Source organism: Scardinius erythrophthalmus (assembly GCF_964197995.2).
Source record: "Scardinius erythrophthalmus genome assembly, chromosome: 14".
Taxonomy (NCBI): Eukaryota; Metazoa; Chordata; class Actinopteri; order Cypriniformes; family Leuciscidae; genus Scardinius; species Scardinius erythrophthalmus.
Window position 1 is genome coordinate 10,022,828 of NC_138234.1, and position 72,089 is coordinate 10,094,916.

Genomic DNA, 72,089 nt, shown 5'->3' on the forward strand with positions numbered 1-72,089 from the left:
TTTTTAATGCATTTGATGCACTGATTCAGTATTTTATCCTACTGTAAAGCAGCTTTATCTAGAGAGGAAGTCAGACTGTGAGGTTCATAACAGCAGGACAGGAAGAAGCTCTTCACCCACAAACTAAACACACATGGAACAAGTGGCCACATTCAAGATGTTTGTCCATCCAGCAGATCAAACCAAGTTTCTATAGAATCAGACCACAGGTTTCAGTTTGACTCAGATGTTGCACTGCTAGAGTCACACCTCAATAATACTGGCATTGTGAGATAGCAGACAGTTTTACCTTTCTGTTTTGATTTTCTATAAAAACAACAATAGGCTATATGGATAACTTAATTGAATGATAAAACCATTTAGATTATTATTAGTAGTAGTAGTAGTAGTATTTACCGATGCCTATTAAATGCAACATCATACAACATTACCAATGTTAATTTTTTTTTTTTTTAATCCATCATTAAAACCGTTAAAGTGTTAATAAGAGCCAAAAGATTATTTTGATGCTATATGACGTGTTGAGATTGTGTGAACTATAGGAGGGTTTAACTCTGTCGTGGGAGGATTCACAGCAGCTTGAGTGTTTTCAGTGAACAGTGTTAGGTCAGAGTTTTCACTGAACAACTGAATAAAATGTTCCGCATGTTTGTTTTGTTCTGTTTGTGCTGGTGGAGACTGACAGGTAAGTTATAAACACATTTTATGGCTTAATATTTCAGAACAGTGTAACAAACTACTCTTTATTATTGTACTGTAGTTACAAACTACTACATTTTCCTCTAGATCAAATCAAACTGAGATATTATTGTGTGATCTGCTTTGCAGTCAGGTCTCTGTTTGACAAATCATTTTAAAATTGTGAATTACAGGTCTGGACAAGTCAGGGAAAAGTATTAAAATGTTAAAAGTCAGAGAAAGTGGCTCGGGCTCAGACAGTCAGAAAGTGAGCTGCTTTTCAAATGTCAGGCGGGTTTTTTGTGGTTTTAAAAAGTAATTTTAATGATTGTTTCTGGACATACAAATACAAATAGCCATCTCTAAAAAAGATCATGAACAACAACAAAGACAAAATAAATTCAAAATTGCCCATTACCGTATAATTTCAAACTAAAGTTGACTTCGGGGTTTGGCTAATCTGTTCCTCTTCATGTTCTTCAGGTGTCTTTGCTGCTGAAACAAATGAAATACAGTCAGTGTCAGTGATGGAGGGAGATTCTGTCACTCTAAACACTGATGTTACTGAAATATGTGAAGATGAAGACATTCTGTGGAAATATGGAGCTGAAAAGTCTCTCATAGCTAAAATCAGCATTGATAACCGAATCTCCTCCACATTTGATGATGTTCCTGATGGGAGATTCAGAGACAGACTGAAGCTGGACGATCAAACTGGATCTCTGACCATCACAAACACCAGAACTGAACATACTGGAGTTTATAAACTAGAGATAAGGGGAATGAAACTGACAATAAAAACATTCAGTGTTTCTGTCTATGGTGAGTAGAGATCATTTGTCTCGTCCTTCACATGATTACAAGTTAAACTCAATCTGCAGCATTTATAGCATCATGTTGATTGCCATAAAAATAATTTAGACTCATCCCTCATTTGGAGGTTACGGTGAGGCACTAATAATAGACGTGAATGAGGCCAATATTTGAAGGATTTAAAAGAGTATCGGAAAGAAAACTTCAGAAGCACTTTAGTATTTTTAGTCATTTTATGTCATTGTTTTCATGGCAAACAAGTTGAAAAATTGGATGTAACTTTACACAGAAAAGGTTAGTAGGTGTTTTTTCTCACAAAAATCATGTTAACATGCTTATTGTTCACATCTTGTGGCTGTTGGCTTAGGCTGCCATTGAAACAGTGAGTAATTTAACATTTACCGATTGGCCCCGTTCTATGGAAACTTGTTTAAAAATAAAAACGGTAATTGTCACCTTTATCTCACAATTCTGACTTTTTTTTTTCTCAGAATCGCAATTCTGTGAAAAACAAAAACAAAACAAAAAACCTTTTCCTCAGAATTTGACTTTTTAACTCACAAGAACTTCAAGGAAAAAGTCAGAATTGCGAGATAAAGAGTCAGAATTGTATTTTACATGTTTTTATTCCGTGGCAGAAAGCTTCCACCCCATTCAGCGCTTCACTGTAACATAGATTTTTGCTTTTCTGGTGGACAAATGGAAATACATTTTTGTGGCAATTAACATCATGTCAAAAATGCATCAGATTGAGATTTACTTGAAATTAACCAACAATATTCCTTTAAATATTTATTTACTGAAATGTTTCATTACTTTTTGAGAAACACTCACTGACCGTCAACACACTACACTTAAAGTAAGCTTGATGTTCAGATTTATCCATATTTCTGTTAATTATCTTGTTTTCCAGCTCCTCTGCCCACTCCTAACATTACCAGAGACTGTTCTTCATCATCATCATCATCATCATCATCAAACTGTTCATTAGTGTGTTCATCAGTGTTGAATGTGTGTGATGCGACTCTCTCCTGGTACGCAGGAATCAGTGTATTGTCCAGCATCAGTGTGTGTGATCTCAGCATCAGTCTCTCTCTACCTCTGGAGGTGGAATATCAGGATAAAAACACCTACAGCTGTGTGCTGAACAATCCCATCAGCAACCAGACCACACATCTGGACATCAACACACTCTGTCACACATGTGCAGGTATGCTGGTGTTAATATTAACATTGATTAATAAGCTGATCTATTAAGTTACAGTGCTGATGATTTGATGCATGTGTGCAATTTGTCCTTTGGCCAAACCAAAAAAAAATCATGAACGCTGTAGTATAGGACAGATAAAACAAGCCCTTCTAAGATTAGACACACACAATGGCGACAACTGTCGCATCTGAGACACAGTGTAATATATGGCCGGTTGCAAAGGTTACTGTGGTATTGGTATTGTACACCTTGTCAACCAACTAAATGAAAATGATCAAGCACTGTAAAAAAATAAAAAGAAATAAAATCTTCTAATTTTACACAAAATAACAAAAAAATTCTGCTCTTAATTATTTTGTTTTAAATTGTACTCAAAACTCTTCAAAATTATAAACATTACTTGTAAAATAGCGCTGTTATTTTAAGTATTATGACATTAATGACAAATTACAGTAATTCACATTTTCTATACATAAAATATTACAGTATTTTTTACATGCAAATGTATTTAAAATGACAAAAATGATCTGTAATTAAACTGTAACTTAATTTTGATTAAATGATAAAACCGTCAAATGACTGTCGGCCCCCCAAAAAACCTGTAAAATTAACGTAAAACATCCTAATTTAAATAAACCAAAAAACACCGTTACAGTAGTTTACAGGTATTTTCTGAATTATTAAGATCAAGTATCTTCGTGTCACATGACTGGCAGCAGCAGTGTTTTTCTGTAAATTTCTGTAAAAATTGTTTTGCGCTTTATTTAAATTAGGATATTTTACATTCATGTCACGTTTTTTTTTTGTTTGGCAGCCATAGCGAACAGTTTTTTTTTTTTTACAGTGCTTAGTCAAATGTGTAAAAAAAGATATCTCAGTGTCTTTATTTCTTGAACGTGTTTGTGAAACACAGAGCTTCTGCTGATGATTTTGTCAGTATGCATTTTTTCCCCTGATAAGATCCTATCTATGCAAATGTCCTTTTAGTTGGTTGCACAGAAAAGCAAGCGACTCTGTTGTAAAGGATGCAGAAAAGAGCACAACGGATTAGTGGATGAACTAATACATCATCTACCTGATCTGGAAGCTCGGAGAGAGCAAATTAATACAAGAAATGTCTCAGAAAGTTCATCCCCTTCACAATCTTTTCCACCAACTAGGGCTGAAAAAACTGGTTGGCTTCTAATGGCTCCGTTTACACCTGGTATCACAAGTAGATGAGGAAGACATTCCCGTTCGACCACATGAGCATTTACATGTGGAAAGCAATCCGGTCGAATGCGCTTTCGTCTACCTCTGGAAGTGGTCGAGAAGTTTTATACCCAGTTTACATCTGTATTTAGCGCCAACTACTTGTGATCCGATCGACCAAAACGCATCTGAATACCAGTTGTAAACAGGGCCTTAGGAATCACAGCAAGAAACACACAATGCTTGTTCTACCATTGATAGTTCAATGAAAATAAGGTAGTTGTTAGGGTTTTTTGTTTTTACATTGTACTCCTGAGCAAGTTTTATACATTTCTATATTTATTTACATTTATTTTATGTGTGTGTGTGTGTGTGTGTGTGTGTGTGTGTGTGTGTGTGTGTGTGTGTGTGTGTGTGTGTGTGTGTGTGTGTGAATGTGTACATATGTATCATTATTATTTGGTATTGTACTTCTGACCATGTTTTATATATTTGTATTTATCTGTTTCTATACTTCTATTACTATTTGTATCTATATTCATTTAATTTTTTAATGTACATTCTGTATTCATTCAATCCTAGTACTGCTAAGCAGAAAAGTAAATAAACTTTAAACTTCTAAAATAGTGTTAGCTGTAGATCAGATTAACAGATTCACTCACACTAATGGCTCATTTGGTCCATTACAGATCAAGGCCTACCTTTATTGTACATAGCGTTGATCTCTGCTGCTGGATCTCTGATGATTGTTGTTATAGTCGTGATCTTCTGCATCTGCAAGAAATGTAGAAAAACAGGTCAGAAGAGCAAGTAATAATCTGTATAAATATCTATCTTTTTTAAGACAGAAATTTCAATATCTTATATTGTAACTGTCGTTTTAACATATCTGTGGTTGTTGTTAATGCAGTTGAGACCCAGGAGGAAGACGGAACTGATTCAGCATTGTGTAAACCAACAACACGACAAAAGGTAAGAAGCTGCAGGAAGTAGTTGCAGTCAGTTAGTGTGATTGAAGTTTGTTGATTGAAGTTTGCTGCATCAGACGGTCAGTGAACAGACGTTTGTGGCCTTTAGACTCAACTGTCATTATTACCTTCAGCAGAGAGCCGAACAAAAGGAGAGTTTTTTTATGGTATTTACATTTAGCTCATGAAGGCCACTATTTACACCTCTGTGTGAGATTTTCCATTTTGCAGATCTAAAAAAAAAAAACTCAATGGTAATATATTGTCTGTGTTAATTCATTGCTGGATACCGTGGTAGCTGGCAGATTAGGAACACATATGAACACATTTTAAAACACACACACACACACACACACACATTTAAAACAAATGGCAGCGATCATCAAACAATACATATGTGTCAAGCGGGGTGGGGCCAAGAGCCGTGGGAACGGAGAAGAGAAAACTAAAACAAAAACACAACATAAAGTCCAGGGGCCTCATTTATAAAACTTTGCGTAGGATTTGCGTCAGAAGTGGCGTACGGATGAAACATAGGACGTGCGTACGCACAGAAATATTCGGATTTATAAAACCGTGCGCACGCACGTCCTACGCAGATTTCCCTTAATAAATCACAATCAATTCTAAATGTAGCGCAGCTTTTGCGGCTTCATGTCACGCCCATAGTTGCCCATAAATAGTCCGTGAAACGCCCAGAATTAATATTCATCGATTGCGAAATCATGGCAAACAAAGAGGAAAACCAAGAAACGTAACTTCACTCACGTCATTACGCATTGTGATGGCATCATGGCATTTTATTACCATCCATTTGATTGCATCTGACGAGCTACAGATGTGTTATGAGGATGAATTGCATAATTTGCATAACATGCCAATATTATTGCAGAACATATTTCACTTTTCTTTTTGCAAATATGTGTTAATTTGAATTTCCGTTGTAATCTTCGTTTGATTTTGTTTGTTTTACACTGCAGATCGATCAAACGGCTGTTCGTGTAGGCTGTTAATAAGACTTGCTTTGTGAAGTCTTCATGTTATTATGAGAGGCAGTATTGCCATTTCTTTTACACAACGGTCTACAGTTTCACACACTTTCACGTGTTTCTTCCATCTGCCGACGGTGTCGCCATTTCTCATTTCACCCGTTTTTGTGCGTACGCCTGGGTCAGAGCTTGCGTGAAGGACCGCACATTTTCCCGTCAAGTTTGCTTTTTATAAATACCAATTATTGCGTAGAGAGCGGCGTACGTCTTCTTTTGTGCGTACGCAACGTTTATAAATGAGGCCCCAGGCCTGATCCTCTCTCGTCTTGCCTGGCCTCGGTCCATTGCCTCGGCTCTCGACTCCGCCCTGATTGCCACAATATATAATCTATTAAAAAGGTTATAATTTTACAGTGTGTGTCCACAGAGCGAGTTTTTTTCAATTAATGTGTGAGCGCGAAGCTCAACTTCCATAGGAATGAACTGAAAATACTCGCTCAGCTCCACGCACCATAAAACCAAAAATGTTTTAATGGATTATATGTTGTGGTCTTGCTCTGTCAGTCTCGTGTGTATCGTTTGACTGAACTAGATCACTCCTCTTATAATCAATGGAGTTGCATGGTGACGCGTCTTTAGTTTATGGACAAACCATTTCTATTTCTGTTTTGACTCATCATGTGATCTCTGGCCTAAAAGATCTTTTGTTTAAAATCACATGTTATAGGCTAAGTGGTTTGTCAAATAGCCTTACCCATACAAAATCAGGTTTTATTTATACCATTAGATTTTAATTGGAGAGACAGTTGGACATTAGTTCTCTGAAAGTAGTTATTAGCTTGTGTCACCTCTGCTGAAGTGTGTCCTCGAGCTGCAGCGTCTCTGTGGTTTATGATTATCTGAGGTTAGATGCAACTTTAGCAGCCATTGGTTGCTTTGTAGACAAGCTGCAACAAGTATCTTTGCATGGTTCTCTTAATCTGATTGATGATTTAACTGTTTGAAAAGTCATGACTGATGTAATTTCCTCTTGCTGCTCCATGTTAGCATCTATTAGTAGTAGTTTTTTCAAAACAAAATTGTCGGTGTTTGTATTAAGCTTTGCACAGAGAAACATAAGTTTGTGATCTTATTGCCTGTCACATCAGCAGGTTCCTGACTGAGTTTGTGTTTCCTTTCAGAAATCGAAGACGGAGTCTGTGTATGAAAATGTCCCCAAAAAACGATGATCAAATACTTATCTTGAACTTTTGTTAGAGCTCATACGGGACAATTGCTCACATTTTTGGTTTATTTACATTCATTCTCTGACAGGATGTCTATATTTGATTTTTCACATGCTACTATTGTATTGTTTAAAATGTTGTTGCTCTGTATTAGTTAAATAGCATCCAGAAACTCAACTAAAATGTTATATTTTCATCTTATCTTATGGAAATGTATCTAACTTTATTAAACATTGGACTATGTCTGGTTTACTATCTTTGTTGGGACTCTCCATAGATGTAATGGTTTTTATACTGTACAAACTGTATAATTCTATCCCCTTACATTTTTACACACACAAACAATGCTGGCAAATGTTACACAAGCACATCACATCATCGCTCTGGAGTCTCTCTAAGAATAGCGCTCTTTTTACCGATAGGGTGCGCTATAACATCTTGTCATGCTGTTCAGTTCTCATAGAGGAGCATGCAGCTCAAGGACTAATAATAAAAGACACCTTACCTGATCATTGCACTTCCTCCTATTGCCTGTTTGAATAATAATAAAGTTAAGCATAGATTTTATCAGCTTATATCACGGGGCTTAAATGTTTGATTCTGATTGGTTGGTGCAATTATTTTACGGTCACTGCATTATTTTAATAATAGCCTATACTTTAACGGCCCGTCGTCAATTATTCCTTATATAATGCTTTCTATCTGTCCTGCTTGTGTAGTTTCTACAGTGATAGTTATCAAACCTGACCAGCAGAACAACACATTCCTGCTATAGAACCTGAAGACAGTCCTGAAAATATCAATATCATCATTTAGTGAACGGATGATATTGGGGTTGTGTTTCATTCATTCCTTAATTGGCTGTTTGTATGTTTCTATTTCAGGCAAGTTTATTAATAAATATCATAAATAAACATAAACATAACCTAGCCTAATACATATTTGACTGATAGGCCTATACTTACAACTTCCTTAATCACTTTTATGATATTGATGATATTTTATACCAGATAAAAGGCGCCATCTGGTGTTCATAAAACAGCAGTTCTCAGGGACGTTTACAGTATCATTTGAAAGCATCATGGACTTCTTCTCTGTTGTACATTGTGAGTTGGCCCGTTGCTACGTGAATATAAAAAAATTAATTATAGTAAATGTACAGGCTATCCTTTCGCTGCACAAGTCATACACAATCTATCTAGCACTCTCAAGCTCAGTGCAGCGGTCAAACAGCGCTCGTCAATGTCAACATGTTTAGCCAATCATTTTGAAGGGGGCGGGGTTTACTGTTCACAGAAACTGGCCGCGCATTAGCATCGCGTGTGCAAAACTGCAGTTTTTCTAACAATTCTATGGCCCGTCGTCAGTTATTCCTTATTGTTCACAACATAGTTTGAGATTAGAAACTAAATGGCAATGAACAAAATGTACAAGACAGGCATGCTGATCTATATCTGGAAAGTTATGGTCCAGTCGTACACCTGAAGCTTTCGCCTGCACACTTACTGAAGCTAAGCAGGACTGAGCCTGGTTCGGAAACCTCATGGGAAAACCAGATTGCTGCTGGAAGAGGTGTTAGTGAGGCCAGCAGGGGGAGCTGTTCATCCTGCGGTCTGAAAGTGACAGTGAAAGTGATGTGTAGCCAAGAGTGGTGTCCCATACTCAGAATTTGTGCTGCATTTCACTCAACACACACACACACGCACACGCACACGCACACGCACACGCGCACGCGCACACACACACACACACACACACACACACACACACACACACACACACACACACACACACACACACACACACACTGAACACACAGTGGGCAGCTCATTGTAGTTCTTGGAAAGTGGATCATGTTTAATAAAACCAGAATACATCACATAAACAGAGGTATTTCATGTTTATTTCCATTGTTAGAAAATGTGATTACAGGCTCAAGTTTAAGGCACCTTTTCCTTGGCTAATGCAATGTTTTAGTAAAGAAAACTATATATAGTTTTTGAGGAGTTTTGGCGATATTGCAGTACTTCTGTTCTAAAAACATCTGATAAAATGCATTGACAGGATAAACCTGTGAAAGAAAGAGATATTTGCACAATTATAAATATTTTTTCCATAGTTCAGACAAACAGATAATGTTTAAAACAAGTCAAACATACTTTACCAGGTCTAACTTCAGAAAATGTGGCGGTAGAGACCAAACTGACCAGTCAAGTGCAGGTGATCATTTCCATCACACAGTGATGTATTCTACAATACAAACACATCAAGTAAATATAATCACATGATAAAATCACACTGAAAAAAAAGTTAAGAACTGACACAGACAAAATGGAGGAAAATATAGGGATAATGTCACAGTATTCTTTACCTTGAACCAGGCCAGGCCTCCATCATCCTCGCATCAAATACAAGACCTTCACTGTAAAAAACTAATCAGCAATGCTTACAAAAGTCAGAATGATACACTTAACAATTTTTGTAACAAAGAAAAACATTCACTTTTACACATTTCAACATGTATGAATATATGAAATCTATAATAACAATATTGTTTTACCATGAACATCATTCAGATGCTTAACACCATTAAAATGCTTGTGCAGCAGTAACAGAGTATATATAACAATACAATACACAATACATAAAAACATATTTGACATTTATGTACCTGCAACAATTCACAATTCAAGTCTTTCAGCGCAGTTTGTACAGGTTCACTTCCTGAGATTCAGAGTTTGAGGACACAATGATAATATTTCACGGATCAACTCTTACTGAATTTGAACTGCCTTTTTTTAACCACGAAACTTTGTTAACCAGACATTCAAGCATCAGTGTGGAGAATGTACAGTGAAATGTATAATTTTTCAAGTATTCCTGGTAAAAAACCCAGTAAAGAGTTAACAAAGCAGTGGTTAAATGAGCTGTTCCGTGAACGCTGTATAAATAACGTTTTTGTGCAAACATTTGGAGAGCAATCATTCTATTACCAATACTGGAATAACCCTGAGAGAACCTTTCCAGAACATTAGCTGAGTTCTGAGATTAACATTCCCTGATAGTGTAGCATAGATGACAATGCTAAAATTGTAAAAATGTAACATAATCAGGCAGTGTCAATAGTACAGACTGAATTGCATGCTCATTAGCTTGTATAAAGAGCACTTGCATCTTGAAAACATATTAATTTTCCTAACCAGTTATAAATGAATGTAAACAAAACAGATGATATGTCAAGATCACGTTTACATGCACCCAAATGATCTGTTAGTAATCGGACTGATGGCTCAGATGGATTGACAAACCTTCATGTAAACACCTCAATCAATCCAACTTTCATCGGACTGAAAAGGGTAATGTAGATCTGAAATGCTCGTCTCATTTAGTATGAAAAAAACATACTAATAATAACTTATTACTTGTCTTGCATCTTATGAAGTGGTGATGGATGAGAATGAATATTTAGTAAACCTATGCTCTTCTATGCTTTTCTTCTTTCTTTTTTTTGGTTTGTTATCAAGGCAAACACATTATACTTGAGGCAGCTCCGGTGATTATCATCGCGACTTTCTCCTGTTCTGAAAACACATCAAGGACCCTTTGCACATTTCCACGGTTCTCAGAAGTGGAAGTACTCATGGTTGAGTAAACATGTATAGTGAAAAGATCTACGATAGTGTTTCCACGACTTTGCGAAATAGGAAAATAATGTGGTATTTTGACTGTTTTTCAGATTATCTTCTTCCATTTCCTTTTGCTTAACTTTCTCATCTCTCTTAATGTTCCTTTTCAGTGACACTGTTAAAATCATAATGTTACTGTGGAATCTCATTATCAGCTCCAGTCAGTGGCCCATCAGTCTGACCAGTGGACGTCCCATTAGCAGCACCCTATTGATTGTGGATCGGTTGAAGGGGCAATGTTACACCATTCTGATGAAAGAAAAAAAAAAACAGATTTGCAGAAGGTAAAGCAGGTAATGTTCGGTATTGATGATTCAGTCACACAAACAGAGAACAGTGATTTTCTCTCTAATGTTTGTGAATGTCAAGAGCCCTGTTCTTCATTCTGAAGTCGAACAGCACAAGCTCAGCGCTCTCTTAAAGTGACACTGTGCTGATTTTCAACCTGCTTTGTATTGTTATAATGATGGTAGCATAAGTAAATGAACAAAGTTTACTCGTTCTCCATGTTACCTGGACTGAGAAATTCATATTTATTTGTCAGCAAAAGTCCGCCGGATGACACAAAGAGCTTTTGACAGCTCCAAGGCTTTTCATGACAACTAAAGATTGTACTTCCGCATGTTTGTATCCGCACCCATCAACAGTCGGACTGACAGAGGGTTATTAACAGAACAGTTATTGTAAGGGTTTATCACTGAAAACAGTATTGTACTATGTCTACTCTTTAAACAGCATTACAGTGTCCTAACAACATGCGACACGACACGACTCAACGTGACAACGCGGAATAAAAGGTATCTTTTCCATGTTAATCTGAGTGTCGCGCTGGAACAACAAACACAAAGTGTGCCAATGATAATCTCAGGTACTGTTTGTGCTTTATTTAATGTTAAAAGCGTGTAATGTGACTTTGAATATCATTTAGTGCTCCAGCTTTGTAGCTGTAGGCTAAAAGCAACAATTGATAATTCACCTCAGATCTTGAAATTTATCAAATGGAAACAAGAACGTTCAAACAGTGAACGAACAAGTGTATTCTTTAACAAAGATTGTTTTAGTAACTCAGTAGCCTATGTATTTGAAAAATGTAATATTTGTGAATTTGATTATGTAGTTTGCTTATCCATTTTCTTGCGAGTGCCGTCAAGATTACTCTTTGGTGCCGTGCACTCGCCGCGAGACTCCGCCCACACGCTGTTCTGATTGGCTGTGGGCTTTGATTGATTTTGACGCATCTCGCAGTCTGAATCTGAATCTGAATCTGTTTTGCAGACACTTCTAGTGTGGACAGACAAATTATTTGTCGCTGGAATCATCGCGTCTGGTTAGGACACGGTGTTATGGTATAATTTAACACTATGGCAACAGCTTACTTGTTGTTTTTTTATTTTTTTTTCAGTTTTTTCCTAGTCTCAGCCTCAGATGTCTCGCCCACAGACTGTTGGATGAACGTCTGATGCATTCAGCATTCTTTTCTAAAAACACTTCAGGAGTTCACGTTATAAGTGACTCAAACTCACAGTGCTTTTAGATGGAGCAGCATTTACAGGGCCATACATCAATGACAAGCTGCGCATAAAAATAAATAAATAAATTAATCGCAGCCTTTGCGGTATCATAATTGCTATAAACCAACTAGATTTCATGTAAATTGCAAATAACCGTGCAGCCCTATACCATTATGACTACTAAGTTTGCTAAGAAGTGTATCCTCCTGTCAGTATTTGACTCCAGTAAGCATATCCATAACAGACTGGTGGGAGAGGCCTTGGATGGCAACATGCCCAGTGCATTATGGGTCTTGAAGTTTTTCTACCAATTTAGCAAAACTGAAGACAACAGACTTTTCCCTCCGTTTTCTCTAGTCAGGTGGCACCCAAAAATAAAATAAAATAAATAAATCGCCTTTCTGTATAGGCAACAAGGTTTTATTGAGAGCCCATTTTGCCAGCGGTGAAGCACCCCTTAAAATAACTCAATAATGATTGTTTTTTATCTGTGTTGATTTCTGAATGAGACCACACTGGGTTTCAGACACACCACTTATAGATCTCTATCTGTTTAAATTCAGTTTTTGCAGAAAGATTCAGAGCTCACAGTATCTCACCTGATCACAATCATGGGGCGGTGTCCAGTTTCCTGTTAAAACAACAACAACAAACACTTACTTTGGTCAATTAGAGTAAAAATACACACTTTAATATTTTTAAAGATTCTTTTTGTAAAATACATCTAATTTAAATTATAAAAGATAAGCTGTATGTAATACTTGCCTTTTTGTTTTGATCTGTAGAGATAGTAAATCCCAGCAGCAGCAGCCACAAACAGAACAGCTCCACCAACAGCAGCACATATTCCTCCTACAGCAGCTGAAGACAAACCTGAATCTGGAGCAGCTGAAGACAGACACACATTATTACATTACTAGAGATCAACTGATAATCAACTCTACCAATCCACCTTATTTTTCAACGCAGAAGTAAGGTGTTTTCTTTGAATGTGTGAGACTTCTGATTTATTACCCGCTATAAGGAAATAAAGAGAAGAAAATATCAAAGTGCAGTAAACTATAAACTGTTTGCGCTACAAACCAGCTTGTTTATAACAAGACAGAACATTAAAATAATATGGTTAGAAACACCAGTTTTCAAGAGGCATGATGAGTATAGCGGCTAAGAGGCTGAGTAGAGGGATTAAATATTGACGCGTTTCCACTGTTGATCCAGGTAATTTATTATAACATTGGAAAGAACAGCAACATCATGATGATGACAGTAAACAAAAAGAAATGAAATAAATGAAATAAATCTAAATGAAATGAAAACGGTCAACAGAAAGTGAGCGTCCCAGCTACTCACCCCCTTCCTCCATGCAACACGCAAACTAACAGGTGATATACACCTAAAAACAAGTGACGTAACAAACCGAAAGTAAAAAATTCAAAATAAAAGACATCAACCCAAACCTGGCACCTACAATAAGTTTTTTTTTATACAGCTAAAAATAACTGGAAGCGAATGACACCGAAAGCCAGACACATTGAAATTACAAATGGAAAATGGCTATAATAGTAAATAATGGCTCATTACCTGAAAAATAAGGTGGATACTTTGACTGACATTTACATCAGTACATATGGAGTCCAAACTCACTTTTATGAAAACATTTACTTTTTGGATTTAAATATTGTGAACTTTATTTTGAAATTGCTCGAGGTAAAATGCACTGAATGATTAAATGAGACTCACCAGTGACAGAAACACTGAAGCTCCTAATGATGCTGAAGCTGCTGTTGCTGATCTGTAGTTTATATTCTCCAGAGTCTGTGTTTCTGATGTTCATGATGGTCAGAGATCCAGTCTGATGATCCAGCTTCAGTCTGTCTCTGAATCTCTCTTTACACTGAACATCTGTACAGATCTTACTCTGATCTCCAGTGATTTCAGCGATGTAAATGTCATTCAAATACCATGTTATTGAATCATTCAGTTCTCTCATCACACCAGTGTACAAAGTGACCGATTCTCCTTCCATCACTGACTTTCTCTTCATTTCATCTAGTTCAGCAGCAGAAACAGCTGAAACACAAACCAACAGATGATTGGAGGATCTTGTTTTGCGGTAAAAGACAAAAAAAAAAAAAAAACTTTACAATGTGTACATTGTATTATTACAATACAACCGCATATGCTGTTGTTGGTGTCGTTGGACACTGTATATTGCACATTCCCGATCGCAAAGACCTTCACATTGCCTCTGTCTCAGCTTATCATCCGGGGTAAAAAAAGGTTGACATCTGATGCTGATGCTGCACCAAATATTAGTACAAATAAAAATTATGCTTATATATTTCTTGCTTCTAGTTACCTTTTCAGAGCGGCCCTTATGGAAATCACCATACAATGTGTCTGGTTGTCATGTGAACTTCACATACTCACTGCTGCTCTACTGTCACAAAATTAATTGAATATTACTTACGGAGAAAAAAAGATTTTTAAAAAAGCACCACGGTCACATGCATGTTTATAGATTTTTAGTTTATATTTACAAAAGCTTTGAACGTGGCTTACACAATCATAATCAAGGACCGGAATTATCAATTTTATAATTGTAGTTAAATTTTTTTTTTTTTTTTTTTATCTATCCACAGCATGTAAAATACGTACTTAAAGGTCCCGTTCTACGTGATCCCATGTTTCAAACTTTAGTTAGTGTGTAATGTTGTTGTTAGAGTATAAAAAATATCTGTAAAATTATAAAGCTCAAATTTCAATGCCAAGCAAGATATTTTATTTAACAGAAGTTGACTACATAAAACGGCTCGTTTGGACTACACCCCTCTACTTCCTGCATTGGTGACATCACCAGAACCGTGTTTAGACTAACCTCCGCCCACAGGAATGCTCCCTCAACTCTACTGGCTACTTGCGCACTTCTTATAACTTAGGCTACTGTGTTTACTCAGCTCTTACGGTGATTTTCTGAAGTAAAACTGACGCTTCATCTTTTGTGTGATGTACAATTAACTTTATTAAACTCATCAGTATATGTTTGATCATCATTCAGACAGCAGACTTGTAGGCTATTAATAAATAATGGATACATACAAGCAGATGACAAATACGTTATAATGACCGTAATTAAACTACTAAACCATACCTGTTTCATCTCTATACAGCACTCTGACTCTGTAGGCATTATTGTCCGACTCGAAATGAACGCCGTTACTGAGAGTTTCTGATATTATCATCATTCCGTGAGATGAAACTGTCCTGAGAGACTGAGCGCGAGCTCATGAAGCTCCGCCCCCTGTGCTGTCCAGCAGCAGCTCATTTGCATTTAAAGGGCACACGCTGAAACAGGTCGTTTTTCTGAGCCCCAAAAAATGTCAATTTAAACATGCTGTAAAAAATTATCTGTTGGGTATTTTGAGCTCAAACTTCACATACACACTCTGGGGACATCAGAGACTTATTTTATATCTTGTGAAAAGGGGCATAATACGGGACCTTTAATGTGATTGATATATATACACTACTGGTCAGTGGTCAAAAGTTTTCGATTTTAGAAGAATCATTTTAATATGCTGATTTTATGCTCAGAATTATTATTTTTGATGAATAGAAAGTTCAAAAGAACAGCATTTATTTAAAATAGAATATTTTCAAACATTAGAAATGTCTTTACTGTAACTTTTGATCAATTTAACTCATCCTTGATGAATAAAAGTATTGATTTATTTTATTTCTTTCCCCAAAAATAAAAATAAAAATCCTACTGACCCCAAACTTTTGAAGGATAGTGTTTAATGTTACAAAAGCTTTCCATTTCAGATAAATGCTGTTCTTTTGAACTTTCTATTCATCATAGTATCATGAAATAAAAATGTAAAAAACTGTTTTCAACATTGATAATAATCATAAATGTTTCTTGAGCATCAAATCATCATATTAGAATGATTTCTGAAGGATCATGTGACACTGAAGACTGGAGTAATGATGCTGAAAATTCAGCTTTGATCACAGGAATAAATTACACTTTACTATATAATCACATGGAAAACAGCTGTTTTAAATTGTAATAATATTTCACAATATGACTTTTTGTTTGTATTTTTAATCAAATAAATGCAGCAAAATCACTGAACACAATAATGATGTGATTTAAATGACAAGATTGTAATGACTCACCATGAACTATAACATTGTAGATCTTTTCACTGTCGCTGCTGATGATGATCTTTAGTTGATAAACTCCAGCATCTGTGTGTGTGGTGTTTGTGATGGTCAGAGATCCAGTCTGATGATCCAGCTTCAGTCTGTCTCTGAATCTCTCAGTGCCTTCATTACACTGAACATCTGTACAGATAAAACTGAGATCTCCATTGATTTGAGCGATGCGAATGTCATTATAATACCATCTAATCTTTTCTTGTTGGTTTGTTTCAACATCAGTGTTTAGAGTGACTGAATCTCCCTCCATCACGTACACTGCGACTCCATCTGTAACGACACCAGACACACCTGGAGAAGAAATAAACAGATAATTATGAGACAAACCAACTGAACTGCGTCACATACACTAAGGTTCGGTGTTCTGACTGATATTACACTGTCATATTTTACAAACGAAACAAATACAATGACGGATGGTCTTGGATTGATGATTTTATCTATACTGCGCACACACTCGAAGGCGCGCTCCCTTTTTGATCTGTTTCTCTCACAGCCAATCACAGACACTGTTGCTCTCACAGCCAATCACAAACATCAAAAGTAAACTCAAATGAAAGTTAACAGTAATACAAATGTTAATACACAACAGACACCAATCAGGATACTAACACTATATTTCAATGACTTAAGCTTGGTAACAACATTCTATCGAGTTCATTTCCCAGTCAAACCCTATTTTTTTACAGTCTATCAAAACATTTCGCGCAGACTAACGGTTTAACTAGATCAGACACGGAAGAAACATGCAGTATAGGCGTAGATATCTTACCATGGTCGAAACAACAGCACAAGAGCAAAATAAAGAAAGGTTTCATTTTCAACGGTTTGTCTAAAAAATAAATGGAGCTTTCGATACAAAAAAATAATACAAAGTTTGAGTTTGAGTAGGCTAACATTTACTTCATTTGAGTTAGACCTGACGCATTTTTTTTTTCCCTGGAGAAAGTGAAAGCAATAGGCTACTACAACTTCCTCAATCACTTCCTCAATTTCTTTTATCGAAGAAATATCAAAACAAACAATAGAGATACAAAACAATACAATACATTTAAAATGCTAGGGGGAGGTATAGACTAGTGGGCTATTATATAATAGGAATAATTTAAAGAGTGTAAACGCTTGTAAAATATTAGCTTTTTTGGGGGATTTTCTTCGGCGGGCAATTTTGACTCAATATAATGCTTCACTTCATTTTTAAATGCAATAAAACATTTTTTTTTTCGTTTTTTTTTTTTTCTTGAAAATATGCATTTATGAATGTGAAATTTAGCCATAAAAATAAAATAAATAAATAAAATAAGTGCTGGGTTGTTTATCTTTGGAGTTTACAATACCTAGGCTTGAACATTTTTCCACAGTAATGTTCAATTTTCATCAACACATCAATCACTGGGCTTGATTCAGCAAATCACTGCATCTAGGATAGACTTGGTCGGTGTCGTCATAGCTGCGGGAAAACAATCCATGACCCCATTCGTCGAATCACTTCTGCCGCTCGACAGAGCAAGATAGCCTACATAGAAAAACTGAGCCTCGATGTTAAGGGATTTGTGGAAACTGTGGTTCCGAATTATTGTGATCCAAACATTTGCCTCGCATGTCACCTCCGAGTAAGCGGATTTTATGATCTGACTTATATTTTTTATTGTGAGTAGGCCCTATAGGCTATTAGGCTTATCATTATTGCTGATCATTGTTGATGCTATATGTTTACTATAAAACTATAAGGCCTACGACAACATGCCTTCTAATAGGCTATCTTCAATTGTTGCGTATTACCGCAATTATTTGCCGGGCAAAGCTACAGAGTGGCTTTGTATCTAAAGGCCGTTGAGCAGAACCGTTATGAATGTTGTAGTTTACTATTTTTTTTATGTTTACTATACTTATTATAAAATATAATTCTTACATTTATAACTGTGGTATAATTTGGTGTTTAATGTTTTATTTATTTTTTACATTAAATTAAATTAAGCTTTCACAGACACGAACAAGAAAGTGAGAGACCACGGCAAAGTTATATATTCGCTGTAAAACTTACTGTGTAATTGAAGATTTTATTTCAGCCTGAAGCTTCATGCCAGTTACAAAGGGGAAGAGGAGTACCAAAGAGAAAACAGATTATGGTCTTTGTGTAAGCTTTATCCAGCTATACCTGCTGGTAGATTATGTAACACACTCTGAATCCAATTAGCAAATTTCTTCATTGTAATATTCTTCTAAAAACCCTTACATTTTTGGTTAAAAAAATACAAGACATAACTTGCATTTTAAATGAAAATACAACAACAATAACAATAATACCCTAACTTTATTTCTATACCATCGTTTACACTCCAAAACACATCATAGTCACTGTAGTTGTCCAACCTACAATCTAAACCTAAGCACCAAAACATAAAACAAACTCTTAAATCACCTACGTAACACAGTTGAACACTAAAAAGTCTTTACCTTTATTAAAAAAAGTGCATAAAATAACATTTGATTTTAATGTGTACTCACCTAATGCAGTATAAAGTATATATATATATATATATATATATATATATATATATATATATATATATATATATATATATATATATTGAACAGGCAGCAAAGATCTTTATTTTCAGTGTAATAGTTTAGCTCAATCTGTGTAGTTTATCAATGATGCATGATGGGTAAGAATCAGTTTGACCTCTGAACTGTGACCCTTCTTTGATTGTTTTTAGTTTTACAAACAAGACGCTTGTCCATCCAGATAAAACCATGTTTCTATAGAAATCAGACCGCTGCAAGTTTCAGTTTGACTCAAAAGATAAGCTGCTAATTTCACACCTCAGTATAACTGGCAGCGTGGGATAGCATTTCAGTTGTTCTATCTTTTCAGTTGTTGTTTTTTTTCATATGCACAATTGATATAATTGATCAACCTATATGCATGAAACAGTTGAATTATAAAACCATTTTAAGGTCATTAAGTTCTTTCTATTTTATTGTATTGCAATTCAAGACGATCCACACAATATAAGACAACTACATTATGAATGATAAAATATATATACAGTATATATTTTCCACTATTATGATATTAAAGTTTCAATAAGAGCCAGAAGAGTATTTATAATGTCACTACAGGCTATATGACATGCGTTCAGAATGTGTGAACTAGGAAGGTTACACTCTGTTGTGGGAGGATTCACACCAGCTTGAGTGTTTTCAGCAGATAGTCTCACATCAGACACTGAACTGATGAAAATGTTTCACGTCCTTGTTTTGTTCTGTTTGTGCTGGTGCCACCTGATCGGTAAGTTATAAAACATTTTTATTGCTTAATATTTCAGAACAGAGATTGCGTTTGATCTGATTTGCAGTCAATCTCAGCTACAACATTTTTAAATTGTGATTTGCAAGCCTTTAAAAGTTTTTTTAAACATTAAGTCAGGAAATAATGTAAATTCTATACTGAATAAAGTCATTGCAGGCTCAAAAAGTGTCACTTTTCGGTGGTTTCAAATGATTTTAACACTTGTTAGTGTTACTGTACTCCTGCAGTAATCATGAGCAGCACCATTAGTAAAATTTGTCAAAAAGAAATTAACGTGTACAACTACAGCTGACTTGAGGCTTTGTAAACACAACTCTTAATCTGTTCTTGTTTGTTCTCCAGGTGTGTCTGGTGATTCAGTGTCAGTGATGGAGGGAGATTCTGTCACTCTAAACTCTGATCTTACTAAAATACATAAAGAGGATGACATACTGTGGAAATATGGACCTAAAAAATCTCTTATAGCTAAAATCAGCGTTGGGAAAAATATGTTCTCCACATTTAATGATGTTCCTGATGGGAGATTCAGAGACAGACTGAAGCTGGATCATGAAAGTGGATCTCTGACCATCACAAACACCACAACTGAACATGCTGGAGTTTATCAGCTAGAGATAAATGGAGCGAAACTGACATCAAAAACATTCAGTGTTTCTGTCTATGGTGAGTAGAAAGATCCTCTGTCTCGGCCTTCGCATAGTTAAACTCCGTTCACAAGTTCAACCCAGGATTTTTAGCATTGTGTTGTTTACCACCAAAAAAATTATTTATACTCATCCCTCATTTGGCGGTTATGGTGAGACACTTATAATGGATGGATTATAATTTGGATATAAAGGAAACTTCAGAAGCACTTCAGAGTTTTTACAGTCATTTTACGGTTTTCTGGTTCAGCATTGTCATTAGCAAAGAAGTTGTTGCATTTTAAGGTTTACAGATCGGCCCCATTCTATGGAAGAATGTTTCCGCCTGTAACGCGGTTAGATGTTGTGGGAAGAAAAGGAGGCGGGAACCGGCGAACATTCAACACATTTTAACACCAAAAATAAAACAAATACAAAACGAAAGTAAAAAACTAACCCTAATGGACGACTGTTACATCAAGTAAAACAGAAACATCAAATAAAATCCAGGCCTGGCCTCTCTCGATCTTCACTCTCGTCGCTCCTCCTTTTATGATTGCGCTCCTCCGTGAGAGATACGAGACCAGTGCGTCTCACAGGTGTCGCTCATTAGCAATCACGGCCCTCCCATGGCCCTCAGCCTCGTCCTGCTCGCCACACTGCCACTTAAAGGGATACTTCACCTCTGGGAAGATGAATGTGTATTTAAAATAGGTCATTTATGTAGAAGAAATGTGAAATTATTTTTGAATTTGGAGCTTTCTAGACTGAGAAAAGCCAGAAAATGTATTTTTGGCTTATGTGGATGAAAGACAACAACTCCCAGAATGCACTTGCTTTGCTGCCCTAGGAGGCCACGCTTACCGGTAAGAGAGCGCAGTTGAAAACAACAATAAGACTAGGATACTAGTGAGACTTCGTGATGAGTTTGCTCGGGATTTCGAGATCGCCCAAAATGTCCGGGATTCAGCTTTTGCGTTCTACAGTCGCCATTCATTATGTTTACTGTGGCGAGCAGGACGAGGCTGAGGGCCGCGGGAGAACGGTGCGAGTTACTGATGAGCGGCACCTGTGAGACGCACCGGTCTCGTATCTCTCACGGAGGAGCAGGAATTTTCTTAGCAATGTAAAAACGCACATCAACCGATCACTTGTTTAGCGTTCATGTAAACACTACATTCAGATTCACCAATCGGAATGAATTCAGTTAGATTGAAACAAAAGGTGTGCATGTAAAAGGTGTCCGAATGGCGACTGCAGAAAGCAAAAGCTGAATCCCGGACATTTTGGACGATCTCGACGGCCGGACAAGTCCGGGGAAAAGAGGATGGTAACCCCTACTACTCAGCTTTCTCCTATTACTCAGCTCTCTCCACAGAACAAGAGCCTGTTAGCTTAGCTTCAAAAGAAAGACGGCTGACACTGTTTACATTCTGTGAGTGAGATCCCACCCTCTATGGGCGGGTTGAAAACATGCGGAACAGCTCCTCCTACTGGCTGTAGTCTTTAGCCTCTGGCCAAAAAATCCTCCGATGATGCAAAATGACGATTTTTGCGTCATCGGAGGATTTTTTCCAGACAAAAAATACATAAATCTCTCGTCTCAGAGGGATATGAGGGGGGAAAGCATGGTAATTCGAAAAAACTACAGGTTTTCTACTAATACAAAGCTTAATGCTAAATCCTGAAGTATCCCTTTAATAAAAGATAAAAAGGTTATTGCGACTCTTTATCTCACAATTCTGACTTTTTTTCTCAGAATTGCAAGATTTGACCTTTCTGACTAAAAAAGTCTGTATTTTTACCCCTGCAAAATTGGTCTCGCAATTGCAGGGAAAAGGTCATAAAAATAAATAAATAAATAAATCAGAATTGCAAGGTGTAAACGCAAAATTGTAAGAAAAAAAAGCAAAATTATTATTTCATGACGGAAACAAGCTTCCATACCATTCAGCGCCTCATTCTAACCAGATTTTTGCTTTGTCTTTTTGGTGGGCAAATGGAAATACATTTTTGTTGCAATCAACATGGTCAAAAATTCATAAGATTGAGCTTAATTTGAAATTAGCCTGGAATAGTCCTTAACATATTTATACACAGAAATGTTTAATCATTTTATAGTTTGAGATACACTATATTGCCAACAGTTTTGGGAAGTCTGCCTTTACATGCACATGGACTTTAATGGCATCCCATTCTTAATCCATAGGGTTTAATATGGAGTTTTACCACTCTTTGCAGCTATAACAGCTTCAACTCTTCTGGGAAGGCTTTCCACAAGTTTAGGAGTGTGTTCATGGGAATTTTTGACCATTCTTATAGAAGCCCATTTGTGAGGTCAGGCACTGATGTTGGACGAGAAGGCCTGACTCACAGTCTCGCTCTAATTCATCCCAAAGCTGTTCTATCAGGTTGAGGTCAGGACAAGGTCAAGGTCAAGGTGGCAACATATCACAGTACCACACTTGAATTCACTGAGCTCCCCATTCTTTCCCAAATGTTTGTAGTAAGTTGTGGCCATGGAAGTGATTGGAACACCTGAATTCAATGATTTAGAGGGGAGTCCCAATACTTTTGGCAATATACTCAGATCATCAACACACTACACTCAAGATGTTTAGATTTATCCATATTTCTAATTATTCTGTCATGTTTTCCAGCTCCTCTTGTCACTCCTAATATTACCAGAGATTGTTCTTCATCATCATCACCATCATCAAATTGTTCATTGGTGTGTTCATCAGTGTTGAATGTGAGTGATGTGACTCTCTCCTGGTACAAAGGAATCAGTGTATTGTCCAGCATCAGTGTGTGTGATCTCAGCATCAGTCTCTCTCTACCTCTGGAGGTGGAATATCAGGATAAAAACACCTACAGCTGTGTGCTGAACAATCCCATCAGCAACCAGACCACACATCTGGACATCAACACACTCTGTCACACATGTGAAGGTATGATGGTGGTGATATTGACGTTGATTAACAAGCTGATCTATCAAGTTACAGTGCTGATGTTTTGATCCATGTGTGCAATTTGTTCTTTGGCCAAACCAACAAAAGTGCATGAACTTTTAAGTATAGGACAGATAAAACAAGCCCTTCCAAGATTAGACACACATTTTGGTTGATCGGATCACAAGTAGACGAGGAAGGCACATTCCTGTTTAAACCTGGAGTTTTACTCTTTTGTCCACTTTCGACCGCTTCTGTCCTGATTTCTTTGAGGGGAGGGTCTATGAAAACAAACTTTAAACCTCTAACATAGTGTTAGCTGTAGATCAGATTAACAGATTCACTCACACTAATGGCTCATTTTGTCCATTACAGATCAAGGCCTACCTTTATTGTACATAGTGTTGATCTCTTCTGCTGCTGGATCTCTGATGATTGTTGTTATAGTCGTGATCTTCTGCATCTGCAAGAAATGTAGAAAAACAGGTCAGAAGATCAAGCAATTATTCTGCAAAATATCTATTGTCTATATCTATAATATAATTTTGAAACTGTCGTTTTAACATATCTGTGATTATTGTAAATGCAGTTAAGACCCAGGAGGAAGACAAAACTGATTCAGCATCGAGTAAACCAACAACACAACAAAATGTGAGTACGACTCTTTCAGGGCCTATTTTGTGTGTACGCAACGGCTATAAATGAGGCCCCTGGCCTGGTCCTCTCTCGTCTTGCTTTGTCGTCACTCCTCTTATACTTCCGGAGCTTCTCCGTGGGACTTGTGACCGGTGTGGCTGTCCACTGTCCTCGCTCCATTCCCATGGCTCTCGACTTCACCCTGCTTGCAACAATATTTCATCAAAATGTTATAGTTTTAGGGTGCGTGTCCACTGACAAGGAGCAGAGCAAGCATTTTCAATTCATTAAAGCTCAACTTCCATAGGAATGAAATGAAAATGCTTGCTCTGATTCACGCAGCATAAACTATTACATTTTTAATGGATTATATGTTGTGGTCTTGCTCTGTCATTCTCGTCTCTACACCGGTGTATCATTTGACTGAACTAGATCACTCCTCTTATAATCAATGGAGTTGCAACGTGGAGTTGCGAGATCATGTGATCTTTGGCCTAAATTATCTTTTGTTTTAAATCACATCTATGAGTTTTGTTATTTTTAAATATTCTCACCCATACAAAATCAGGTTTTATACCATTAGATTTTAATTGTAGAAAAAGTAGGTCACAGAGTTTTTACTCATGTCACCTCTGCTGAAGTGTCTCCTCGAGCTGCAGCTGCTGTGGTTTATGATTATCTGAGGTTAGATGCAACTTTAGCAGCCATTGGTTGCTTTGTAGACGTGATGCAACAAGAATCTCTGCTGTTGCTGTTGTGTGAAAGACAGTCGTTCTCAGCACAGGCTGTCAAAACAAAACTTCAGAACTTAATCTGTTTGATGATTTAACTGTTTGAAAAGTCATGATTGATGTCATTTCCTCTTGTTGCTCCATGTTAGCATCTATTAGTAGTAGTTTTTCAAAACAAAATTGTCAGTATTTGTATTAAGATTTGCACAGAGAAACATAAGTTTGTGATCTTATTGCCTGTCACATCAGCAGGTTCCTGACTGAGTTTGTGTTTCCTTTCAGAAATCGAAGACGGAGTCTGTGTATGAAAATGTCCCCAGAAAACGATGATCAAATACTTATCTACTTGAACTTTTTATTAGAGCTCATATTGGACAAAAGCTCACATTTTTGGTTTTATTTACATTTATTCTTGTACATTCTTTATTCTTTATGTCTATATTTGTTTTTTCACAAATGTTATTATTGTATTGTTTAAAATGTCGTTGCTCTGTATTAGTTTAATAGCATCCAGAAACTCAACTAAAGTGTTCTATTTTAATCTTATCATATGGAATCTAACTTTAAGTATTAAACAAGATTGAAAAGGGGAACGAAAAAGAAATGTAAGAGAAGAATAATGTTATACAGTGAGATACCATTGACCATGCTATCTTGCTCGAATGGTTGAGTAACTGAGGTTGGGAATTTTTCTTCCTCTTCTGTACCATTAACTTGTGGTGTACCTCAGGGGTCTATTTTGGGCCCGCTTTTTCCCCGCTGTATTTGCTCCCTTTAGGCTTGATTTTTCGAAAGCACAACATTACATACCATTTTTTACCCAGGTGTACCTCCTTTTGAAAAATGGGGATAATTATTATGACATACACTCTCTGTTGAACTGTATTGAGGAGGTAACACGCTGGCTGGCAACCAGTTTTCTAACATTGAATGACTCTAAAACTGAAATTGTAGTTTTTGGACAACCAGCTTGTATTATACAGATAAATAAACATCTGGGTCCTTTATCTGTGAATTCTCATGATTCTCCTCACCACATTACAGATCTTATTCTCCACCGGAAATGTTCTAGGTCTTTAAGGTCTTCACACAGGTTGATGCTGACTGTGCCACGTTCTCACTTGAAGTTAAAGGGTGATCGTGCCTTTTCTGTTGTTGTTCCACGTCTGTGGAATGATTTGCTGGAACACATAAGGCTGTCTTCCAATGTTGATAGCTTTAAATCCCCTCTTTTTTCTTCCCTGGCTTTTGGTTCAATGCAATTTTATAAATTTTTGTGTGTTCCTGTGTGTTTAGATTGTACATCACTTTGGTCAGCAGTGGCTGTTTTAAATATACTCTAGAAATAAAAGTGCCTTGCCTTGCTAAATCTATTTAACTATTCAGCTCTTAGTTCAATGGTCTAACAGTGTTTGTCAATGTCAAAATGTTTAGCCAATCAAATCGAAGGAGGTGGGGTTTACTGTTCATAGAACCTGAACTCACGTCATGGCCGCGCATTATCATCGCGTGTGCAAAACTGTACATTATTTTTCGAATAATTCTATGGCCCATGTCTATTATTCCCTAATGTTCACAACATAGTTTGAGATTAGAATCTAAATGGCAATGAACAACATGTAAAATACAGTCATGCTGATCTATGTCTGGAAAGTTCTGGTCCAGACGTATATGGGACGCCTGAAGCTTTCGCCTGCACACTTACTGAATCTAAGCAGGACTGAGTCAGGTTAGTACAGATGGGAAACCTCATGGGAAAACCAGATTGCTGCTGGAAGAGGTGTCAGTGAGGCCAGCAGGGGGTGCTGCTCATCCTGCGGTCTGAAAGTGAAAGTGAAAGTGATGTGTAGCCAATAATGGTGTCCCATACTCAGAATTTGTGCTTCATTTCACTCATCCAAACGCGCAACACACACACACACACACACACACACACACACACACACACACACACACACACACACACACACACACACACACACACACACACACACACACACACACACACACACACACACACACCAGCCATATAACCCTGCAGCCCAAGACTGGTTGCCCACTGAAACTAAGCAGGGTTGAGTCTGGTTAGTACCTGCAGGTGGTTGAGGACATGATTGTAAAGCGCTATATAAAAATGCCTCCATTCCATCACACACACACACACACACACACACACACACACACACACACACACACACACACACACACACACACACACACACACACACACACACACATACACACACACACACACACTGATCACATTGTAGTTCTTGGAAAGCAGATTCTGTTTAATAAAATATCTCCCTTTGGAGTTGACTTTGAGCTTTGTAACGGCAACATTACAAGTATAATATGTATAATAACAAGTATAATACTCACCCTTTAATAGTGATTATTTCATTTGAAGTCACCTTTATGGTGTGTTCAGTGTTTTCTTTAGTTGGGCTCTTGAGTCTTGACTTTTTAACATTATTTTTTTCTTTGGCTGGTGTAACTAATCTGGTGTTGTTGGTGGTTAAGTTTTGACATAATCATCATGTGGTGGTCTGAATCAGTGATCTCATTCAGGGCCTTATCTCGGATTTTATCAGCATATGAATCTCAACAATGGTGACAATCAACCAAATAGATATACAGATTGATTCTCAATATCACAAACCAATCTGTTAAAAAACCACAAAAAAAACAACACAAAAATAAAGAACAGTAAGACATTTTAGTTATAAAAATAACTTATTCATGTTGCAATGCATGCTGTGAGACAGTTTTTTTTACTATACTGGTACTGAGCATGCATTGCAGCACGAAGCTTTCCATTAGATTGTCACCATTGCTGAGGATCAAATGCTGATTGTTGATGTCTGTGTGTGTCTGAATAATGCTGGAGTTTTGGGCTAATTATTTTTGTGACCTAGATGGAAACACACACAGTGTTGAAAAGCTTTGAGTAATCCTTTCACAATACACAAAGCTTTGTTTAACCATTACTATCTCATGATGCCCACTCATACAACCCTCCAGTCAGTTCAAAATTAAATTGATGTACACTTAAACTTGAAGATTTTGCGCCCAAACTCCATGCGTGACGCAATTATTATTATTTTTTTCTGTTCACCACAACCCCTGCAAAACCAATTTAGGCCTAACAGATGATTAAATACTAAAACATCTCTCCCTATATTAATTTTGAGAAAAATTTAACTTATTCTCCTGGTGCAATTTGATGCAAAGCATGCCGGGATACACATTTACATACACATACATAAACATTTTATTTGGTTAATATCACTGTTTGAGTTGTGAAACGTTCCTTTACCCAGGATTATAAGTGGGGTATAGAACGAGACCCAGGGTTATGTACTGTATGCACCCCATATAGGACTATAGAACCTTTTACAGGTTTACATCATGGGATAATTTTTTGGATTTAGTTTTAATTAATTTAGTTTAATTTAATTTAAAAACAACATAAATGACAGTCATTCTACATGTCTGAATGGCAGAGATTATGATCAGTGTTTCTTCATCTGTGTCAAACGCAGTTTCAGATCTCGCTCTTTTGTTACCGTAGATTAAAGCAGGACAGGGAGAAGCCCCTCACAAGATGCGTGGAGAACCAAAAGATCAAACCACGTTTCCATTCTGAAGAGAATCGACTGCAGCAGGTTTCAGTTTGACTCAGAAGCTGAGGATTTCAGTAAAACTGGTAATGCGGCATGGGAGATGGGGAGGGGTGTATGTGAATTATAGCAGGGTCAAATTGTGTCTGGTGGATTCACTCACTGTTCTGCTGTGCTTTTGGCAGAAAGTCTTATTAGATCAGACACTCAACAATCAAATAAAATGTTTCACATGTTTGTAGAGATCTTTGTATGAATTTCTTCATCTACAAGTTGAAATGGAACTCAATTGCATTTGAAATAATTGAAGCTGTATTATATTCCTTGTATATATTTTATAGTTTTCACATGATATCATTTTATTAATTGATTTTCTAAATACACACAATAGCACTGTGTTATTAATGTATTATATTTAATACTGTATCTCTTCAATTAAAACCAAAAATGCATACTCAAGTGCACATCTGAAAATATCTTTGAAAAATGTGACCCTGGACCACAAAACCAGTCACATGGGTAAATTTTTTGAAATTGTGATTTATACATGAAAGCTGAATAACTACGCTTTCCATTGATGTATGGTTTGTTAGGATAGGACAATATTTGGCCGAGATACAACTATTTGGATATCTGGAATCTGAGGGTGCAAAAACATTTAAATAATTAAACATTGGGAAAATCACCTTTAAAGTTGTCCATTTATGTTCGTGATTGTACTGCATTCACTCACAAAAATAAATGTTTTATATATTTATGGTAGGAAATTGACAAAATATCTTCATGGAACATGAACTTTACTTAATGTCCAAATGATTTTTGGCATAAAAGAAAAATCGATCATTTGGACCCACAATGTATTTGTTGGCTATTGCCACAAATATTTACCATGCGACTGGTTTTGTGATCCAGGGTCACAAATGTGTAAAAAAATAAACAAAAGTTCAAATCTTGTTTTTCGTGTCCTTAGACCAATAAAAGCACATATGGAAAAAAAAAAAAAATCTTGACTGAGGTTATCATAATTCATGCTTGGAATGAACCACTATGCCTTCTTCATAATGTACAGGCCAGCCTTCTGCACACCCCAACACAACGTAGCGAGTGGACTTCTTCCCTTTACGATATTCACAGTTTGGGGGTCTCTCCCCACTTTGTAATTTGCATGTGATCACAGGAAAAGGCTGGTTTCCCTTAAACAGGTCACCGCTCTGATGAGTTCCTCCTCTGCCACAAACTGCGTTAATCTGATTCTTATTTGCTTGTATGAAGGTGTTGACAGGTTTGCAGACATTTCCAGTTCCAGTTATGTCTCTCTTTCTCATTTCACTGGTACACTTCTGCTCACTCATATCAGGACCGAAATGCTGATTGAGGAATTTTTTATATCGGGTCTTTATATTGTCTGGTTGAGCATGAGTGGAGAACGACACACACAAGACCAGCAGCAGAATCACAGCAGACTGATGAATCTCCATGACCTGCTGAACAATACACACATCAAAACACCTTTACTGACATTTGACTTACTAAAGCAGTTTGGTTGTGATTAGTGAAGAAAATATTAATAGAAATTAAATGAAGAGCTGATATATACCTTTTTTTTATATATTAAAATGATATTGATAAATGATAAAATTATATTAAATGTCCCAAGAGTTTCCTTTCTTCTTTTCTCCTAAGGCTGTAAAACAATGAAAAGCAAACGAATAATCAAAACCTCAACTAATACCAGTTAAACTTGCTCCACACACTTAGGCCTACATGCTGGACTTAAACTAACAGATGTGAGTAAAAACTGGATGTAGGCTAACTCTAAATGAAAGCATAACTATTTGTCATGTTTAAGAGTATGCCTACATTACCACAATGTACTAAAAAAATAGATGACAGATGACAATGTTGTTAAATCTATCCCAGTTCACGCTGATATGAAAACGTGACGTCTAAAAACACAGTATGCTGCTGCCAGGCCAGTATCGATGGCCAAAGAGACCACTATAACACACACACACACACACACACACACACACACACACACACACACACACACACACACACACACACACACACACACACACACTCTTTATGATTTAGGCCTAGTCAAATTTGTAACTGAAACAAGATGATTTCCATTAATAAAAAATAAAAAAGCAGGATTTCCAGAATATATTCATCCCAGAATGACGTTAAGTTATAATTTTTTTTCTACATTAGCCCATCATGTATCTAACCATCCAAGAGCACATGCAGTGTTAGCTGGAAAGACCGCCATAAGTGGCAACTCCGCAGACTGGATAGCCTATGTTTACACAAACAACTTTTGTTTCAATCGGACTGAATTCATTCCGATTGATAAATCTGAATTGTTCACATAAACGCTAAACATCGTGATGTGATAAGCCTACATGATGTGCGCGTTTATTAAGTCAAAAGATTCAAATCCTAATAGATTTTTTTTTTTACATGCGCACACTGCACAAATATACACGCGGTTCCTCTCCGGTTCCTCACCGGTTGTCGCTAACCGTTCTCATATATTGGTTATTTATTTGTTTTAAACAGCAGACTTAATATTTATCCAAATCTGGTCATAATTTGGAGACTAGTCTTATATGGTCACATACTATGGTCATATGAACACCGTTGAGCCGTGCTGTTTGTATTTATCACGCAGTAAAAATACCCAAAACCAGTCGTCTGTATGATACAAGGACCGGTGAGCCGCTGCTTCACTTCACAGATGCTGCGTAAAATGAGAATCATAGAGTGACAGGACACTCATTTATATGACACTTTATTCATCAGGAGAACAGCTCGTTCAGCGAGTCTGTCGTCCTTTCAGTTTCGGTTTTTAATCGATCAAGTGTTTGTTCTCTCGATAAAGCCCTTTCAATCCGATCGAAATGATTGGGTTATGTACTTATGTACTTGTTTTTAATGTTTATTATAAAATATCTGTAGTGACTGCATGATCATATCACTGTATTATTTACCACCATGCGAGTCACAAATTAAAGCTTGGCGAGCCGCGCAACAGTAGCCTAACACTGGTAGCCTATAAATGAAAGACAGGAAGGGAAAAAGCATACCTATAGAATGACCCAATACATATCGTCACGAATAATCCATATTTACTCGACTAACAGAACTAGGACCTGAAAGACAAAATAAGTTAACTTGTGTATCGTGTAAAAGTCCAACCTTGCACTTGAAAACAATCCAAACTTATTTGTTAAGATAATGCAGTCTGTCATCAAGGTAACTTACCAGCAGCGACAGATCTTTGACACTGCCAATGTTGCCAGATCCAGTTGAAGACTTCCAGCCCAAGAGCTCTCAAAAACCTGCCAAAATCCTTCAATAATGTGATAGAATTATATTGTCATGACAACCAAGGTATATCATTTACCTCATTAAAACTCACACAATAAAATAAAATAATAATAAAAATGAATTTTTTTTTTTCCTGCCAGGAGAACAATAAAGATATTAACAAACTTTAACACTTGCACACAACATAAAAGCCAAAAATGTATCATTCGTGTTCAAAAAATGAATGGCATTATTATTATTATTAATAATAATAATAATAATAATAATAATCTGCTTAGCTCATGGCGCTTAAATTTCAAACTACAGTACGTCTTTTTTTAATGCACATTGTAGAACATAATTCAAAATTATGCACAGTCAAACTGATTAATCATTGATTACGACCTGATTAGGCCAGTGTGTATGACGGTGGACAGTAGTCGCATAGGTGGACAGTAGTCACATATTTGATTTCAATTAAGTCATTCAACTCTCAAAGGTACAGCTATATTTACAAAGAGCCTTCGAGTCTTTTCCTACCAGGTGTAATCCACATTTGGAGAGAGTTGTTACTAGCTACAGCTTACTTATTGCACTTAAGCAAAACTATCACTTGAATTTACAGCTATGAATTCAAAATATGGCCCATTATCACACTGAAGGTTGGCTAAAGGTCTGTGCTCATCAGCGAGGTCAATAACAAAACCAGCAAACCCTGCACCAGGTGTGTATGTTTATTACTTTCATGATGACTGATTTTATGGAGTACATGCATGCACACTGTTTGCATGCACACTGTTTTATTTAAAGGTACAATATGCAAGAATTTTTGGCCGCTAGAGGGCGCTACATTCCAAACAACAACAACGGCGTAGCTTGATGACGATGTGAAGGAGCTTGGAATGATGGGAACTGTCGTTTTCAACTCCACCGTGGATGTAAATCAGTCAGACGGGAATCGAAAAATCATGCTCATGGATGAGGCTAAGTTCTATTTTTATAATGACATGCTTTTTGTGGCGAGGGGGGCGTGGTTCAGCGCAGTCTGTAATGAGAGAGAGAAGAGACGAGCGGTCAAGTGCAAATGACGAACACCTAGCTGTGTCTTATTGCTGTGATCCGCGTGGAGAGACCGCTTATAAGCCGGGCGCTGGAACGAGAGAGAGACTGAAGAGAAAATTGGACGCAGAGAAAGAAAACCGGTGGATCCGAGCTCTCGTTTTTTAACTGTTTTGTGCCGTCGCGGTTGCCTCGGTGAATGCGCGTTGTGCACGACTTTTGTTTGTTTTGCTTTATTTTAATAAAGTACGAGTCCCAGTCACGCCGACCCTGTCTTCTTCCTTCCTGACTCTTGAACCTCATCATACTTTTATTTCATTAAAATGAATTAACCGCAAGAAAAGTAAGGTTTAATACTAAATTGGTTATCATAGATGTTACTGTATGTCGAATTCATTGTTGTGATAATGCGGCGCAGTTTTACATGTTCTAAACAATTGTTGTAAAAGTACATTCGAACATACCCACATCATTTGCCAAAATACTGATTAATCTTTATGTATAACACATGCTATATTTATTTACATGGCCATAAACACCAGACATGATAAACAATGTCAATAAACTAAACACAAACCTAAAGCAATAATACTTCCCTTACATAAACATAACTATTACCGAATGCTACATTTGGAAAATATAAAATTAAGCATGCTTTGTCGACAGATCCACCTGCAATCGGTAAAGAATAATTTTGTTCCATAACGACTGCAAGAAACAAGCTAACGTTTGTTGCTTGATAGACGCTACAACTACAACTTCCGCATTTGTCCAGGAGTTCACGCAGTACGAGCGGAAACCGAGGGTAACGCGGATATGACGCAATTGACCGGCGACTCCCAGCTCCCCCCTGCTCTAACGCCCCATTTCCTTGGTTAAAATCGCAATTTTCTCACGATTTAAAAATAGTTGGAAACATTTGGGATATTGTAAGTAATCAACTTAACAAAATATATAACACTGGCCTTGAGATTATGGGATATTTTAATGCAAAATTCTTACATATTGTACCTTTATTTAACCAATTAGCCTATAAACTTTGATGTTTAAAAACCGCCAAACTGACCCTAAACTACTTTTTTTTTTTACCTGCACAACAAAATTCAAAACCTGCCCAATCTATCAATATATATATATACTCAATTTTGTCTGTAACGTTGGAATGAAGCTTGCATATATTTGCATATTACTATATGTAATATTTAGGCACACTAGAAAGCCCTTACAAAAAAAGTATATGTGAGTTTGAGCTGGAATATCAGATGGATCTCCACGTCAGAAATATCAGATTCGACCCCTGACGCTGAACCTTGTCAGATGTATCTATTTTTGCCTGGTGTCCAAAACCAGTAAAACCTGTTAACATCTGCTTTAACAGCCTTCTGTCAGCTCGAGAGCTGACTGAGAAATAATCTTAGATGCATATATTTCAATGTTCAGACTTAGTCAGGCTTCATCTATAGATGTTTCACAGTCTTAGTCTGCTCAAACTTCATCTGACAAGCACAATTCCAACAAGTGTTACGTATATAAATTTAAGTTCACTCGACTATTGGTATAGGTGTCTGTGGTGCGCAGGAGGAAGCAAATGGAGAGTTTTGATGTGGTGCTGCTGGTGTAGGAGCACGATTACGACAGCCTACCTCCCCCAGGTGAGTGTAACATTTTTAGCCAATACAATACTTTATATATATATAAAATTACGGTAGCATATGGTAGCAGTCAGGCCCGGATTGGGTAATCGGGAGAATCGGGAGAATTCCCGGTGGGCCGCTTCACTTTTGGGCCGGTCGAGGATTTTTTTTTTTTTTTTTTTTTCACATTTCAATGTCATGTTAGTAACATTACACGTTCCGCCTTCCACTGCAGCGCGCAGCCTCTGCATGGGTTGTACCATGTGAGGGAGTTCTCCCCTCCCCTACTATAGAGTTGGTTGGGTCCACAGCCAGTCTTTTCCAAAACGTTTTAGGTAGGCTACTGCGGCCGCGGGTCTGCGGCATCGCCGGCGCCTACAGCCTTGTTTATACTCGACGCAGCCGCAAGAGCGCGAGTCACCGCAGATCGCGCGCGCACCTTTCCAGACGGACGAGGCGTTTATACTTGACGCGCTCGCCGTTGTACTATTCTTTGAAACGACAGGGGGCGACTATTGGGTAATTGTCCTCTAAACCATCAGGAGTCAGCGGTGAGAAGAAGAAAGCTATACACACGTGACAGTTTATTTTAGTACACCACCACCAATACCACACTACAAAAAGAATTGTGTAAAACCCAGTAAACCCTGAGATTATTACTCGTGACAATAAAAACAAATATATGGAAATGAGAATGTGTAAACAATATAACTAAATTAACAATCTCTTACATATTTTCTAATTTCACTAAACATTTCATTAAGTTTTGTGAACATTTTTATTAAACATGGACCTTTATGTTCATTAAAAATACTTATTATGCTATTGTATGCTCATTTTTTAAATGTAAGGAACTCATTTAGATGTGCAAACTGGGTGCCCGTGTGGTGAGAAGTTCGAGCTCGGCCAGATTCGGCTCGAAGTCGTTCATCTTCGGATGCGGCGCCGCGCGCGTTGTTACAAAAAGTGCCGTGCACACCGGCAGGCGAAATTGGGTCTTGCGAACCCAACGCGCGAGACCGCCCACTCCGCAATGACGTCATTTTTGCCGCGCGCGCCTCGCGATCTTGCGGCTGCGTCGAGTATAAACAAGGCTTACCGCGCCTGGCCGGCCCTACCGTAACGGTACGCGTCAGGGAGGATGGCTGGGAGGAAGAGGCCAGGAGGTATGGAAGCTTGTTTGCGTCACAGAATAAAACGTTTTAAAAGATAATTGCGACTTTTTATCTCACACTTGCGAGTTTACATTTCGGAATACATCAGAATTGCGTGAAATAAAGTCTCAATTGCGTGTTATAAAGTCAGAATTGCCTGAAATAAAGTCTCAATTGCGTGTTATAAAGTCAGAATTGCCTGAAATAAAGTTGCAATTGCGTGTTAAGTCAGCATTGCGAGATGGTCAGAATTGCGTGATATTAAGTCTCAATTGTCAGAATTGCGAGATATAACTGTCAGAATTGCCTGAAATAAAGTTGCAATTGCGTGTTATAAAGTCAGCATTGCGAGATGGTCAAAATTGTGAGATATAAAGTCGCAATTGCGTGTTATAAAGTCAGTATTGTGTGAATTAAAGTCGATTGCTTCTTATAGTCAGAAATTGCAAGATATAAAGTCAGAACTGCGTGAAATAAAGTTGCAATTGCTTCTTTTTAAAGTCAGAAATACAGAATTGCGAGATATAGTCTGAATTGTGTGATATAAAATCGCAATTGCTTCTTATAAAGTCTAAGTGAATTATTATTTAACCTTTACATTATTTGTTGAACTATGGTATTAATACCAACTACACAATAGTAACAACTGAACTGTTGCTTCATTTATCCAAATTGGAAAAAGTGCTAATTTGGAATTCCACCGTGGAAAAAGTGGGCCGGTCTTGGGCATGAACTCCAGGGCTGAAAAGTGGCCCCACTCCGGCCCTGGTAGCAGTTATGCTAACAGTGGAGCATGTCAGTAAGGTGAGTGTATTGTTTCATTATTTGCGATGTCTGCTGCGGAGTGCTATCCAATAACACAATTTAAAATCTAAAATGGTAAATTTTTACTCTTGTCAGACTGCTCTCTGAGGCTTAACTCAGAGGACCCCCAATACTGCATATTTTGCATGTCTCCTTTTTCTGACACACCCATTTCAGGTCTTGGAGACTCTACTAATGAGCTGATGTCCTGAATCGTGTGTTCATCCTCCTTGTCACCCAGTAACATCATCCTCATCCTCCTCCTCGTCACCCAGTAACATCAGCGGAGCGAATGTAATTTGGGCCTAATGGGTGGAGCTAGAATATCCAACCACACCCTATAACCCTACCCACAACTCTATCCCTCCACCCCATTGGAGCTCCAGAGAGCAGGAACTGGTTGTCATTTGACTCTGCAGTGAGTACCACTTGGGATTGGGTTGACGATTTCCAGCCCAAAAGCTCACCAAAACCAGCCTACTCCAAGAAAAACCCGCCCAAAACTTCTGCCCAAATAATGTGATGGAATTTAATTACCATAAAGTTGATAAGTCATTGGCATTTCAAGAGAAATGGCACCAATACTTTCCATGGCTACATTACAGTCCATAAGTGAGAGGGGTCTTGTGTTTTTACTTCAGCAAAGGTGTTTCAAATCAGTACTCTTTAGGTCATCGACCTGATGCTGCTTTCATTGGTACAGGCTTTAGAAATTGGACATTTACAGCACACCACACCTCCCAAGCCCACCGAAATTATGTGACTGTGAGTGCACATAAGTCAAAACCAATCAGTGCCCAGTTATCCAGTGCATGGGGTAAACAGCAGGAGGTGGCAAGATATTGCTTTAGGAGAATTGTTAGCTCTGTATGGCATGTGGCAAGGCAGGGACATACTTTAAGAGGCCATGCTGATGAAAGTGGGAATCTATATCAGCTCCTAAAACTTAGGGCAGAAGAGGATGATCCCATTTTATTGAAATGGTTAATAGATTACACCATTTCATACACAAGCCCTAAATCACAAAATGAAATCCCGAAAATTATGACCAATACAATAATCCAAGGCATTGCAAGTGAGATTAGGTCTCCAGCCCTTGTTCAGTTTTCTGTAGAAGTCGAGGGCACCCAGGATTTTTGTGCAGGAAAGTGTCTGTTTGCACTATGTGGACCTATGTTCCACATGAGGAATTTATTGGATTATACAGTTTGTCAGAGACAACAGGCCAGGGCATTGCTAAGATGGTAACTGGTGTGCTGTTGAGGCGAGTTTTTATTATGGCTTTTGATACTTCTTCATACAAGATGGATTTGCATTTGCTATTATTATTACTCATAAAAGAAATTCTCATATTCAGTATGAGGCATATTACCGGTTTATGAAATTGCATATCCAAACCCCCACTTAATGTATTTTGTTTTTAATCACAAGCTCTCATTTTCCCATTTACTTGTCATGCAACTTAATTCATTAATGAAATGAAATAATCACAAAGATCAAAATATTGAATTACTGGCCCACATATTATCTCACAATGTCTGTTGATTTATATCTGCCTGTTCCTGTCATCAGAAGTAGCCTAACTCTTCATAATACTCTTTGTCATCAGCTTATACTGAAAGTGAGGAAGCAAAAAGAAGTAGTCTTAAAAATGCTAAAGAAATAACCGTTACAAATCATGCAACACAGTGGTCAGGAGAAATCTTACATTATTTATCTTTGAAAAACCCTGTTTAGAAAGTTTCTGTTTAGAAATACTCTTATATGTACAACTTCAGATGGTGTATTTTCTTCAGTTTAATTGATTCACTCCCGTGCTTCACATGTCAGTGGAACATATGGCTTCTGTGGTGTCCTTCCATGCGGGTTTTCTTTAGAAATAAGCAGATTTTCTTTCAGATAGTTTTTCATTGACACTCAAGATGACGATGCCGATTACTACAAAATTATTGTAGTGTAAACAAGAGTGGGAGAGGCCAAAAATCAGTACAGTATTATTAATGTGATGACATGCTAAGGCACATGAGGCAATAAAAAAGAGGATAAGATCTGAAGTACAACCCTCTACTGGCACAGACTGAATCAGTTTTCACATCAGTAGACTCTCTACAAGACTTTTAAATATTTCCCCTTTTCTGAACTGCTGAAGAAAATGTTTTGCTCACTTGTTTTTTGCTCTTTGTGCTTTTGGCATCTGATTGGTAAGTTCTAACCATTTCTATAGTTTTATAAATATATTATAAATCTGTATAGTCTGTGTTTGATCCCACATTCAGTGCATTATTTTTCTATTATCTTATTCAAAATCTTGATGAATTTGGAAGTCTTAATGTTCTAAACGTCACTCCATCTGACAGTACAAAGTATCTGCAATATAAATAAAGTTTATGTTCCTTCTGAATTTCAAACTGGGGAGAGCCTAAATCTGATTTAAACAAGAAAAAGCGAGAGCATCAATACGTTGCTGGCTCCAGTTCACCCATTGGCCATCAGTATTTCATGGGTTGGTGAATTATACATATAGCCAAAGCCAAATCTAAAGATAGTTATTCTTACTTAAGTGTACCTGCTTAAATGTGCTAGTGATGATGAACTCCCTCTGTTCTGCAATGTTTGGTAATTCAGATGCAGTGAAAACGGTGTCATTATCAGTGACGGAGGGAGATATCACCCTACAGTATAATGATTCGCAGCTACAGGAAAATTATCTGTTATCATGGACATTTGAACGTCCAGAGAGTCTTATAGCTGAAATCAATAAAAGGGCTAGAACTTTCCTCACACATGATGGTGTTCCTGATGGGAGATTCAGAAACAGACTGAAGCTGGACAATCAAACTGGATCTCTGACCATCATGAACACCAGAACCTCAGACTCTGGACTCTATGAAATGACCATTAATAGCAAGAAAGACAACACATACAGATTCACTGTTGCTGTCTATGGTGAGTCCACAATTACAGGTTTGCTTCTTCTGTCTACTATTTATTACTAATTCAGCTTCTTTGCAGTGGCATAACTATGATGCTGTAGTTCTTATTCACAGTGAAAATGTTGGATTGTTTCAACCAAACTTGGGTAAAATATGGACAAACACAAGTGTACGAATAAAATTTAATTAAAACATTTAACCCAACTGATGGGTCTGTCCATATTTTAGCCAAATCCTTTTGATTACTGCGAAGGTTGTGTGATTTCTGTGAATGTGGCTTTGTTACAGCATAACTGTTTCGAAACGTTTCGAAATTCCAACGTTTCACCAATGTCACCGATGGATAACTGAGATCGCTCTCCAGCGGCCAACCATTGAACAAGTGTATAGGTTTTACCTGACCTCTGATCAGTTTAAAAAAATTACATACATTTTAATAAGGAATTTGTATAATTAAAAGGAATAGCAGTTAACTGTCTATTGGCCTTTTTACTGTACCTAAGCCATCCATAAAACAAACCAAACAAGCCCTGAAAAATAATAAAAGAACACATATTATACAGACACTTTAATATTAGATGTTAATTGCATTTGATAGATTATACTTTCAATAAAACATTTGCAATGGGTTTGTAAAAATGTGTTTTTATGCACGTTTTTGTTGCATTTACACAGTTCTCACCAGCAGGGCTCAGGGCGCTCCGAGCGCTTTGAAACAGTGAATCATTTTGTGAAGCAATTGGTTTAACTGATTTGAAGCTTTGATAACGTTTTTAATTAACTTTAATATTATTTATGTTGAAGGAAAAAAAAAAATACAATTTAATTATATTCAAAAATATAAGGCAGCAACTGAACTTAAGTTTTTTTTTTTTTTTTTTTAAGTTGAAATAGGTGTTTAAGTGTACAGATGCTCACATGTACTTTATGTAAAAATCCAGTTTTAGTCATTTTAGAATTTAAGTTTTAGAGAAATCTGGGAGTTTTCAGGATTTAAAGAAGTGTCACAATTATTGAGAAACATTACCTAATAAAAACAAAGCAGAAAATGAGATGAGAGTGATTAACAGTAGAACCAGTCCTTTCCTTTTAATCATTTATTATTTGTTGTTAGTTATTCCCTACATATTTTTAATTCTCTTTATTTCAGCTTATCTGATTGCTCCTGTCATCAGCAGTGGCTCTTCACGATGTTTTTCACCATTATCATCGTGTTCATTGGTGTGTTCATCTATGAATTTGGGTCATGTGACTCTCTCCTGGTACAAAGGAAACAGTTTGTTGTCCAGCATCAGTGAGTCTGATCTCAAAATCAGTCTCTCTCTACCTCTGGAGGTGAAATATCAGGATAAAAACACCTACAGCTGTGTGCTGAACAATCCCATCAGCAACCAGACCACACATCTCAACATCACTCAATTCTGTCACACATGTGCAGGTACCACAGCACTGTTATTAGTTGCATTTATTCACTGAATTAATCTGCTGATTGGTAGTTTGAGATAAATGAGCTTCTGTCATCATTTACTCATGTCTTTCTAAGCTATTTTTTTCCTGTGGAGAAAAAATGATATATTTTTGAGTTCATGACAGAGACTAAATTCAACTTCTTGAAAATCTCAATTCTGTTTTAGTTGATTCTTCAGAAGGCCACGCCTCCCGTTGTGATTCTGTTGAAGCTGTGCTCCGATTGGTCGTCACTGCACTGATGGGCGTGGCTGCCACGACTACTATGCTCTTCTGATTGATGACATCAGATCGCATAGAATTTATTCAGTTAAGCATGTTTTGGAGAGGTTTAAAGTCAACATTTCTGTCAACATACCTGTGAATTTAGGAAGATTTTGCATCTGTTTTATCACTGTATCTACTCTACTGTTTTGGAAAGATTTAGACATGTATATTAATAGAAAACTGGGAGGAGTGAAATGGCAAACATTAAAATGCTTGAATTACTGATATTTCAGTTAAACTAATAAAATAAATAAATGAATAAATAATTATGTTATGGTCAGTTTACTTCTGTTGAAAATGATGCCATAGATCTAAAGGAAGTTGAGGCCTACTGGAGCTTAAAATGGCAATTAACACTGACATTAACATGAAATGACATTTACAATTATCCATTTGGGAGATGCTTTTATCCAAAGTGACTAACAAAGATGTCTAATAGCGTCCAAACACAGCCCAGACGTCTAGGCTAAAACAAGTAAAAATGTAAAAGACATCTAAACCATAGCCCAGGAATAGACTAGTCATCAATTAGATAACAAAGAAATGAAATGAGTGAAGAAAGGAAACCAAACACCTTTTAATCACTGTTTACTTTGCTTACATGATGGAATATCATACATCGCGCAAGTTATTTTGGCAAAAACTGCAAACTACCAAATTCAAGGTTATTTTGGCAAGTGGGTTACTTATAGCCGGACTTTATCGGGTCTATAGTTAATCTAGACGGTCTTTTTCAGAATTGTTTTTTTTAATTATTTTTAGGAGTTTGACTCTAAATAAATACATTTATTTTAGCTGCTCTGACACTGAAATTACTTTCTGAAGCCATCTACAAAAACCTTGCCTTTTTTCACATCACTTAATTTATGTAAATATAAAATATGTAAATATAAGTGTGCAAATTAGTCCCTGCTTCCACTCAATCACAACAGCTCAGACTACATGATCCACTCGCTCATCTGTAATAAACGCCACAAAATGGCAAGTGGAAATATTGGTTTAATTCAGCTATATGTCTGAACCAGAAACTGATTCAGAAGAAGATGAAGAGCGAATTAAAGAGTCTTTTCAGCATCCTTAGAAATAATAGGTGTTATACAACCCCATTTCCAGAAAAGTTGGGGCATTTTGTTTAATGCAATAAAATAAAGAACATGTGATTTGTCAATTCTCTTTAACCTTTATTTAACTGACAAAAGTACAAAGAAAAGTTTTCCAATGTTTTCACTGATCAACTTAATTGTATTTTGTAAAGATAAACAAATTTGGATTGGATGGCTGCGGGAACTGAGGATACTAACTTCTCCAAGTGGAATTTTTGCCTAAATAGTGTCTAGAAACCACTCAGTTTTAGCATGCAGAATGAGGCCTGGCATTGTCTTGCTTCACAGGAAAGATGTCATCTTGATGGCAGTGTATGTCTCTGTACAATCCCACAACCCAGCTAACAATTTTTGGTTCCCATAACGTTAGTTTTTGGTACCCAGAACATTCTCAGAATGTTAGTTTATGGTTCCCAGAACGTTATTTTTTATGGTAACCACCCAGCAACGTTCTGGGAACGTTATTTTATTGTTACATAAAAATAAAACCAAAAAAGAACGTTCCCCTAACGTAAGTATTTGGTTCCCAAAAAAATAACCAAAAAATAACATTAGGGGAACGTTCTGTGTTAACTGGATACGCCTCCACATCAATGATACCTTCACACACATGAACTTCCCCCCTGCCGTTTGCACTGATGTACCTCCGTACCAGGACAGATGTTTGCTTTTGTTCCCGTCGTTAATGAAAGTCTGGATGGTCCCTTTTGTCCTTGGGACTGAGAAACCAGTGTCTGTTTTCCCAAAAACATGCTGAAACTCTGACTCATCAGCACACATTTCCACTGTGTTTTAGACCATCTGAGAACTCAGTGGCATCTCTGCAGAGCTGATGTATAGCTTTCTCTTTGCGTAAAAGAGTTTCGAGTGACATTTCTTGATGCAGCAGCAGACTGTGTAAAGTGACAACGTACTCCTGAGCCTGAAGACTAAAAATTTACTGTTTCATGTTATTTTTTAGTATTATTATTCTTTATTCATTTTCATAATAATTTCATAATGGATGTTATGAGTCAGAATATGTTTAGGGATGGTGAAAGACATAAATTGTTTGCAGTCTTCCATTGAGAAATGTGATATTTTTTTTAATTGTTTGACAATTCTCTCGTGAAACTTGACACAAAAAAAGGCATGACCCATCTTGCAACCAAAGACTGAGATGCTAATTTTATACCCAATCGAGATACCCTCAACCTTTGCCAAAACAGTTTAACTTGGATATTCTATAATCTTATTTGTATTTTGCTCATCTCAAACTTTTTGGAGTGTCTTGCAGCCATCAACATCCAATTTGTTCATCTTTACAGAATACAATTAATTTGGTCTGTGAAAACATTGGAAATCTTTTCTTTCATACTTTTTTTTTCAGTTAAATAAAGGTTTAAGAAAATGAACAAATCACTGATTCTTGATTTTATTGCACTTCCCAACTTTTCTGGAATTGGGGTTGTAGATAAATGTTTAATTATGATGTATTTTGGTGTATTGATCTTAATATTCTGAACCTTTTGAAAGTCAGTTAAGGTATCATTGGACCCAAAAGTGTTGTGCAGTAACAACTACAACAGCAATGCTGCAAGATATTGTGGTGTCAGGAAATAAGAGAAGGAGGTTGTGGAAGAGGAGGAAGTTTTGAAAAAGCAGACTTGTGCAAGACATGCTTCTTTTCCATGTGCCGATATTGATAATCCTGGTGTATTTTAGCAGATTAATGCTCTCCTCAATTTACTAAACTACATTTATCTGTAAAATATTACTGACTGATAGCAACGTCTGTGAGCTAATGTTATGAAGTATACAGAGAAAAATCTTGTTTCTTAAGTATTTATCTTCAAAATGGTGTTGTTGAGATGCAAGACAATCAAGCAGACGAGTTTAAGGGTAGTAGAGAAGTTTAATTAAAGGTCCCATGACATGAAATTTTCACTTTCTGAGGTTTTTTAACATTAATATGAGTTCCCCTAGCCTATATATGGTCCCCAAGTTTCTAGAAATTTTAATCGGTGTAAATCGAGCTTTTGCTATCTTTCTCTGCCTTTGAGAAAATGGACGCTCAACCGCGCTGATCTTGAATCTCCTCCTTATGACGTTATAAGGAGGAATGTTACCTCCCCTGTCTCTGCTTTGCCCGCCCAGAGAATATTTTCCGCCCATGAGAAAATGCGATAGGAAGTAGGAACGCGCGCGCGCGCGCGCGATTTTAGTTTGTCCACGAGAGATATAATGGCTTTTGAGCGAGCGAGGTATAATAATTGCTCAATAATTGGATGTACAAATGAACACCGAAGGGTTAATATAGAGCTGGGCTTGCTGAACGTCTGAAACTAAAGTCTGGATCAGTACCAACTCTCTTTGGCTCAGCTAACGTTACACAACTCGGACAAGTAAGTCAACTACTAATACAAGTTGTTGCTTTACTGTTTATGGTTACCTAGCTTGTTACACGTAGAATGTGGCTGTAACATTAGCTATGCACTGCAGTTAAGTTACTTGCGCTAATGTAAAGGTAGACAGCATCAAGTATGTGTGTGAATACACACACTGTAACGCGAGTGTTGTACACTTCTTTGTTATTTGGATAGCGTTTTCCTGTTGGTTATACGGCGTGCGCGATATCCGCATTTCAAGATCGCAGAGCTTGATGTAATTGTAATAATATAAATTACAGACGTTACAGATCTCCCGTGAAAAGGCAACAGTAGGTTAGCGTTAGCTACATGATAATAACTAAACCATCCGAATAAAGTACCGTATCCAGACATAATATTTTAAACTAACCATTCAGAAACGTCCTGCTGGAGCCGCTGAGTTGCAACTTCTTCATCCGTTGCTTCTCCATCTGGATCAGATTCTGGGTCAAACTGAAATGCTTGAAAGACTGCATGTCTCCGTGCCATTGCAATATATCCAATGTAAACATGCATGGTCTACCGTTGCCGCAGATGGTCAAGGCCACACCCACCCTCCACCTTGCGCCGCCTTTCTCCTCCTTGTTAGTATTTAAAGCTACAGACACCGAAACGGCCCGTCTGAAGGAAGCATTCTGGGACTGGCTTATAGTGGCTATAATTCTGCACTGAGACTGAATTTTTGGAAAGAGATTTCAGATACAGTACTAGGGACCACTAAGGCCTATATTAAAGCCTACAAAAAGTAGCATGTCATGGGACCTTTAAGGATTACACAAAGGTGGAAAAACATCTGTGTCTTTCTTCCCTCATTTTGCTCATTCACTAGGTCTTTCAATGCTCAAAATGATTTCAGTAGACTAGCTGAGTAAGCACGATTACACAGAGACACACTGTAAAAAATGACCGTGAAATTTACAGAAAAACGATGTAAAATCCCTACAGAAAAGCATTGTAAACCCCAAAACGTATTTTTTTTGTTTAAATCACAGTGAAATTTTGTAAACTGTTTAACATAATATTTTGTTATATTTACAATAACAATATGTGATTATGATCAAAATTATTTGTTAAAATTACAAATATTGGTATTAAAAACAGAGAAATACTGTAATACTCATAACAAAACAATTTTGTTAATTTGACATGCAAATATTGTAAAAACTAAAGTTTTAGTATGTTGTTTTTAAAAATACAAATAAAGTATGTATGTCACTTTACAAGTTTATGCTATTTTTAGCATGATTGATGAAACTAAGAAAATTGAGGTAATTTTTTTTCCACAAAAATAAAATAATTGTGAACCTGAGAGGTTGCCTATCTATATAAAATACGACTACAATTATAATATTGTTTTTATAATTTAGGCTATTTGTAGCATATTGTAGCCTTGTGTGTGTGTGTGTGTGTGTGTGTGTGTGTGTGTGTGTGTGTGTGTGTGTGTGTGTGTGTGTGTGTGTGTGTGTGTGTGTGTGCGTGTGTGTAATAAATTAAAATTATTGATATGCTTCTGTTCAGTAATCCCTGTAGCCTATGCTATGTGTAATAATTTGAGCATTGTGTCATTATCACAGGCTAAACAACCGAACAGTGCCTTCACTTACATCGCTGCATACTGTATGCATACTGAACGACAGCATACCGTTATAGCATATGTGTATAAGGAATTAAAATGATTGAGGCCTGTGCAAAGTAACACTTCTTTTCAGCCCCACTCCCAACCATAATCATTATGCTTTATGTTTCTTTTAGTCTTTCAATTTTAATGTAATACTTAGCTTAATGGTTTCTATTTATTTTTATAAAAATAAAATAAAAAATTTAGCATTTTATATCACAGGCTAAACAACCTAACAGTGCCTCAATGTGATTGTGCACTGAATGAGTCCGAGTCAGCCTAATTTTGAATTTCATAGTGCGCAGCTGAAGCTCGTCTCTGATTGGATAATCGCGGGATGAGAGCGGGAGGAGTGACGTCAATAACGAGCGAGCCAGAGCTGCATTTGCTAGTGAAAAAACAGAGGCGCAGCAGAAATCTTCGGAACACTTTATGTTTCTTTTAGTCTTTAAATTTTAATATAACGTTACGTTTTCTATTTTTTTTTAACAACCTAACAGTGTTCTTCTCATTGTGCTCAGTCCACCTAATGTTGAATTTCATTGCGCATATGAAGCTCGTCTCTGATTGGATAATCACGGGAGGAGAGCGGGAGAAGCACGAGATGACAGAGCTGCATTTAGACAAAAAACAAGCGCAGCAGAAAATCTTCGGACAAAATCATTTTAAAAGTTTTTAGGACAAATCTACGATTTCAACACAAGTTTTTTGGAGGATCTGCTGCTGTTCATCCAGAAAATTTAAAGTTTGCACGGTAAGCTTCACATTTAGTCTACTTTTTTTGAGACCAAGTGAAAATGTGTGCTGAAACCTGAAAGCCCATAATGATGTAAAGTTAGGCTAAGTTAAGTTAACAGTTAAGCTAGCACTAACGTTAGTTGATATTTAAGATAGCTAACTTAGCTAGATCAGTTTGTGATAACTTAGTTCAGCTAAAACCACAGGCAAACACTTGAAATCCTAAAAATGATCACCTGCGTCTTTTGTAAAAAGAATTTGGATACATTAAGAGGCTAACGTTATGCACTACATTGCAGAGTGCATAGGAATGAGCCCCGTTGTATTTTCAAATGTGTTGGCAAAAAGTAAAAAAATTTTTATTGATCAACTAAAATGCTTAATATGCTTTTATTCTACAGGTGTTTTTTATCAAACCCAGAAAAGGGAACCAAAGTACAGAATAAAAACTCCAAGCGCCCTCTCAACTTGAACCCTCGAGTCCTCACCCTGATACAGCAACTCTCCGATCACGAGTGGTGTTAAGCCTAAATGTGGACTCTTTCTGTTGACTCTGACTGTTTGTTTGAGAAGAGGTACTAACCCTAACTTGGCATCACCTGATTGTCTCTATGGAGATACATTAGTTGTATGTAGGGTGACCAGATGCGATTGGCTGAAATTCGGGACGGGGGGGGGGGGGGGTGATGTTGTTTTGGGGTAGTCCTACTATGATATTAGACTACATAGCCTATAATAAAATGAATTTTCAAACCTGAACCAAACATATTTTTAATCAAATATCAACAGTCTGTCATTAATAATTACTGCCACAAAAAAAAAAACATTAAAATCATGAACTCAAATGTCATTGTGACAAAAAAAAAAAAGACTGTTATAACAGTGCGTAAATCAGACATTTCAGGAAAAAACGCTAATAAGCCTTATGCCAAAATTATTATTATGACGAAATTGTCGGTCATTAAATTAAAAAAATAATAATAATTGTGTTGATGATTTGCTTTGTGTAACCCAACATCAGACATTAGGCCGAATTTTTTTTTTTTGCACACAGTGCCGTGACCAATCAATCACTTCTTTATGACTGGCTGCCTGCTGCACATTCACTGCACTCAAAAAAATGATTCAAGGCCTTCTTAGGTATGACACATTTAAATTGTGTTCACTTTATTTAAATATATCTGATTAGGAATAATACGTATATATATTTAATAAGTCTAACGTAAAATGTATAAATAGTGTCATCTATGAGATTTCATTTAATTTGGTTAACTCAAATTAATTTGGCTTCGGAGAGCGTCATTTGCGCATGTGCAAGACAAGCTCAGAGAAGAACATGCTCAGAGGGTGTGGCCGCCATTTTATCGTCTGCCGCTGCAAGGACTGCAACGTCGTATTCGTTATTGGTAAGTATTATCTTGTTTGAGTATTTGTAATAAAGAATTTACCTCACTGTAAGAGGATGTGTAACTTATATCATGATTTTGAGTGAAATATGCAACAGCAGTGAAAGTTATGCAAGGTGAATTGTTTTAAGTGTCCCTTCGATAGCTTAATTTACTCACGCAACGTGCAAATTCTGTGTTAGACCAGTCTAACGATCCCGAATTTGACTGTAACAGTGCAAAATTGGTTCTTAACTTATTGGCTTGCTAGCTGGATTGATATATCCGTCATAAAATGAACTGGAGGCTTGCGATCGCCGCGATTGTTTCGGCGCCGAGTCTATTTTTAGCTGCGTCACTCACTTACGCTGAATTGGCCACATTGCGTTTTTCTTGATCAAATTTGACCTGCCTAACATGAAAAATAAGACATTTCACCATCAAATCATGAAGTGAGGTATTCCGTGTTTCACAATCACCATATGACATTAAGCGCTGTGGGGGAAAAAATACACGACAGGCCTTTTTTGTTCAAAGACCTGTTTAAATAATTAAACTAGAGGTAACGTACATAAGGTAGAACTTATATCTCAATATTAAGATTACTTTGATCATGTAAACTACCTATTTACAACATCGTAGCTGAGCTGCCCAAGGAAAATCAGAGCAAGTGACAGACGGGTTAGCCTAAGTTACATCAGAACACCTGAAAAATGTGACAGAATGGACGACAGTCGTCTGTTTTTGACAATTGTAGACGATATAGACAATTGTACCAAGTAAACATTTAAAATTATTTTAAAATCAATTTAATTACTTGAGAGAATTGTAATATTAAAGGATTAGTTCACCTCAAAATGAAAATTTCCTGATAATTTACTCACCCTAATGTCATCCAAGATGTTCATGTCTTTCTTTTTTCAGTGGAAAAGAAATTAAGTTTTTTGTGGAAAACATTTCAGGATTTTTTTTTTTTTTAGAAAACGAACGAAGACCCTATTCCTCAGCTGGGATCATGCAGAGCCCTTTGAAGCACTTCAGAGCCCTTAGAAATTGCATTGATTTGGACTTCAACTATTTGGTTACCGTTGAAGTCCATTGTGTGGAGAAAAATCCTGAAATGTTTTCCTCAAAAAACTTAATTTCTTTTCCACTGAAGAAAGAAAGACATGAACATCTTGGATGGCATTGGGGTGAGTAAATTATCAGGAAATTTTCATTTTGAGGTGAACTAATCCTTTAAGTGAACGAGTTGGGTAAAACAGAACCATGTAAACAAAAAGCATATTTTCATGTGAGTACTGGTTCCCACTCCTAATCAACATCTTCTCTTTCACAGTTTTATGAACATGACCAGGTGAACAGCAACCTCCTATTTATAGTAAGTCATATTCAAATATTCTGATTTAGGCTGCTTGTGTCATTTGTTAAATATGGTATCTTATAATACTTTTTTATTCTTCTTTTTAGGATTGTTTCTTTTTTAGTACAAAGAATGTGTCCATCGAAACTAACTAGCAGGTATTTGTTTCTGCAGCATTTTAGGCAGACTCATGTGTGCTTTAGGGGCAGTTTTCGCTATCCATGTCCATACACAGATTGCCCATGCACGTTTAGTACATGGAGTAAGCTTCTTAATCACACATACAAAATACATGCTAAACAGGAAACTCCAAAGCCAGAAGAATTAACAACATTCCAGTATCATGTGTGTTCATGCAAGGAGCTAGCAACAGAAAGATTATTTTCAACACATAAATGGACATCTCAGGCATAATGAAACAGTTCAGTGTATGTTTGTAGGATGTGCATTTGAAAGTAATATTTACAGTACATTTAACACCCACAGATACCGGAAACACAATCCACATTTATTAATAGACTTCAAACCCATTGTCGTCAGCCAATGCCCATGATAGAGGTGTTCAAGAATCAATGGCCAGCTCTCTCTCAGCAGAGTGAAGTAAGTAAACATGTTATGTAGTGTTTTATTTTAGTCGTTATTAGGTTCTTTTCGTAGTAAGAAATTGTTTTTTGTTGTTGTTTTTTTTCCATTTTGAAGGTGAACGCAGAGTTCATGCAGATCACTACGAAGCCACTGCAATCAATGTTCCTACAGCTGAACCACTTTTCAGATAAACTGATGCAGATCTTCAAGAGCAAAGGAGGAGTTAAGGGGCAAAAGATCAAAAACGCCCTGGCGATCAGAGAGACTGTTAGTATAAATGCATGCAATGTCTTCTGTTTTGTCTAGTTATTGTACAGCTTTCTGCATTTGGCTAATTTCAGTCTTGATTTTCCCCCTGACAACATAAACATCAGGAGAGAGTGCACCCTGAAAGGCCTGATGATCTACCTGACTGAAGATCCAGACTCTTTCTTCAAGGAGTATGTGGTAAGTGATTATTATGAATATAACAACAATTCTGTTAGTACTTTTATGTTTTAAAAGAATATATGATTGATTATTATTAAATGCTCAATTTTCATTTTAATTTCACAATAAAATATGTATTAGTGGAATAATCATATTTTGTTTTATTCATTTTAATAAAATAATATTTTTAATAGTAATAATTTTGCAGGGGTAATAACTTTGTGTATGCCTTTCATTGTTCATCTGAACACAATAGAATTTGTTGAAGTTTTAAGATGTGTATGTCTATGTCCATAAAATGGAAATAAATGGCAGCCAACAATGTAATAGTAAAAGTGAAAAGTAGCAATGCAATTTGCTGATTACTTTTAAAATATAAAGGGTCAAATTCACCTGGGCTTAACCAAAGTGTTTTGTGTTTTGTCCAGGCCACTGAGGATGCAGAAAATGGGGATTTACAAAATCCAAAGAGGAGATTGTACAGCAGACATAGGAGTTGTGATCGAGGGCATTAAGGTTTTGAGGGACCTAGACTGCGTGATCCTGGCATTCATCATGCTGTTCGGTCTCATTTATGCTCTTGATCTTAATTTTCCTGACAACCTCAAGTACACCTTCAAGTTTATCCAGAAAATCCTAATGAACTTGGATGGACATAGGCTGAATGCAAAAATCCAGCAACTTAAAATCAAGCTGTTTGCATGAGATGTGCACTTTTTTTGAGAACACAATGAGAATTATTTGAGAATACATTGTTGTATATTGAGTCATTAACATACTTATGCACGCACACACACACACACACCACACCACACATTATTATTATTTTTTAACACTCTTACATGCTTTTTCTTACACACTTTTTGTGTGTATTTCTGTCATTCTTGTCTTTAGGGATAGTTCACCCAAAAATGAAAATTCTGTCATCATTTACTGATCCCGGGGTTGTTCCAAACCTGTATAAATGTATTTGTTCTGTTGAACACAAAGGAAGATTTGTTAAAGAATATGGGAAACTTAACAGTTCTGGGCCACCATTGACTTTCATAGTTGTTATTTTTTCTTCCTACTATGGAAGTCAATGGTGGCCCAGAACTGTTCAGTTTCCCATATTCTTTAACATATCTTCCGTTGTGTTCAGTAAGAACAAAGACATTTGTACATGTTTGGAAAAAGGCTTTAAAATGTGTACTTGCATTTTTCTAAGTACTTTTCACATTAAATAACTATTGCACTATTGAGTTTTAAATAAAAACATCTCGATCAAGATTTGTCTCTTGTCTGTATGGGGTACAAAATAAGGATTTCCTAATTGTTTTTTTTTTAATTAAATGTTCTAATTTAAGTTTAAGAAGCATAAAACTTATTTTTAAATGTATCCATTTCATTTAAATTATTTGATCAAAATTGAGTTGGACCAACTCATTTAAGTTGGTCAAAATTGAGTTGGACTAACTCATTTAAGTTGGTCAAAATTGAGTTGGACCAACTCATTTAAGTTGCTCATAATTGAGTTGGACCAACTCATTTAAGTTAGTCAAAATTGAGTTGGACCAACTTAATTACATTTCATTGCATGAATTAGTTTTTTATAAGTTGGGGCTACACATATTTATTGGATGGAAATCCTGCCATCAATTAAATTGAGTTTGTCCAATGAGTCATTTTTTTGAGTGTGTACTCGCAGCTGCGGCAGACAACTCGCGCTCGCTTATCAATGCATTTTAATTCGCGCCTACGGTATCTTTGTAGAACTTAAAAAAAAAGAAGAAGAAAAAGATGCCGCAGCCAATGAGCAGCCGGCGGGGGCTGGCTGCAGGACAACTCAACCTCCTAGGACAGTTTTTAATGTTTTATCAGACAATAACTACTCAAGAATTTGATTTAGTATAATTTTCGGGACAATTAGGGCCGGATTCGGGATTCGGGACAACAGCTTAGATTTCGGGACTGTCCCGAATTTTTCGGGACGTCTGGTCACCCTAGTTGTATGCCATACTGTTGAACATTCCAGACAGGGAGAATGTGGGTTGTTGTGAACTGAGTTGTTCTTGTGTGCCTGGCACTTAAACTTTGTTTAAAAAAAAAATGCATCCAATTGTTTACAACTATTTTAATGGCTGTCAAATAAATTTTGCAAAAGTGATATTTTCCTCTCTTGTCTCATTTCAAGGTGTATTTTTTAAATGTACCACAATATAACTGCATTATTAAAACATAAAAATACTGCATATTATGGATATTTTATGTATACAGGACATCTCCATTTAGAATGCAAAGTTTTACTGTTGTTTTACCAGTTTAAATTAGTTTTTTGTTTGATATTTCCCTGTTAATTTCATCATTTATTGATGCACAATAAGCAATTATTACATGTAAAAAATACAGGAAATTGTCTATTTATATACAACACAGTTATGTGAAATTAACAAACAAAAAAATGTTAACTTAACAGTTTTTTAATGTGATTCAGCCGTCATTTCATTCACTGTAAATCAATTTACATATTTCGTCCGTAAAGTTATCTACGGTGCTGCTGTATTTTTTACAGGAATTCTCTGGTAACCACAGCTGCCAGAGTTTTCCCGTAAAAACAACAGTTTTTTTTTACAGTCCATGCATGAAGAAGTGCAGAATATAACATCAACTTAAAGAAATAACAAATTTGTGTGAACAAGTAACAAATGACGTGAATAAATGTTTAGTAAATTAAACATCTTTAAAGCTAGGATAGGTAATCCTGTTCAGAAACACTTTTTTTATACTGGGTGAAATGGTCCTTCCATCCTGAGAGTAGTCAATACATTATGTGTTCAGAAAAAGGAATGAAAAAAATCAGACCTCTGTAGCAGCTGCAGGACAGTAAAAACTCAGACCAATCACTGCCATTCGGTGCGAATGTAAAGAACCAATCAGATGCCTTCATGTCTCGTGCCCGAGCCCCACTGCGCGCGCTGCCCTGCGTGCACTCATCACATGTCACCGTTCCCGGAAATATTCAGCTCAAAGCACCTGCATATGCAGTCAGCGAAGGCAAACAAGGCAAAAACTACTTCCTCAGACCCTGCCCGCACTCTTGAACAACCTCCTCTGCTTCGCCCTCAACCCCGGACCTGTCCTCGAACCGACGATGCGGTACTTGTCTCCGGACTCGGAGTGTATGTTAGTCTTCATTAGAGTCAACAATGTTTTCATCATGGAAACTCTTACATGCAAAACACCGTATATGTTATGAATCTTACACGAAATTCACCTTCATCACAGTGTAACTGATGGTAACGGAAAAACGTGTATCAATGCAACCTGTTTTTAGTTTTGCCTTATAAATATAGCTCGTTACCGAATGAAACTTTACCATTATCGATATGCTAGCTTGATAGTGAGTACTAAAAAAAATCTTATATGTTTATATTCATAGTGATAAAGTTAGGTATTTTATTACATGTGATTCTGACATGATGTCACTGTATGTACTGCGCTCCTTCCTCTCCACTCGTCTCAGGTAAATGCGTCTTCCAGCTGAGCCTGAGCGTTTGGCGTCGCGCGTTCATGTGTTTTGGGGGCGTGGCTTTGGAAGGAGCTCAGAAGGGAGGGGTGGGAGTGAATGGAAATAATGAGCTGTGTTTATTGCAGATTAAAAGGTCTACAGTCACTCGATTTTTATATTTTCTTTTTCAGAGTACTTACATTTTAATTATGTATTGGTATATAAAGACAGTTTAAACAAATTTGGAATGTTTTTTTTTTTTTTGAAAAATCCTACCTACCCTGCCTTTAAGGTTTTTTTCAGCCTATATCTTATTTGCATCAGTTATGCCTTCTTCATAATGTACAGGCCAGCCTTCTGCACACCCCAACACAACGTAACGAGTGGACTTCTTCCCTCTACCATATTCACATCTTGGGGGTCTCGACCCACTCTGTAATTTGCATGTGATCACAGGAAAAGGCTGGTTGCTCTTAAACAGGTTACCGTCCTGATGAGTTCCTCCTCTGCCACAAACTGCTTTAATATTATTTGAATTTGCTTGTATGAAGGTGTTGACAGGTTTGCAGCCATCGTCAGCTCCAGTAATGCCTCTCTTTCTCATTTCACTTGTACACTTCTGCTCACTCATATCAGGACCGAAATGCTGAATGAGGAATTTTTGATACCGAGGCTTTATATTGTCTGGTTGAGCATAAGTGGAGAACGACACACACAAGACCAGCAGCAGAATCACAGCAGACTGATGAATCTCCATGACCTGCTGAACAATACACACATCAAAACACCTTTACTGACATTTGACTTAATAAAGCAGTTTGGTGCTTTTGACTGTACTTTGTTTCCCTCTGAATCAAAACAAATTTCTTGTACTGTATATCCTATACGTGCTCAGAAAAGTTCTAAAATTCTTAACATTTAAAAACAAGTAAATCACAATCCCCATAAAATAAATTAGCCACCAGAAAAACACATTCTCACTGTATGTTGCATGCTTTTTTATTCTTATTACTCAATGCTTTGAAGATTATTGACCACTTTTTCCCCCAAAAAAATTCTATACATGTTACAAAAATATAAAATGTTATTCATGTGAACTGATACTCACAGGTTGCAGTCTATAGTCTGAGATAGTAAACCTCTGGCCTTTATTATGATGCACCTTCACAAAGTCCAACCGAATGCAGTCAGGCTTGATCTTGGGGTTAGACGAATTTTCAGATAGATGCAGATCTCGAAGTTGTCAGTCATCAGTTGGAAACAAGTTTCTCAACATCTGTGATGTGTATCAGATCTCGGGAGAATGATCAAGCAGACACAGAGACAGTGTAATACCATAACATTCTCAAGGTTATTAAGGAAGAGGGGTCATATTTATATACAAGATAAAGCAGAATCATCCATGATGTCCAGGCCATCCAATGATAGTAATCCAAGGTCAACCCTACCATATATAGCATATTAAGAAATATAATAACAACGGTTAGATTTTCAAATATGTGCGTGTCTTGAGTTCCTGTTTGTGTGACAATGTATAAGTGTGTTCAAGGCCTGGTCCATGATGTGCACATAACATAACGAAAATAAGTTACACAAGGACAGCCTTAAGAATTGTCAAAAGTGGAGAAATAATAAAATATTAAGACTTTGTATCATGACATTGGCTTGAAAAAAATGAACATGTGCAGTTGTTAAGGAATTAGGAGTATAAATTCTAATTGTGTTGTAGTAACCAATCAGGTTTATTTAACAAAACCAGGGAATGCTGTTTTAACTTAATTGAGTTACATTGACCCATCATTTAATTTCCATTAAAGCTCAGGATGGACACATTCGACACATGCTCCTTGAAGATTGGGGAATTTTGCTTCACTGAGAAATTGCATTGTTAGAAAAATCTGTAGAAATTACAGTATTACTGGCAGCTACTTGCCAGTAACTTACTGTAGATTTAAATTGATAGTTTTTTACTGGCAACAATTTGTTCAAAATTAAATGAACATTAAACATTAACAAGTCTTTATCTTTATAGAATAAAACTAAAATAACAGCCTCATGCAAAAGCATTATGGGAACCAAAATCTGAAGGAAAAAAACAAACAGAAAAAGGTTAATAAAGATTTCTGGTTCCCAGAATGCGTTGCATTAGATTGTTATTTTATAGTTTTATTCTATAAAGACAAAGACTTGTTAATGTGTAATTTTCATTTAACTTTGAACATACTGTTGCCAGTAAATAGCATAAATTTAAATCTACAGTAAGTTACTGGCAAACAGCTGCATAACTACAGCAATTTTTTTACAGTGTGTGATTTGGGGTTCTCATAAATAAATATGAAAAACACATAAAGCAACACTTAATTCAAACATTTACTCTCCTAATGCTGTCTCTTGCAAAGCATGCTGGGAACTACACATCAACTGCCCAGGGCTACATTTCTCAAAAGCATCATTCCAAGGAATGCGGCTGCTGGTGATCGGGTATGGAGGAGCTAACATTTTTTAAATACCCATCTCACCAGGAGCCTTAAGTTGTCCTCTGCTTGGCCAAAAGAGGATCTTACCCATTATTGAGAAACCACCTCATGCACACTGGTAACCGATCTTTCACATTACAAAACCTTTGACAGTTTACTTAAACAGAGTCAAGTATTTTCAGGGGTGTAGTCATCATTTCAGAAGTGAGGGGACAGAAATGTCAGGTGCAATAGTTTTATCTGAACTTTGTCTAATTGCGGATTCATCTTTTTTTATCCCATCTCCTGCTTTTAATTCGATAAGAAATCAAATCCACTGCTTAATAACCACTAACATCTATAGTATCCATATAGGCGTGGCATGGAGGCAATCAGCCTGTGGCACTGCTGAGGTGTTATGGAGGCCCAGGATGCTTCGATAACGGCCTTAAGCTCATCCAGAGTGTTGGGTCTTGCGTCTCTCAACTTTCTCTTCACAATATCCCACAGATTCTCTATGGGGTTCAGGTCAGGAGAGTTGGCAGGCCAATTGAGCACAGTAATACCATGGTCAGTAAACCATTTACCAGTGGTTTTGGCACTGTGAGCAGGTGCCAGATCGTGCTGAAAAATGAAATCTTCATCTCCATAAAGCTTTTCAGCAGATGGAAGCATGAAGTGCCCCAAAATCTCCTGATAGCTAGCTGCATTGACCCTGCCATCACTGACTGTGGGTACTTGACACTGGACTTCAGGCATTTTGGCATTTCCTTCTCCCCAGTCTTCCTCCAGACTCTGGCACCTTGATTTCCGAATGACATGCAAAATTTGCTTTCATCCGAAAAAAGTACTTCGGACCACTGAGCAACAGTCCAGTGCTGCTTCTCTGTAGCCCAGGTCAGGCGCTTCTGCCGCTGTTTCTGGTTCAAAATTGGCTTGACCTGGGGAATGCGGCACCTGTAGCCAATTTCCTGCACACACCTGTGCACGGTGGCTCTGGATGTTTCTACTCCAGACTCAGTCCACTGCTTCCGCAGGTCCCCCAAGGTCTGGAATCGGTCCTTCTCCACAATCTTCCTCAGGGTCCGGTCACCTCTTCTCGTTCTGCAGTGTTTTTTGCCACACTTTTTCCTTCCCACAGACTTCCCACTGAGGTGGCTTGATACAGCACACTGGGAACAGCCTTTTCGTTAAGAAATTTCTTTGTGTGTCTTACACTCTTGCCTGAGGGTGTCAATGATGGCCTTCTGGACAGCAGTCAGGTCGGCAGTCTTACCCATGATTGCGGTTTTAAATAATGAACCAGGCTGGGAGTTTTTAAAAGCCTCAGGAATCTTTTGCAGGTGTTTAGAGTTGATTAGTTGATTCAGATGATTAGGTTAATAGCTCGTTTAGAGAACCTTTTCATGATATGCTAATTTTTTAAGATAGGAATTTTGGGTTTTCATGAGCTGTATGCCAAAATCATCAGTATTAAAACAATAAAAGACCTGAACTATTTTAGTTGGTGTGCATTGAATCTAAAATATATGAAAGTTTAATTTTTATCATTACATTATGGAAAATAATGAACTTTATCACAATATGCTAATTTTTTGAGAAGGACCTGTACATAACACGGCCGGCCACAAGGATCTGGGTAGTTGAAGGTCAACAACCATACCCACTTGTCCCGTTGTGATATTAGACATGCACTTTAACTAGGACGCTAAAGGCCACAGTCTCTAGCTTCAGTCACTGGTGCGCCCCTTGATATCAGGGGAGTGTGGTTTACCTACTCATCAACTTGACCATCACTTTCACCCCATCTAGCACCATGGACCTGGCTTGTCAGACTTAAAACTCTTCTTTGGCCATGAGTTTTCCAGGCCCTGGAGTATCCACCGGCTTCCTGACACTGATGGTGTGGTTTCAGTGAGGTCATCAATAAAGGCTCTGATGGGGGGCTGCGGGACGCCAGATTAGGGGGCATCTGCACTCAACTTCTGCTGCCTTAACCAGTATATTCATGGAAGGGTTAATAACTGAGGTGGAACACCCATGATCCCCTTTTCAAGCTGGTGCCATTCTGATGCTAAGTTCCCCAAAGTGTCTCTAAGCCTAAAGTTCCCGTAGTAGTCCTTTATCTATATCTAGGTAAGTGGTGATCCAGTGTCGTCTCGAGAAGTTTGTGGGAAATGGAGCCATGGTCAATAGTATCAATTATAAATCTAGTCAAATAAACCTTCCACCAGTCTATTCCATTAAACAAAACAGTTTGTAGTAGTGCCTATATGTCTTTTTGAAGTAAAGAACAAATAACTCCAGGGGCAAAATAAAGTTTTCCAGATACAGTATCAAATAAATCAAAAGCAGAAGGGGGCGCAATACTGTTTTGGGTATTAGCTCAGAATAAAGTTTGGTGAAGCCCAACTTAGTCCCAGTACATTGTGTATTCTTGTCACACTTCTCTTATCTATGTTTTTTAGCAAAAGAAAAAAAAGGTACATACAGTACATTAAATATTGTACAGAGTATAAGGAAGAAATTAGTCTGCTTATTGTTTAATTTAACATTAAAAATATCTGAAAATGTCTGATTATGGTTGTGTAAAAACAAGCCAAAAACTTGATACATTAATATTAAAAATTGTATTGTGCACTTTCTGTAAAGCTGCTTTGAAACAATATGTTTTGTGAAAAGCGCTATACAAATAAATGACAATTGAATTGAACATGTACATTACATTCACTTTCTTTTTATTTACAATACTATATGAAGTTGTGTATTTTTTCCCCTATTTCCTCAACAATTTGGCTGCATTGTAATGAAGTAAATGATCTTTGAAAAGATTGTAAAACACCATGCGTTCTTAATTGATGTATATATTTGTTCAAGCTTGACAACCTTATGCCTTTTGTTTATTTTCTAATATATATTTACAGATGGTACACAGATTAAATTGTTCAAAGTAATGCTTATAATAGAGCAAACATGCTGAAACTGCTGAGGCTGTGAAGGGTTTTGATTATTTTACCCACCAGGTACATTGTACTCAGCGGACTGTTCTTAAAAAGAAAACAAAATCACAAGCAAAGTAGAGAGTAGTAAGTGTGTTTTAATCTCATATAACCTCTGTTGTAGAGATTTTTGAATCAGGCTTAATGGAAGGTGATTCGGTCAGTCTTGGAAGGAAAATGTTATAGAAACACGTCCATTCCAGATATTTAATTTCTGCTTCCTTTCAGTCATCCATGTTAAAATCTGGACTTGAGGTCTGATTTTAGATCTCAGATCTGGACCCTATACCAGACCTATGTGTATCTAGATTTTTTAATTATCTAAAATATTGTGTCTTGATTCACACTTATTTGATTGTTTTACTTTGGTGGTTGTCAGATGAAGTAACACATATGATCAAATTGAAGTGTCACTAACATGCATGAATCATCTATTCTTACTGTTCACAGTCATTGTAAGGGTGTGGGCAATGCCTTAGGGGTCTAATGATTAGACACACAACGCTATAATAAAATTGTAGCTCAGAAATTAGATGTAGAATATGGAAAACAAACATAAAGGGCATTTTTCAAATGTTTATTTTTTTTTCACAGTGGTGTGATTTACCATGCAGGGGCGCACCTTCTAACATACATTTGTCTGTAAATTAGACACCAATTGATAGAAATACTCTATGAACTAATGTATAAAGTATAACCCTTGTGTTATGTTGCGGGACGTCTTGACCCGTTTAGATTTTTCTCATTTATCATCATGAACATTCATGCGAAGTTTGAACATGCTGGTGTTTTTTTCTTTTTTTTTTTGACATATACAAACAAAATTACTATTACGTTTGTGATGTTCGCAAGTGAAGTATATGCAAATATATATGAATATAATGTATATTCAAATTTTGTCAAAACAAAACAGTTTAAAAAAATGGTTAAAAAACATTTCCATTAAATCATATCTTCAGATAAATATTTTTTGGAATATTTGACAAATGTTGATATTAAAAGTTTACAGTTTCTACATGAATCTTTGTTGTTTTTCATAGTGTGATTTTTGAGGAATTGTATTGAATCCAATTAGGGTCAATTTGACCCGGACCATAAGGGGAGTACACAGAATTCCAACATAACACAAGGGATAAACACAAAAAAAAAAATAAATAAATAAATAAATTAAGCACATTTATATTTTTCCTTCAAATGTGTGTTGTTGAGCTGCAAGTCAATCAATCAGACAAGTTTAAGGGTATAGAGAAGTTTTATTGAGGATTACAGACAGGTGGAAACACATCTGTGCCTTTCTTCCCTCATCTGTTTTTGCTCTTTCACTACTCCCATTAAAAAGTGTTAACAGAGTGCTTAAATTCAGAATCTTGCACATGAAAAGCACAATTAATAAAATATAATTACGTACATGTACATGTTGAATTCGACACATCAATGGGGTCAAGTATTTATTTATCTATTTTATGTTTGGCTTTGTGATTGATTCTGATTGTTTGATTGATGTTTTGTTTTTTCCCCCCAATTTTCTCTGTCCAGCCTCTAGCCTATAGTAATTATTTCGTTTTCAAAAAAGCGTATAGGCCAGCCTCCTTCACACTTCAACAAAATTTGACTAGTGTCTCTGGCCCCTCTGTATTTACACTGTGGGTGTGTATTCCCACTGTGTAAATTGCAAGTGATCACAGGGAAAGGATTGTTACTCATAAACAGGTTACTGCCCAGTGGAGTTCCTGCTGTGCCTCAAACTGCTCTAACTGCTTCTTTTCTTGCTAGTATGAAAGTGTTGTTTTCTTTGCAGCCGTTGGTGGTTAGGGGGCGTATGATTCCTCTTGCGCGGATCTCACTGTCACATTTCTGTACAGTCATGGCACCAAACACATGTTGCTTGAGGAAACGCACATAACCTTGTGGTTGAGCATGAGCGGAGAACGACACACACAAGACCAGCAGCAGAATCACAGCAGACTGATGAATCTCCATGACCTGCTGAACAATACACACATCAAAACACCTTTACTGACATTTGACTTACTAAAGCAGTTTAGTTGTGATAAGTTGAGAAAATATAAAGAGAAATGAAATAAAGAGCTGATATACCTTGTTTTCTGAGTAAAGTGATATTAAATGTTCCAAACGTTTTCTTTCTTTTCTTCTCCCAAGGCTGTAATGAAAAGCAAATGGATGATCAAAAGCTAGCGAAACTTGCTCCACACCACTTATGTGCTGGGATGATACTAACTGGCTTCAACATAGACTTAAGTGTTGGCCAGTAAACTTTTTATTCATTTATTTATTTTAACCTAACATATTTGACAGTGCATATGTGACTTTGTCCAGTTTTTCAGTTCGATATTTTCTCTGATTGAAATCACATCACTTTTATTTGTCATCAGTTAGGGTATTCTGCAAATATTAAACTATATGTTGTTTATGAATGTAATACTGTTATTCCCCCATTGTCACAATTATTAGTTGTTGTGTTCTTTAAAGTAATTACAGAAGAAATTGAGTATTTCTGAATGTTGGCTGTGTGATTTGAACGTGGTTAACCCCAAGTGTTTTCTACATGTTATGATAGCGAAAAACATAACATATGTCAGTTGGTGAAAGCTGTAATCATTCTCAAACACAAGAGTATTACGCCAATGGGGAAACTTTCGAAGAAACCTGAATTTCCAGTCCAGCAGGACATATTTGGTAAAAAGGTTAGTTTTTAACACAACCAATTGGCTATTTTAAACTATGTACACATTAAAGAAATTAAAATGTCATCATTTATTATTGATATTATGATATATCAACAACAGCAATTTTATAGATTTTTTTTTAAAACCTATACTATTTCTTTACATTAGACCAAGAAATCGTTCCCCGATAATGTTGTCTCTTAGACCGCGAAACGAAGACTCTTAAGGTATAACTTATTCCATTTCTAGGCGTGTTCCCCAAACCATACCTTAGTAGGTTGCTTAAAATATACATTCTTACATGCGGCGTTAACAGGTGGTGTCCGTGGCGGTCCTGCTGTATCTGTTAATATCGATGACTCGAGAATCATTTATTCACTCATGTAGGGGCCGCTTCACTGCGTTATGTAAGAAAGCGATGCTCTTTATAAAGGAAGCACTTCAGAAATTATCATCACTTCAGATGGAGAGTTATCATCATAGAAATGATATTTCGGCACATCAACTACTTTTGTTTCTTTAGCTAAATAAACAGGTCAGCACTGCACAAAGACCTATAAAGTTTTCTGGAGAGAAAATCTAACACTGACATTAGGTAAGTTGATGCTACTGATAGCACAGGTAGTGACACGAGTCAAGTCAACACTATTTATAATGATTTAAAATCCACTGCCAATTAATTTCTAGTCATCAACCCTATAAATACTTTACAAAGAGGACACTCATCTGAAATGTACGTTTTTCTGAAAGTGTGTTGTTTTTGAGACTCGCTACACCAGTACACTCATTATGATTATTGCTACACAACCTCTTTCCAAATTGGCTGCTTTAAAAAAAAAAGAAAAAAAAAAAAAGCAATATACAAAAACACAACCATTGGGGAAAAAAAGGGAGATACTTACATATTAAAGTCTGTAGTTTGCGGAAAGAGCTTTCAGTCCTGTCACAAGCAAATGCTAATCAGCTAAGTTCAGGTATCACTGTTAACTCAAGTTTGGATCCTCAGGCTTTTAATACTCAGATGTGAGCAAATAAAAGTATGAACAGCCAATCATTTAAGATCAAGAGATTAGATCAGAGATTATCAAATAATCCACCTACATGTCACCTACACACCTACATGTGTGTAGACCTACACACACCTACATGTCTACACCTAAATACACATGTCTTTAAATACACCTACATGTCTAACTCTCATTAGAGTATTACTGGTATAGGGTTAGAATAAGTTGACATATAGTAGCAAAGTTACTTATAGTCAGTAGAATGTCTGTTGGAGGACCATCACAATAAAGAGTTTGCAGATATTAAGCAGACAGTCCACTAAAACTCTAATGAGAGTTAGTTGACGTAGTTGAAAAGTTTCATAGTCAACAGAATGATCAAAAGGGACCATCAAAATAAAGTGTTACCTAAAATGTATGTCTTCATGACATACTGTACAGTAATTAAATATTGTACAGAGATGAAATAGAGTATAAGGAAGACATTTTGTAGTAAAATTTTTTGTAATAGTGAGAACTGGACCCTAATTTAAAGCGTTGGAGATAAAGACACACTTCACACAACAGGTGACCAATAATATGTCAATATTTGTCATGGGTTGCTCAGGGAAATTAGTTGAGGCAAGGGTATGGCTTGATTAAACTGAGGGTAATCCAAAACAATGACAAGGAACAAGGAAATTTTGTTGTTTTTTTTATCAAATTTCAAACAGACAAAGACATTTTACAGTCACAACTGCATTGTACATATAAACATTGAAAAACAAACAGCCAGGGGTATAGGCTAACCACTGTTTAAATATGTCAAAGGCCTCAGTTATAATTGATTTTTTTTTTTTTGTTATTATATGTATGAATAAAATATTCTCGATATATATTTGAATTTCTTTTTCAAGAGCCAAAAATAAAGGTTGGGTTTTACTGTATTTACATTTATAAAAATAAGTGCTGGGACACGCTCAGTGATGTTCCTGGTAGTCAGGTGTTTCGGGTCTTTCAACATCATACACCCTCACCCAGGGTTGACCAGACCCTGGCTTGTGTCCCAGCAGCACTGGCCCACAGATCGCTCCTCTAAACCACAGCCATCTGGAGGCTCTTTCTGCAGCCTCCATGGTGGACTTGATGGCTTTCCTCTTCACAACCCTAGTAATGCCAAGCAGCGTGTAGACCACCTTACACAGTGACCAGCCAGTGAAGCCTCTACACCCCACTTCGATGTGCTCGCAGCGTACCTTCAGTCTGCCCTTCTGCACTCCTTCCGTTCATTCGCCTATTCAGTGCAGTTGGGCTGTTATAGGCTGGGCTATAGCCCGCTTGGACCAAGAACTTGATCCGTTGAGAATTTGCCTGCCAGATCTCGGAGATCTTCTTCTCCTGCTCACACTCCTACTTCGTCCCTGTCCTTTCCTCTTCTGCACAAACCTGCAGCTCCTACAGGACTAGCTGGCAGCGGTCCCTAACATGGGCCTTGTCATAGTGGGGATGTTGGTTGGCTCCTAACCCTGACCGGCCCATAGCTACAATGCCCACAAAAGCCCTGTGTCCCAGCCAGGACTCAGCAGTCTCCAGGCCTTCTTGTGCTCTCCACTTCCTATGTGTCTCCCCCCTGATGCCTGCCTATGTCAGCCTTGAGTCCTCTTTGTCCCGATAGATTATTGCCTCTCTGGTGTGAGAGACCTTGAACTCATTAAGGTTGCTAAACGGGAAGCTGGAGCTTGTTTACCTTTCCATTGGGTGCTTCACTGCTCAAGCTGCATGACAGTCCCAGCCACCCATGGAGCTTCTGACCTTCCTCTCTATGGTTTCCATTGTTGACAGGTCGCCTCATACACAAGCAGAGGCCTAAAAGAGGTAAAATAACATGTTAGCATATCCAGGCCTTAAATTGGCCTAGTAGGCCAGACTTTTTGACTGTGGTGAGCCAAGATTCAAGCTCCCTTATGATGGCCGCTGCATCCCTGAGGATTCAATCCCAGGAGGGCAGGGTTTCATAAAATATTGAAGCTTCCCCGGGCGCCACCATTGATTAGTGGACCCCCACCTGCTGTTAGCATTCCATTGACTCCCATTCATTTTGGCATCACTTTGACAGTGAATAACTTTATATCTGAGGCATTTAAAGACTCTATTTGTCCATTATTTATTTCTAAAGAAACACGAAAATGTATAAAAGACTTTACATTGTATCTTATGTTATGGCCCTGTAGATGCAGTTTTTGTAAAAAATAAGCTAATGATTGCATTATAACCACACGACTCTCTGACGCACAGTAGAGAGATTACCGTATGGACAGGAGGAGAAGCTCGCGGACAATCAGGGACGTGGAGGCAAAATGACAAAGTAATTAATCAGAATACTTAGCTCAGCTCCAAGCTCATGGACACCTCCTACTCACTCTTCGTCTCTGCAAGTTTCGGAAGGGAATGATTCAGATTTCTCTTGACACAGCTACTAGAAGACAGACGGGTTGCTCACGTCACATCTACGTCGTCAAGCTCAGTTTGAGTCTGCGCAGTACGCTCGACCATCAGGAAGTGAGTGCTTCTAATTGACTTCACTTGTCTCAGTTGAATCCAATGGGGTGGGTTAGAGTTTATATACTGTGTCCAGTTTATATACTGTCTATGTTCAAACTGGCATGGGAGGCATGGGAGGCAGGCGTGCTCTAGCGTCTCTAATGCGCCTCTTGAGATCAGGAGAGTGAAGTTTACATGCTCAGCTCATATTTGCTGGCATTTCTCAATTGGACAGAAAACAGCACTGTGCTGCCTTATTTGTAGATTAATCCAAGGCGTTTGATTCAGTGGATCATGAATTGCTACTGAACAAACTTAGTGCATGTTTTGAACCTGGGACGGTGAAATGGTTTAGCAATTATTTGGCAGATCGGACTCATGTTCATGTAGAGCAGGGCTATTCAATTGGCGGCCCGCAAATCATCTCCATGCGGCCCGACAGCACCAACCTCCCTCCTCCTCTTTTCCTGGCGATGCGGCTAATTCATTTTGATACTCGCTCCAATTGACCTGAGAAACGTTTTACGTGCGAATATTTCAGCAGTTATTCTATGTGTCCCGAATTTATGTCGACTGAACCAGCGATACCAATTCGTGAATGAATCATTCTTTTGGTTTGATTCTAAACGCGCTTGCATAACGGTCTAAAATTCGGATTAATTCAGACCGCTCCGTCACTGAATCATCTGAAGCGGTTTCTCGGTCAGTACAGTAACAACAAATAGCGATGTTTTCAGTTGTTTCACTAGTTGTTTCAACACGGAGAAACCACAAATCACTCATTGATTTAATTAGTATTAAATCGGATGAAACAGTCTCAACATTCCCAACAAGACTGATGAGGAAAGCAGGAGAAACAATGTGGCATGAATGAAATTAGAAGACTTTAAATCCCCTAATCAACCTTACAAACATTCACCATGAATGTACTGTAGTAAATTACCATGGGTTGGGCAGAAATGTATGAATACTATGTAGTAATAAATAAAAATTGTAAAGATATATACTATAATATTATATAATAGTAAATATAGTGTTTTATATTGCATTAGATTTATTAAGTGGGTAGAGGAATATAATCAATGTTTGTTATGAAATTATGTCAGTTTCTTTGTAAAGGTGCGTATAGTTTTAACTTTTTTTATACAGTGGGAGCGAGTAGCCTGTGGTTATCAAGTCTCACTGTCAGAATATTTTCATTTAAGCATAACTATTATAAATAAAATTATTATCATTTCTCACCAACAGCTATACGTTTGTATAAATAATTTATTTGTTCCAAGGAAAATAGTTGTACACAGCTGTAAATTATCAAGTTTTTATTTATTATGGTTTTATATATTTGCATACTGTTGTCACACCACTGTATGAACGAGGACACAGAGTAAAGGATAACAAAGGTTTATTTAGACACTGTATGCAGCTCCGGATAACTGGGAAGCACAAAGGGTCAAACTCAGGGAATATAACGTAGAACTAGAGTCTTTTAGAATGCATGAAACATAGGAAGTCACTCGGGGCGTGGAACTGGATAAATGAAGCTTAGCTGGTTGAGACAAACAGGACGGGTCTGGATCTTGAGGGATTCCAGGAGAACACCGGATACTGAGGCTGGCAGGGAACACACAGAGAGAGTAATGAGAGTCTTGAACTTGAGATATACTTGCAAATGTGGAGCATGGAGAATAGCGCTGAAGAGTCACGGGTGTCTGAAGACGAGACCGGACAGTGAGCTGTGGTGTGACTGGGGTTTATATCCAGAGTGAAGTGATGAGTTGCAGGTGCAGACAATCAGAATTCGGGTGAGTGAGATCGCGACCAGGTGCACTGTAAAAAATTTGGAGTAGGAATTACTTGAAAAAAGCTTGCTAATTTTTTTCACTCAGAAAATGCTAGTAAATTTACAACGTTTGCCAAGTAAAACCTAAACATATTTATCAGTAGCTTTGATTAGAAATCTTTAAGTTAAATTTACTTGGAATATGTAATTAAGTAAACTTTACTTAACCTAGTTAAGTGAAAGTAACAAAGATAATAAGTAATTTAACTTGGCTAGTAAAAGGTCGATTTAACATCAATTTAGTTGAAATTTCCTTTGCATTACATTTCACTCAAACAATAATATTGAATTATACCAATCATTTATAGTATGTGCTTTACTTAGATTATTTAAGTAATTTATACTACATCATGTCAGATGTTAAGTCTCATGTAAGTGCAAATACAGTACCTCAATACTTGGTAGACATTACACAATGACGGTAACATTTGATGGATCATTTTTGTGTTTGAATGTGTCATTTTGAGCAGAAAATTTACTCGAAATGTCACAAAATGGCAAATTACTAATCCTGACAACAAAAGCAATGATAAAACAGTGTAAATACAGCTGGAAAACAGTGAAAAATGAACCTCATTAATTATTCAAGGTCCAGTGCATGATGGGAACCCCAGCATCAGAAAAGTTGAGTAATTTTTACTTAATTTTATTGAGTAGATATGTACGCTTTCATTTCTACTCGCTTGAATTAAGTACTGATATGGAATTTACTTAGTTTTTTTAATTATTGCCTGGACTAACTTTTTCATGTAAATTACATTGTTTTTTTTCAGTAGTATTTACTTAACCAAAAAATCTTTTTTTACAGTGTGTGTTGAGTTGACGCTGGCTGAGGTGTGCTGAGTGGATCCGTGACAACTGTTGGGTATCACATTTCCAAGTAAATACCACACTTTTTTAGGGTTACTTTAACTTATTTATTGAAACTGTTATGTTTCAATAAATAAGCTAAACCCCCAAACCAACCCACCGGCCCAACTCAACTTTTCGATTTGATAATGCGGCCCTCGAATTAAACTAATTGAATAGCCCTGATGTAGAGGGTCAAAAATTTGATTTTCTTAATATATCTAAAGGGGTCCATTTTAGGACCTGTTTTGTTTTCTTTTTATATAAATGACCTGGGTATAAACAGGCAGTGAAAGAGCTTCACACTGCATTTCAGTCATTGAGTGCTTTTATGAGCTTAAAATTGGTTTTAAATTCACAGAAAACAAAGTTTATGTTTTTTTTCAAGGGCTCATTCACAAGTACTTGATAATTTTGGCATTTATACATCTGATGGTAAAAATATTGAATGGGTATCTTCTTACAAATACTTGGGCATTTGGATGGACGATAAGCTTTTGTTCAATGTACATATGTTTAATCTAATCAGAAAGCGCAAAGTGAAAATTGGGTTTTATTTTAGAAATAAATCTAATTTTACTTTTAATGTTAAAAAAGAAACTTGTGGAAGCTACCTTCCTAACTGTGATGTTGATTATGGTGATATATAATACATGCATGCAGCCTCCTCCATTTTAACGAGCCTTGGTCCAGTCTACCATGCTTCATTACACTTTATTACAAATGCAAAATCCCTTACTCATCATTGCATTCTTTATGAGATGGTGGGTTGGACATCACTAACTATACGAAGAAAACAGCATTGGTACATTTTTATCTTTAAAGAAATGAAAGGTAAACTTCCAGTGTATCTTCTCTTCTTTGTGTTAGTTCTAGCAGTTACCAGCTACGCTCTTCAAAGTGTTTGCTTTAAAATGTACCTAGAGTTTTTACAGAACTGGGAAAACTGCCTTTTTCCTATCATGGACCCTGAGCATGGAATAGTTTGCAAAAAGATTAAAAATTAGACAAATTGGTGTCTATTGGTGAATTTAAAGGCATTATGAAGACAGTGGTAATGAAGGCTTGTGATTGTTTTTGAGAGGATACTATGTTCTAATATTTCTTTTAATTTTGTATTTGTTGTATTTTAACATGTTGTCTTACTGTATGGCTCTTTACTTGGCCAGTTCTCTCTTGTAAAAGAGATTTTAATCTCAATGAGACTTCCTGGTAAAATAAAGCTAAATAAAAAAGAATGTAAATAAATTAAACCAAGGCTACTGACAGGCTTCTTGGTGATGGATTGGATAACCAAATCACCCACCTAAATTGTCCAACACTTTTCCCCTTTTCAGCACCGCAGACTTGGACTTGTCAGGCTTGAAACTCTTCCTTGCCTAAGATATGATTTTTTTCAGGCCCTGGAGGATCCCCGGACTCCTGGCACTGACTGTGTGGTTACAGAGAGTCAAGTCAAGTCAAGTCAAGTATATTTGTATAGCGCTTTTCACAATACAGATTGTATCAAAGCAGCTTCACAGTATTAAATTAAAATAATACAACAAGTTTTGTTTCTAGCGGAATTTGTTGATTTATAAAAACCAATTAAATATCCCCAGAATATCCCCAGAGGTCATCCATCAAGGCTCTGATGTTCAGGATGAGGTCCTCAATGTTGTGGCGATCCATGGTTGTCTTGACAAGAGGATCATCCAGTATCCTCAAAGCCAAATTGAGGGTATACTGATCTGTGAGATTGGAGATGCTTTTAGCAACAGATCCAGTAATTTTCCTGCCCATTTTATTGACCTTGTCCAGCATGTTCCTGTACAGCACTGGATGGCAAAAGTCACCACACTCTGAATAAAAGTGAAATAAAACAATGTCAGAGTTGTTGTGTCAGCATTGAAACTACGCAGTTTCCTTAAAAAATAGAACCGTTGCTGTACTTTCGAGTATCGTGCTAGTGTGTTGGCAGACCAGGTAAGTTTGTGATCAATAATAGTGCCCAGAATACTTATACTCCTTCACAGTCTCAATAACTGTCCCTTGAATAGTAACAGGTTGCAGTGGAGGGGGCCTTTTCCTAAAATCGATCACCATTTTTTTTATTTTTGAAATATTTTAAATTTATGACTTTTGATTGCACCATTCATAGAAGAGGTCAACTTCAGTCCTGTAGTCCTGTTCATTATCTGTTAAAAAACTGACTAGGACAGCATCATCTGCAAACTTAATCAGTGAACAGTTAGAATGGTGGCTGACACAATCATTAGTATATAAAATAAATAACAATGGTGATAAAACCCATCCTCGTGGCACTCCCGTGTTTGTCATGATGGTTCTAGACTGGCTGTGACCTGCCCTCACATACTGTTGTCTGCCTGTTAAAGAGTCATGAATCCTCTTTACAAGATTGAGGTTTACATCCATGTTTGCCAGCTTCTCTATCAACATGTGTGACTGGATTGTATTAAAAGCTGAAGAGAAGTCTGCAAACAGGATCACCTCTTCGAGGTGTTTGTAAATTCCATTCAGAAGGGTCGTGACAGCATCTTCCAGCATCACCCCTTTTCTCCCTATAAGCAAACTGTAATGTGTCTATATGTGAGCTTTGGTTTATATTTTGAGATTAATTTTTGTCTACACCACTTGGGGTCAATGTACATGCATAGTCCTCCACCAATCAATTTCCCTGTATCAAGTATTAAAGGAGAACTTGGTAACTTTTCTAACTTAATAAAACTGTCTAGAAATCATTTGGATGGTTAAACAACCTGTTCTGGTGATATTGGTGACTTTCCCCGCTCCCCCCAGCGTTCCCAGGCGGAAAACCAACCTTGCAACTTGGGGACTACCGTCCCGGCAAGATAGAAATTGGAAGTCTCGTGAGAAGCGAGAACGAGAACGAGCGCGAAACACGAATTGCTTTATGGCAATTCGACATAAACACACGCATGTATGATGTATTACCAGATTACCCACCTCGGTAGACATAGCTCCACACGATACAGTTGGCTTGTTCCGATCAAAACAAACGCACATGAGCAGCGGTAGAGAGGGGGAGGAGGCCGCCGCAAGTGAGTTTTTTACGACTGTGTTGTGAAATATACGCCCCCCCACAGCTGTAGGGGGAGCTCGTGGGGAAAACATGCGACAACAAAACGGAAAATCAGTGAAGAAGTTACTAGAGTTCGCTAGAGTTGCCGAGTTCTCCTTTAACGGTGTACCAAAGCCAGGTAGGTAAAGACTGTCATCATTCTCTGTACGGTTTAACCAAGTCTCACTGAAACATAACAGACAACTATCTCTGTATTCATACCGGTATTGATTAAAGGCATGGAGTTCATCTAATTTGTCCCTTAGCGATCTCACATTAGAGAGAACCATAATTGCTAGTTGGAATTTAGATCCTCTTGCACGAACATAGCGTTTTATTCCTCCTCTCAAGCCACACTTCCTCTTTGTCCTGACAAGTCGCTGTTCAGTTGGATGTAGGCATTCCAAGGGAAAATCCGTTGGAGGTATCCATTGCAGCTGTGTTGTTAGGCCAAGCTTAAGTAGTTGATGTCTGCCGTAGGTTATCCTAGATAGCTCGGCGTTTGACAGGAATTGAGAGAGTAG

The 72,089-nt window shown here is 37.1% G+C and overlaps 4 protein-coding genes across 6 annotated transcripts; 3 read left to right on the forward strand and 1 right to left on the reverse strand.

Moving 5' to 3' along the window:
* Positions 1-224: 224 nt before the first annotated feature.
* On the forward strand, positions 225-7,331 carry LOC308701949 (SLAM family member 5-like). Its single transcript, XM_081384438.1, has 6 exons — positions 225-685; positions 1,162-1,500; positions 2,405-2,701; positions 4,582-4,689; positions 4,803-4,864; positions 7,031-7,331. The coding sequence occupies exons 1-6, from the start codon at positions 637-639 to the stop codon at positions 7,076-7,078; spliced, it is 903 nt and encodes a 300-aa protein (XP_081240564.1). The 5' UTR covers positions 225-636; the 3' UTR covers positions 7,079-7,331.
* A 1,576-nt stretch (positions 7,332-8,907) lies between these two features.
* On the reverse strand, positions 8,908-17,469 carry LOC308701997 (uncharacterized protein). Of its 3 annotated transcripts, XM_081384546.1 has the most exons (8): positions 17,269-17,469; positions 16,455-16,787; positions 14,013-14,342; positions 13,038-13,160; positions 12,872-12,903; positions 9,447-11,010; positions 9,240-9,325; positions 8,908-9,146 (listed from the first exon to the last, which is right to left on the reverse strand). In XM_081384546.1, the coding sequence occupies exons 1-6, from the start codon at positions 17,393-17,395 to the stop codon at positions 10,969-10,971; spliced, it is 987 nt and encodes a 328-aa protein (XP_081240672.1). In that variant the 5' UTR covers positions 17,396-17,469; the 3' UTR covers positions 8,908-9,146; positions 9,240-9,325; positions 9,447-10,968. The 3 variants fall into 3 exon arrangements, with proteins under 3 accessions (XP_081240672.1, XP_081240674.1, XP_081240673.1); XM_081384548.1 differs by lacking the exon at positions 17,269-17,469 and having other exon boundaries at positions 16,455-16,979; XM_081384547.1 differs by having other exon boundaries at positions 8,959-11,010; positions 17,269-17,446.
* Positions 17,470-19,706: 2,237 nt separating this feature from the next.
* On the forward strand, positions 19,707-25,759 carry LOC308701872 (SLAM family member 5-like). Its single transcript, XM_081384340.1, has 6 exons — positions 19,707-19,791; positions 20,155-20,475; positions 23,096-23,386; positions 23,762-23,872; positions 23,976-24,037; positions 25,036-25,759. Exons 1-6 carry the CDS (start codon positions 19,737-19,739, stop codon positions 25,081-25,083), a joined length of 888 nt encoding a protein of 295 aa, XP_081240466.1. The 5' UTR covers positions 19,707-19,736; the 3' UTR covers positions 25,084-25,759.
* A 12,655-nt stretch (positions 25,760-38,414) lies between these two features.
* LOC308701772 (CD48 antigen-like) lies at positions 38,415-41,249 on the forward strand. Its single transcript, XM_081384203.1, has 4 exons — positions 38,415-38,543; positions 38,968-39,288; positions 40,426-40,713; positions 40,910-41,249. Exons 1-4 carry the CDS (start codon positions 38,495-38,497, stop codon positions 41,017-41,019), a joined length of 768 nt encoding a protein of 255 aa, XP_081240329.1. The 5' UTR covers positions 38,415-38,494; the 3' UTR covers positions 41,020-41,249.
* Positions 41,250-72,089: the final 30,840 nt, after the last annotated feature.

Bases quoted from the DNA above. Each gene is read 5' to 3' on its own strand.
- LOC308701997 (XM_081384546.1), bottom strand. From the start codon at position 17,395: ATGTTAGCCTACTCAAACTCAAACTTTGTATTATTTTTTTGTATCGAA. The intron at 14,343-16,454 runs GTGAGTCATTAC...TTTGTGTTTCAG, and splicing joins CTACAATGTTATAGTTCATG to CTGTTTCTGCTGCTGAACTA. The intron at 13,161-14,012 runs GTGAGTCTCATT...GTCTGTCTTCAG, and splicing joins CTTCAGTGTTTCTGTCACTG to CTGCTCCAGATTCAGGTTTG.
- LOC308701872 (XM_081384340.1), top strand. From the start codon at position 19,737: ATGAAAATGTTTCACGTCCTTGTTTTGTTCTGTTTGTGCTGGTGCCAC. The intron at 19,792-20,154 runs GTAAGTTATAAA...TTTGTTCTCCAG, and splicing joins GTGCTGGTGCCACCTGATCG to GTGTGTCTGGTGATTCAGTG. The intron at 23,873-23,975 runs GTCAGAAGATCA...TTGTAAATGCAG, and splicing joins CAAGAAATGTAGAAAAACAG to TTAAGACCCAGGAGGAAGAC.
- LOC308701949 (XM_081384438.1), top strand. From the start codon at position 637: ATGTTCCGCATGTTTGTTTTGTTCTGTTTGTGCTGGTGGAGACTGACA. The intron at 686-1,161 runs GTAAGTTATAAA...CATGTTCTTCAG, and splicing joins GTGCTGGTGGAGACTGACAG to GTGTCTTTGCTGCTGAAACA. The intron at 4,690-4,802 runs GTCAGAAGAGCA...TTGTTAATGCAG, and splicing joins CAAGAAATGTAGAAAAACAG to TTGAGACCCAGGAGGAAGAC.
- LOC308701772 (XM_081384203.1), top strand. From the start codon at position 38,495: ATGTTTTGCTCACTTGTTTTTTGCTCTTTGTGCTTTTGGCATCTGATT. The intron at 38,544-38,967 runs GTAAGTTCTAAC...TTGGTAATTCAG, and splicing joins GTGCTTTTGGCATCTGATTG to ATGCAGTGAAAACGGTGTCA. The intron at 40,714-40,909 runs GTACCACAGCAC...ATTCTGTTTTAG, and splicing joins ATTCTGTCACACATGTGCAG to TTGATTCTTCAGAAGGCCAC.